A 72,089-nucleotide genomic window follows, 5' to 3' on the forward strand; every position below is an offset into this window, starting at 1 on the left:
GCATATTTGTCCAGGTCTTACGAAGTTTATGGCTTAAAGATGCATAGAAAACTCACAGCTTTCCATAAGCCTCAAGAAATAGATCAACACCAGCATTTTAAAAACTACATGCTCACTGATGCACTGTTACAGCATACTGTATCTCTACAGGACCCAAGGAAAACACACTGTGACCTGAATCTTTGGCTCTGTAATCTTCTCGGGTAGTCTTTGCAAATGAAAGGTTTAAATACTAACAGGGCTTTAGTGAAAATAAAGAGAAAAGCAGACCTCGAAACCACAAGTGGTTTAAAAATCACAAAAAGAACAGCCTGAAAAATGAATATGTTTGCAAGAACTATGTTATGTTCTTGGTGAAATTAAAAATAGTGACCCAAAAGTGATCAGAACTCTGTGGCAGTCAGCCAATGTGATACTTTCTATGTGACTTGGAGTGTGATTTTCCTTTGTAAGCAACTTTTTTTTGCGTTGATGTTCCCTTCATACTTGATGTGCGACTATTTTTTTTAATGAGTCAGTGTGGTAAAAAGATTTGATGAGCACCGTGCTCAAACCTCATCTCAGGAGATTCAGCCTGCAGGCAGAGGAAAAGATGCAAATTCCAGCAAAGCAGCCGTAACACAAACCCTTCTGAAATGAGGATGAAAAGAAAAGTTGAAAATGGAGAGTTGATTGGGATTATGAAGAATTTCTAAGTTTCTTGGCTGTTTCTGTTTTCCCCAATGACATCACATGAGTTGGGTATTAGGCAGTGGTCAGCAGTTGAAACGATTCACTGGTCCTTTGTGAAACGTGTGTTACAAAAACTGTTCAATCAAATACAACGATGTAAAAAAAGTCCTCATATACAAATGAAGACTGGCAGTAATCCTGTTGCACTAGAAAGATTCTGTAAATGAATACAATGCTGCAGGAAAATTAGCATTTATTTTCCACAAACAGCTGGAATAAATGTAAAGTAATTAATTAACTAAAACAAAAAACCATGGCTCTTCTTAATTGTTAGATTGACTCCGTGATTAACATAATACTTTGAAACAGAAAAGATGTTTTAAAACTGCCCTTAAATAGAAAGTGCTAATGTGAACCATCAGCTTTACACCTTTATTGAGAATAGAATCAGTGCTTAATGCCCATGCACAAAAAAAACATTAATGCAGATCAGTTGCATTATAAAACCTAATTCTGAAAATAAGTTCTCAAATAGATCAGCAACTCTGTAGCACACTATGACTAATTTCCATCTCGGAAAAGGTAAAATCCTGATCTACTAATCAATACATTTCAATTTAAGGGCAGTTTTAAAGCCACCCTTTATATATATATTTATAAGTGACCACTTGAACACTTGATTCAGATGGTCCCTGAGTTTATCAGTGTACAAACACGGATAACACCCATGTGTGTCTAGACCTTATCAACATGAACACTTGCTTTTCTGCACATGAAATCTGCTGCTTAGAATTCTTTTTAAACACCGCCAGTTTTCTTATTCTGAATACCAAATTCTTGTCCTAACAAACTACACCTGTTTCTGCATGAGACCAGTGCCTTCAGATAATCTGGGACTAGGCCTGTAAAAATCAGCATCACCTGAGAGACCACAAAAGATGATTTGCCACATAACATGGAGGACATTTCACAACTGCATGACTGAAGACAGACAGAGCATAAAAAGGACAGATTGAGACAGAAGATGTTTTTTTCTCCATCATAAACAAGCCCTTTAAGAGAAGTTAGAGAGATACAGCGACAGCTTGAACAGGTGAAGGCTGTGAAATGAATGAGCCTAGAGCCAGATGTAATGCCCAGAGAACCCCTGCTGGCAAACCTGTGTGTCTGTTCAGATACCTCAGGCAGACAAACATCAGCACTAATTGCAATAACTACTGCAGCACAGAAGCTAATTAAAACAATAGCTGTTACCATGCTCTATAGCATGGTAGTGCACCAGAAAGCCCTGACAGCACATGCTGACACTCCGTAACGAAGACATCATTTTGACAAAAGAAAAGTTAAATATTTCCGCACTGTTAAGTAAGTGGTCCAGATTATACAAGTCCCTAACATATGGCATCAAAGCAATTACAGAAGGCTCTACTAAAATTTTTATTTCCCCCTGTTATGGAAATATAAAGGAAAAGACCAGTGGATTATCACATGTGGAATTGTTGAATAAAAAATATATTTCACCAGTTGCACTTTTTGTAGTATGTTTAAACATTATATGTTAAGCATTCAACAATTTCTAGTAGGTTTAATCTCTATAATTATAAACTGATTTACATACATGCTTGTGAAGCATGTGTCATTTTCCCTCCTAGTGCAAAACCTTTCAAGGTCAGTTTGCAGCTTTGATTTCTATATCATATTTCTTGAAGCATAACTCCAAATCTTGCCTACGGATTACAAGCCTCACCCTCATCATTTTGTCATCCTCATGTGCATCGACAATAAGGAGAGAAACCCAAACTGACACCCTACTGACCTCTACTATGATGTTTTGCATATTTATTACCACAGGTTTGGCTGTTCTTGTATTCAGATGTTTTCTTAATATATAATTGAATGCTAATAATGTATTTGTTATGCAATTATGATATGCAACCACTCTCAACTCTCTTTTCTATAACAGAAGTCATTATTAAATGACTTGGAATTGCAGGTCAGAACAGGGGGGTTTGATGTGAGAATGCCCTTACATTGAGAGGGCAAACGTATTTTACAAGCAGAACCCTTTGGACGTTCTTTTTGAAAGGGTTCGGAAAAGATTTAACTCACACATCGGGGGATGATCACTGAGAGAAAAAAAGGAGTACTGGATATCACAGAGAGGTCCAATAAAGCCGAGATGGATGTTTAGAATGAAAAGAACAGCATACAGTACTTCAGTGAGTGGATTTACAGCCTATAAAATAAAATATAAAATCTTAGAAGTCCGTCATCTCCATAAGGAAGAATTCATCTTGCTGTAAAGAGAATGAAGAAGGGGCAAGCCAAATGGAAACTCATACTTTACTCAAAACAACAGGCTCCTCAATTCTCAATCCAGCACACATGCCTGTTCATTTTCCTGCTCTGTTTTTTTTATCCTTCCCTTTTGCAGCCTTTAAACCTGTTACCTTCTTCCCTCAAGATAAATACACTATCTACAGAGAGACGTGCAACTGCTAGAGCAATAAACTCTGCCGCAAGTTTTAATCAGAACATTCAAAGAGCGCTGGAAAAGTAAGGAAGGCTTTTTTTTTTTAATGTGTCTGTTTCTTTTATCTTTTGGAGTATCAATTTTTAAGCCATTTAATCAGAGCTCTTCGGAATGGCACCTATAATAGGCAAGGCGCACAATTATTTTCTCTGACACCCCGGCCTTTATGAACAGGGGGGTGCTCATTCATCACTGTCTCCTGGGACAATGGGAACCTGTGGAGCACACTAAGTACCGGGTGGCTCAAAAATGGCTTTCAGAATATATTATAATACACAGACGGGGATAATTAGGAATAGATTTCACCCCCACCCACCCCACCCCCTTTAAATCACATTGTCCATAAATGGAGGAAATCATATAATATAAGGTATACGTACATGTTGCTTATTGTAACACGTTTGAAGTTTTATTTATTATTTTCCACTCTGGCCTCTTTTCCATCCTTTCTTGTCCCCTTTCAACTCCCTACCCAACACCCCCCAAAAAATAACCCTACATATGGACTCTTCCTCTGACAACAGAACACAAAAGGCAGTGGAGTCTGTGATTTCTGATATCAGCTTTGTCCCAGGCAGCTATTCCAGAGTCTATTTACTCCTCATAACAAAGCTTTTTAGGGGGCTACTAATCAGGCTTAGCTGGGAGCAGAGGCCTTATCTAGGAGTCACAGGCCTCAGGGGCTGCCAGCTTGTTTAGGACTGATAGGGACCTCAGCAACTAAATTAAATCTAGATTCCAAACAAAATGTTCCCCTTATGGTGAGAATAATTGCCCCCCTGTTAAGACTTGGAAATAAAAGATCCAAACTAGAGACACATTATCAAGGCCAAACTCGACCTGACGAAAGGCTCATTAAAACGCATCTCGTGTCAAACGCAGGTTTTATTTATGTCTGCCTTTGAATAAAAAAAATGAAAGAAACAAGGAGAAAAAGAGGACGAGAGACTCATTTTTTAAGGCGATAAACTGCCTGTTTGTTGATATAAGGCTATCCCCCTCACCCACACTTTAAAATTAAGACTGCTTCATTGTACTTTTACATGTGCAGGGTCTGCCTTTGTGAAGGTATGGTAGACACCCATTGAGACAGTGAATGAGTGCTTCAGCGCAATTTAAGATGAGAGCACTTGAGCACAAGTAGTAGTGGAACTCCAGGATAAAGAAGAGAACGCAGTGCACGGGGAATGAATAGAAGGATAAATAAGCAGGAAATGATTAAAGAACATTTACATGCAACAGTCAGATGTGATTTTTGTTTTTAGCTGTTGCTCTTCTCACCCGCTTGAAAATCAGAAAGCCACACATCCAGATTTCAACCCATTAGTCACCTAGCAATTGAAAAACATATTTTTTTTTTTGTGTGGGGTTCTGAAATTGGAAACAACATACAGTATACTGTATGGTCACACAGTCTGCAGAAAATCTTGGTCTGAATTTGCAGTGCTTTAGATACAGGACAAAGACCCAACTAACTTTCTCTTTTTGAATGCCATATGTTTGTACTGTACATGGCAAAACATAGAACAGTATGGTAAAACATGACACCATAGCAAAGGGTAGATACACGATAAGCCCGTGAAAATAATACAAAACACTACTGTATGTTCTGTATCCCCACAAAACTAATCACTATTGAACTGAAATGACCTGCAATGTATTTTCTACACAGTTGAATATACAGATACAAGTTTTCTTTCTTTTAACCTAATTTTAAACAAACAGGAAGCTTGATCACACCTAACTGTATAGCTCTGTCAAGTACAGTGTGTGTTGTGAACTGGCTCCTTTTCCCAGATGGACAGAAGTTGTAGAATAACAATGGAAGACTGTTTTAAGTCATGTATCAGGAAATAAGCCTCTCTTTATTTTATTGCAGCTTTACCTTTGAACATCTGTAATCCACTCTGAGGCTTTGTGCGGCTGTGTCATGTCACACTGTTACTCAAGGTCACAGGTTTGATCCAGTTACTATAGAAACTCTGCACAAATTGCAGCAGAGAAAGAGTATAAAAAGACATGGTCTAAGCTCAAAAAAACATGCTAACATTGCACAGGTCGAGATAAGCTGAGTTGGCTGAGTTCTACTCCAAAAACACAGAGTGTTCTGTCTTCCCATCCCTGTTTTACCAAACGTACAGATGGCTGGAGGGCAGAAGATCTTTTCTTTTCAGGTGTGGTGGTAAGGAATACAGCATGGCCATGTTAAACAGGAGAAGTACCCACTAAAGAGGAGGAGACAGGAGAAGGAAAATCAACAGGATTTCATAGGGTCTGGCATTTAAATCAAGGCAGAATGAAGTAGGAATAAAAAGAAAGGAGTGTTCCTTAGCTTCCCAATGTATGTAAAAATGTGATTTGATCTGAAATTAGCATGGCGGAACTCTAATTCAAAAGAAGGGAACAGAAGACGAATCAAATTATGCATCCTATACTCAAAGCCAGGATGTGATTTACAATGGGTGATCTAATCTATACATTGAATCCCACCTGCCTTTTATCTGTGCCTAACTGATCCTCCCCTACCTGTTCTCAGCATTGACAATAGTGTTGTCTGCCTCAGTGGACTGATCACAGACCGACATTTGTCAGTCTCCTGCTAGAACACAAGATCATTGGACCCACAGCAGCACGCAGCAGCATGTTATGGTTATATGGCAGTCAGAGCTGATGCCTCATAGTTCCATAGATCTGGGTTCAAGTCTGGCCTCGGTAACCTCTCTCCACCCTCTACCTGTTTCCACTGTGAGCTGAGTTATTCTAAATTACCCTTTTTTTCTGTGACTCAGTCATGCCTTGGAATATGGGAGAGCGCACTTTTGTGTTCTCAATACCCCCTTGCGTTCAAAACTTCATATATACTGCAGGTGCCAGCTTGCTACTGACCTGACCAGGATACATTGCTTCTAATAATGGATAGTTGGACATTGAGTCAAAACAGAAGGAATCTTACTTAACACCTGACAAAGAGCCACTTTCATATACAGAGTAAAATTAGAAATGCAATACTGTAAGATTTACAAAAGGAGATTTCCATCAAAAACTGTTGACTACGAGTATGATACACTTCATGGTGTCAGTATGTTGATGGCAATATTACTACATGACAGGCAAGCTACATGCCTTCTGATGTGCCACAGGTCTAGAAAACAAGTCCATGCATCCATTTTGTAACCACTTTATCCAACAGAGGGTTGTGGAGTGTCATGACTGTAGTCCATCCCCCTTAAGGGCGCTCCGGTTCTTTCACTTCTGAGTTGATTTTGTGCACCTGCCCCCTGTTCCAGCCTCCAATTTAGCCCACCTTAAAAGCCAGACGCTCACTCTGTTCCGGGCTCTGCACTGGTTCCTGTACCAGGCGAGTCTGGGACATGTAGCGCCTGGTCCCGTTTTCCCCCCAACCCTCCACCGGCTCCCACTCTGGTTTTTAATCTCGTTTGTCTTCGTCTTGGATGGACCGCCTGGCTCTGGACATTTGCCTCGTCTTGGATCTCCCTTTGGACTCCCTTTTGGAATGTTTGCCTGGGATTCACCCCCCAGAACACCTGCGTACCATGGACACACCCCCTGTTTTCATTCCCCACTCCTGCATGCTTTTTTCCCCCGTGTTTTCTTCACTCTTCCCCAGATTGTGTCGTCTGCATAGGGTCCTGAAAGAACACTTCCATTACATTGAGGAGCCATAGCCTATCCTGGTAACAAACAGGCACAAGGCAGGATACACCCTTGGTGGGACACCAGTCCCTCAGAGGGTGAACACATAAACATAAATATGCATGCAATAACACCAGGGCCAATTTCACTGAAGTCATCTACCACTATGTCTATAGACTGTAGGGCTCAAATGGAGAACTTGAGGAAACCCACATGTCTGAAGGAAACTCCTGGCCCCCAGCCTTGAGAGACAGCAATTCTAACCACTCAGTCATCATGTTATCCTGCATACAATTTCATGACTCCTAAAACACGTTCTCCAAACTGGTAGCTTTAATGAGGCCCTACTATGTTCCTAGAAACCTCTAAACATTAAATTCTTCATACATGTATACAGAAAAATTCTGTTGGACTATCTTAAGAGATAGTAAGAGTGTATGTAATATACATAAGAACATCAAAATTAGATAACTAACAATGCAAGATAGCATAATATTTGAGATTTATTGGAAATGGAAAAACATTTTACATTGACCATATTCACTTGGTCATTGCTGTTTGTTTATGTCTGGACAGCTGTTTAAAAAATATGCTAGATGAAAAAAAATTAACAGAGACTGAACAACACAAAATGCTATAAAACTTTTAAAGAGACTTCGAAATTCTTTGGAAATACACTTTTCTTTCATAAAGTACTTCTACAGCACATGGAAGACTGATATCAAATTGTGAGGCAATCTTAGAATCCACTAAAGCTTGAACCCACAGTTTTATTATATCACAGGAGTGCTTCACCATGAAGACACAGAGTTTGAAGAACAGAAAAGGATAACTCTGGCTTTGTCCTTTGCTTTAGAGTTGTTGAGGCTTCTAAGATATTGGCCAAACTTCTGTACAAACTTTCTCTTTTTGCTATTTTCCATTTTGCCAGTTCCACTTCAACTTGAGAAATTGTAAGATAACCCAGTAATGGCTTAAAGTAAAGTAAGAATGAATGATTTTCAGCATCATACAGCATATTCTGTGGAAGAGTTCTAATCAGAAAGAAACCTGGTCTAGTGTGGAAGAAAACAACAGAAGCTGAGTTCAATTACCTGGATTATAAAGAGCCTCACTTGGGTACAGTGAGCGAATCGACCCTGTGCTGCAGATAACATTTCCAAGAGATACCTGCAGACATCAACTATAAGACAACCCCTGAAAGCGATGCTAAAACCATTCTATAGCCATTGTGTTTACTTTTCAGATTCGTATATTTAAAGTCAAGTGTTTCCCACCTTGTGCCCTTTCTTTGCTGGGATCTGCTCCAGCTCCCCTGTGACTCTGTCTTGGATAAAGCAGTTAGAAAATGGATGGATATCTAAGGTATGAGACACTTTAAAAAACACTGAGGCAAAATCTTAAAAGATGTAATAAGTGTAAAAATGTCACCATTTTTGGCTGGCTTTGCTTCTAACAGGATATGTCTTCACTTGCGGTGTTACCTCTGAAAGCCACAGGCTGTTTCTTTAAAGAAGCAGGAAAAGCCTAGAACACTTTTTTCCCATTATCTGGTATTAAGGAATAAATGGAGTGTGGGGTGTGTTTCCAAACTAAAAATAATAATGGTGACCATATCATTGAGGCAATTAAAAAGAAAATCTTTCATGAACACATCACAGAGGATAAGGCGAAGCAGATACACCAAGGCAATTGTATGTGGTTAAACAAACTGGCTGATTGGAGCATTTTTGTTTTAACTAAACAGGCCTTGCGTCTTCTTAAAAAGAGAAACTACTTTGTCTTTTGCTGTCAGCCTGGCACCTTGAACTACCAGCAGATTCATCAGCACTTTAAAGCTGCTGTAGGGCACTGAGAGATTTAAAAAAGACAATACAGTATCATCAGCACAAAAAAGATAAATAAATGAAGAATCAACGCAATTTTGCAATTCACCGCAGAGCAAAAAGCTATCATAAACCATTCAAAGTTCAATAAGCTCTGAAGTATTGCTTCAGCACAAAGTAGAAAGCATCAAAAATACACTCACAGATTCCCAGAGGTCTTTTTACTCAGTATGCATGGTGGTCAGTGCTCATTATTATGTTAGCTCTAGGCACGTACAGAGAACTACTGGAGTTGTCAGCAACTGTACAGTAAACGTCTCTTTTGACCACTTATGTTAAAATGGGCTTGGGTTGTATCAAGACATGCAGACATGAATTGACTTGGATATCAATTAATTAATTAAAGATCTGACTATGCAGTGCCTATAGAAAGTTTCTACCCCCTTTCCAGAGTATAACATTTTGTAGCCTCAAGACACATTTTTACCTCAAATTTATTTTACCTCAAACATTGCTCAAACATTGCTCTGAAAAGTAATTACAAATGAAATACATCCATTGATATTTCATTTCCTGGTGAGGGTCTTACTTTTCTTGTACAATAGTGTGGCAAAGGAATTTCAACAGAAATATTTTGTTGTGAAATAATTTTCTGTAATTACCAAATAAACACAATCCAGTAAAAAGTAAGCAGAAACAAGTGAAGAAACAAATCATACCAGTAGTACCTGATTATAAGGTACTAATCACTCAGAATAGGATGCACTTCCTTACTGAACTACCCAAATCTTTTTGAAAACTTTTGTTGCCTCTTGCTTACATTTCGCATCAAGAGAGTGAGCAGATTATGCTAACTTTGTCAGCACTATAAAACAGAAAGCCAAGCAAGTACCCTCAATACTCTGTTTTTTACAACCCCTTCCATCAATCCACTTTCTAATCGCTTTATCCAATACTGTGAGGAAGACAGAGCCTATCCCAGCAAGCAACAGGTGCAAGGCAGGATACACCTGGACAGGGCACCAGTCCACCACAGGGCACACACAGGTACCTCTTTACCCAGAGGGACAGAGGAGTTTGGGGGGTTTGTGAATGAGGTTGAGTGCCGAAGCTCAGTCTGCATCGTCCTAAAACATACTGGTAGATTAATTGGCTTCTGTTAAAACTGGCCCTAGGTATGGGTGTGTGTTTGCAGTGGACTGGCATCCTGTCCAGGGTGTATCCTGCCTTGTGCCTGTTACTTGCTGGGATAGTCTCTGGCTCCTCTCTGACCTTGAATTGGAAGAAGTGGTAAGAAAATGGATGGATGGATAAATACTCTATTACTTGTAGAAGAAGCCCAAGGTTCAGGATTTCAGCATTACAAGGAATTGAACTTTTTGCTTGCATGAGAACACAAATAAAGTTACATGTTAAAGATCGGAAGCCATTTGGCCCCTATAACCAATAGGCAACATGGGTTGAAGAGCATCCTCTCATTTGTAAGCTTTTAATGCTGAACATTCCCAGATTCAGTATTCTGTAAGTGTAAAAACTATATACAAGTATCTATACACATATATTTATACTGTACCTACATTTATACATATTTTTCACACATATTTCAATGGCAGATGTATTTAAGGCAATGGCAAAGTACTGTATTTGTAACTGAGAAGTAGAAGACCTACATAGCTTCTCTGCAGTCATGGCAATCATAGTGATCATGTGTGTAGTGCTGTGCTCTCAAACAGAATAGTAATGACATATCAAAGAAACTTGAATACATGAAACAAGTGAAATCCTTACTACAAGTGTGTACAAGGTGACCTAGTGTTCAGTGGGTGTTCGAATCCTTTACTGTATTTGTACTGCTCTCTTTCTGATAGTAATATTGGTGTGAACTGAAGTCTTTATCAGAGCTTTATTTTGGGGTAGGACTGAGATTCCTGTAGTTAATGTTTAAGGAGCTGTTACTGCAAGCCTGCTTTAATGGATGATATATTAAGTATCATAGCATTCAGGATGAATTGGTTCTAGAAACTTAAGTGAAAGTATGTGTACAGTTTTTATGATACCAATGTAATTTGAGTTTTTTTTTCCTAACTAACTTACTGTATACATGAACATTTAATGTGGAACATTTTTCTCAATATCATATTTCCAAGTAATATAAATATACAACTCGAAATGCTGTATTTGAAGGTGACGTTTGCACAAAATGTAGTGACATTTTTTTTAATCAGCAAACTATCTCCCTGTGAGGATTCTACTCATTTTTGAGAAAGCAATGAAACGTACTGAAAAGCAACAGCTACAACAAATTCTATATCGCTCTGATTCTCCTGAAAAAAAAAAGAAAAAACAGACCCGTAATTGTGCGCTGTGCAAAGAGAAAAATTGCCCGAAATGAAATTCTCTCTTGAGAAGCTGCATTAAGAACAAAACAGGCTGTGGCTAAATCAAGGCAAAATAAACACGAACCTCTTGCAGTCCACCCGCCTCTAATATTTTAATGAGACCAGCAGTCCCAGTTCCCTGGAAAAAAAAAACCCAAAAAACAAGCTCAATAAACCATGCAACAGTCACATTTCTAAAATACAGCAAAAAAAAAGAATCACGAAAAAATGAAATTGAGGGGAAATGAAATAGAGAAAAGGGAGCAGTGAAAAGCCACAAGAGAGCCAATTGAGGCTCAGAGCAGGTGGATATTCCTTTCATACAGAACTGGCAAAAAGAACACGTTTCCTCTTACAAGAGGATCACTTATCTCAAATCAGCTGCCTATTGAAAAGGATTTCTTTTCCTTTTTTGGCCTCCCCACCCCCCTTGCCTTGCCTCCCTATACTCCTCCTATTCCACCAGCACCTGGCTCCGCACAGCGGGTAATGAACTCAATAACAGCAGAATGAGGCAGTTAAGCATCATTATATCTGTGTTCTGCGGGGCTGTTACAGGCCACTCACAAGTTGTGTCATTATATGCCCAGACTTTGCCTGTGCACTTGTGAGGAGGAAAGATTACGTGCAAGCGTCAAATCTGTGGACATTCATAGGTGTTTGAAGCAACAAAAGGGCGCTTTGTTATTTTTCTTAGCATGGAATTTCCTGTTGCTCCTAAAATTGGCCCCCCTGTTCGATTCTTTCCCCTATGTTATATAAAAAAAAGATCTCTCGTTTGTTTTCAGTTTACATACTGTATAACAAAATACGCAAGTCCGTTACTGTTGATCTGTTTTGTTAAGGATATATCTCCGTTGACCTGCGCATGTACTGTAGGTGTTCTCCAATAATGCTTTAAAACTGTTGAGCTTTATCAAAGTTATTGCACTGACCTGAATGCTCCATTGTTTCCAATTTGAAAATGTTTAGTTTCACTCCAGAAGCACAACAGATACAGCTTCTCTCTCTGAGCTATGAAAAATAAGCACACATTGAATCATATTACTTAGCCCGTGCTTCCAACATCTCAATGGAAATAGCTGCTGGCCCGTGGATTATTATAGCACAGTTGTGTGAGTCTTACAATAAAGTAGAAGAAAAGTGTGCATTACGGTTTAGGTCAGAAAGCTATGGAACCCTTTTCTGAAAACTGCAACAGCTTTAGTAGAAAAACTATTACTAAGTTCAGTAGTTCGGATCCTAATGACTGTCATAGAGGAACGAAATGTGTTGAGGGTATTTGGAGTGACTCACCTAGGTGAGGGAATGGCAGCCTAGCTATGAGGATGGGGCTGCCTGAACCCCCCACCTCTAACTATTGAGAGGAATGAGCTACGGAGGTGCTACAAGGGTGTAGAGGGGGAGGCAGGAGTGGAGGGGAATGCGAGAGAGATATGCGAAGGGAAGTCTTAGGTGCGAGACATATACACAGGTGAGTGGAATTGCACAACATTAGCATCTAATTCTCCTCCTGTAGTTCTGTTATAAACTCCATTTATCTCGCTGCTGCTTTTATCGAAGGCACCACACATTTACACTGACGTTTACACAGGTGGGAATTGTACTGCAGCAGTCTGAATAAAGTACTTCACTCAAGTGTACAATGTAGTGTTACACTTGGGATTCTACCCTACAGTACAACATTGCAGAGCTCTAATCTTCTACTCTCACTGCGGTTTTATCAGCACAGGACTTCAGCAAAGAATGGGGGAGAAAAGATTCCTGTGAGCCAGATGAGTCAAGGGAAATTGATGATGTAGGAAAAATGGAAAAACTTTACCTACATGTTGGTTTAGTCATACATGTTTTCTTTGTTTTCCAGTAAGTGGGTGAATTACATTGGCAAAGTGAAAACATGCATCTTCCTTCTGTGGACTGTTTAGTGTGGTTTTGTTGCAGTTTCAGTATTTCCCCCATCCCTCTCATCACTGGCCCTTCTACTGACAGCTCCTGGTAACTTTAGAGTGACCAAAAGTCACCACAGCATGCATAATGATCTACTTTTTGTTACACATAAGGCCAGATTATCTATGATACTTTGCTCAAATAGAGCGTGTATTTCTTTCCGAATAAAATGGCAGATATTTAATATTCAAAACAAGATACAGTACTACTCCAACAGTATATGGAGCAAATGTTAACATGAGCAAGCAGTTTCTAAAGGCAATGGAAGTTTTGTGAAGAATGTGATTTTACACTAACAAAAGAACCCTCTAAACATCTGTCAAGGAAAGATGTCAAACGTGTAATTTTAAGAGATGATCTCTAGATCTTTAAGAACAGTGACTTCAGTCGAAGAGCTGAAAATAAAAAAAAAATGCATTATGAATTAACTAAAGAGGCAGATCTGATGCAGCTGTGGGCTTCTATTCATCCTACTGCATATCAAGGAGATTTTTAAAGCATGACACTTTCCAAATTATAAATGAGCCCTGTAATGAAAGAGTGAAGTGTATGTTACAAGCATTTTGACTGGCTTTGTCAAGATGTCTGTTTTTGAGATCATGGGGGGATTCCCCAGCAGACAGCCAGTGGCACATATGTTAATCAATACTTTTAATGTAGCAATGAATTAGGAGTTTAGATGTCACAGGAGGGTTAACACAGCTGATCTGAAGCAGAAGTGCACCGACTCAGCCTTGGGTCCTAGGATTAGTGGGGCTGTTCCATTCGGGGGCTAATTAAAGAAAATTGGAAAAGGGGGGTACATGCATGTGGGACCCTTGCTCACCGCTGTCAAGGTCTGATGGTGTCCGTGCGTGCATATATGCACATCTGCTCCACGCCGCCCCACGCGAAACATGATAGATCGCAGGGGCCATTTCTCAATTATGTGTCTCACCCAGTTGATCAGCAGGGACCTCAGGCTGTGTGACGATGGATCATCTGCAGAAAATTGTCTCCCTTCTCCTCCAGCACCTGTGTTGAAGCGCTGGGGGACTAGGCAAGGGGAGTGGGCTAGCCTATGGGGATCATTTGTGGCAAAGAAGAATTTCCCCAACATTGACTGGACCAATGTAAAATTAACAAGGGAATGAGCTATATAAAACACCACAGCAGTCTGCCACATGTGTCTCCTCTGTTTATTATTCTGTAATTAGCCCTTTGGCAGCCTTTTGGAAGATGGAGTATCCCTTTGCTGGGTGTCTCTGTTGATACTCCCACACAGACATAGAAAACAAACAACCAAGCCTTTGTGCTGTGGAAGGGTTATAGACATGAGATCTTTAGCTTGGGTTTATAAATACAAGCATACATCCCTCAGACTGATTTCTTCTCTGGCGTGAGTTGCCATCAAGCACGATGCCTGAACGCTCTGTCACAGACACAGCTTTTGTGAAAAAAAAAAATGGACCAAGACTGAACCAAGCAACACATTTCCAGCTGATGACCATCTGCCGTTGGGCGGCTAAAAGATTTTAATTTGGAACTCCGGCCAAAGCTAAAAAGTCTGTCTTCTACTTCCTAAAAAATACAGACATATTTACTAACCTGAACCCCCTTGCCTTCTATTTCTCCCGCAGATCCATTAACTGAATTCATAAATGAGAAAGAAATGTTCAGGTTGTTATCTGCTTTGACTGAGAATTCAAGCTTGCAACACTTCACTATGGCAGTGATACATTAATAACATATCTCTGCAACATTAGTAGACTTGGGCACCTCATTACCACTGTAGATTCACAATAGGAATGTATACATTATTATGGCAAACTATGCCAAGTCTCCAGCTATTATGGCAGCCAGTAAAAATGAGACAAACTCGCCTATATAATTCTAAAACATGTCTGATTGCCTCTAGCATGTGGGAAGTAACAGCCCCTTGCATTGCATCGCAGTATATCCATCCATCCATTTTCTCACCACTTCATCCTGGGGAGCCTGTCCTGGAGAGCAATGCGCACAAAGAGGGATACACCCTGGACAGGATGTCAGTCTATCACAGGGCACAGAGGGCACAATTTCCCAGAAACCAATTATCCCTCCCAGCATGACTGTGGGGGGGAAACTGGAGCACCCAGGAGAAACCCATGCGAACACGGGGAGAACATACAAACTCCACACAGACAGCAGCCCAGGTCTGGAACTGAACCCAGGGCCCCACTGCTGCAATGCTAGCCACTGCCCCTCTGTGCCACGCCTGCTTCAAAGACCATTATCACATAATGCCCGATACAAGAGCAGCACAAAGCAAATGGTCTACAACGTGCAATGGTTACAGAGAGACTCTCTTTTCACACATGTAAATGTAACTTGTTCTACATTGAGGTTCATATCCAATAACCTTAAAGTTAATGTTATCAGATATTTATTCGCAAAGCCCTTTGTTTTTACCACTATATTTTGGATTACAGTTACCATTACAGTTAGATTAACAGCAATTTTAAATGGTAAGCTACCGTATGTACATGGAATTGCCGAAATATCAACAGAATTTCATGGCAAGTTCATGGACTGGTGACACACTGAATGTAGAGCTCATCATCCCGACTCACTGTGGTCATTAAAAATCCCAGGGCGTTTCTTGAAAAGAGTAGGGGTGTAACCCCGGCGTCCTGGCCAAATTTCCCATTGGCCTTTACCAATCATGGCCTCCTAATAATCCCCCTCTATGAATTGGCTTCATTACTCTGCTCTCTTCCCCACTGATAGCTGATATAGTGGTGAGCGTTCTGGCGCACTATGGCGGTGGACGCTGCACATTGGTGGTGGTGGAGGGGAGACTCCATTACCTGTAAAGCGCTTTGAGTGGAGTGTCCAGAAAAGCGCTATATAAGTGTAAGCGATTATTATTATTATCATGCTCTGCCTGTCTGACTCTCTGCATTGTGCAGGCCGGGGCAAAGGATTTCCTGTGACTGTCAGAGCAAACTTCCCTGGTTAAGCCCTCAGCTCCCCTCTTAGCAGAATTCAACCACTGAGCCGGAAAAGCCAGGTGAGTGGTGACAAAGTTACAGCAGACGCTTTCAGGAAATGCTCCACAACTTCATGCAGCTCAATGCGGGCACTCAACTGGAAAGCTGGCAATTCATCTGAGAAAATAGAGTAAACCTGCTCCTGACACGGCTCTAGAAACACAGTCCACACTGGATGAAGTAGAAGGAGTGGGCTCTGGTCAGAAATATTGATTGGAATTCCAAGCAATACAGTTTGTTGTGTGCTATATGGAAAAGCGTTTCCCTCATATCCCCACCCTTAGATTCACGATTTACTATATTTCTAGATCCTTTCATGTTGTTGTGGAAGGTGCTCTGAACTAAATTCTATTAAATTGTATGTAACACAACGTGGGTATCAACTTTATACTGTCACTTAGTTTATAATTCATGAAAAAAAAAATCAGTCTTTTCAGCTTGTTGGTTTGATCACAATGTGACTGACAACCGACTTCAAATATTTTAAATGCTGACCAAACATGTGAAAGTTACATACGCTGTATAAAGCACACCATAACGGAACATGCATACAAAGGCATGTCATAAAATAAGTAGTGGCGAGAATACAAAGACTCAGCAATGACTGATAATTTAACTGATAATTTTAGTTTTTTAACATTATAGTCAGAGTCAAGTCTATACACCTGATAGTTGTAGATAATGTTGATTTCCAAACAGCATGGTCCTAGTATCCACACGTAACAATAAAGACAACAGCAACAACAACTAGATTTTTTTTTCTGTAACATTAATGCTCATAAACAATATGAGGAAGTTCCATTAACAAGCATTGAGAATCAGAGAAGCTGATGCAGCACCAGAGAGCAAGAGCAAGGTGTACCTTTCATTTTTTCTGACAGCAGAAGCAGTCAAAACACAAGCAAACATGTCAACTAATCTACAGCAGAAAAGAGCTTTGGAGCGGGGGGTGAGATGTAAGCTCTGTTCCATTTTTAAACAAGTGAGAACCGTTTCTTTAGATAAAGTGGCTCAACTAAAAGCAAAATTATTCCAGGGCACATATTTAACAATGTAGAGACAGCACTTTTACAAGATCACAAACTTCAAATGGTTTAAATAGGTCCCTGATCTCAGTGTTTTTCTGTCTGCTTTGAATTGCCTCTGAACTGAGACACAGGACAAAACAAGGAACAGCAAAGAGGTGACAAGATTTATTTGGGCACTTGTCATATATTCACCAAATGAAAAAAAAAATCCGGTAGTTTTTCTTCATCTAATAGAAGAAAATATCCAAAGATGCCAGGCTATACGAAAATAAATGACAAATTATACAAATTAGAAACACCTAAAATTGATTGAATAAAATTGTAGTTTCATGTTTTTGAGTTCTGCTACATCAGGGATTTGTTCCCTGTTTTAAATTAAACGCTAATGCTACCATAAGGAAAATGGTTTTGTACATTTCCCATGATTCTCTGTGATTCGAACACAAATCCACCAGCCAGCCAACTAATATTATTAAATTCAATCAAAGCAGTATGAAAGTAAAATAAATTGGGTTGGTTGGGGAGTAGAAGGAAGCAGGAGATATCTTAAAGGGTAGGTGTATTTAATAACCACAAAGTAAATTGAGACATAGTCTATGCATCTCAGTCGTGGGTAATTAATCAAATGCTGTCATATCACTGTAGATATTTACATTTTCATACATATGTCTGTAACACTGCGTGTTTCTGGTTTCACACTCAGAACTGAGAAGACAGACTGAATCACCTGCACCATCTGGAGAAGGGAGAGAGGAGACAACTGAAGTGTGTGAGAGTCATTTAAAATCAAAATCTCCGAAGCCACACCTTGGATGAGACACCTAGTTGCACTGTAAATTTCCTACATGAGTACAGAAACCTTAAATACCCTGTACAAATATATCTTCATGGGGCATTCATAAATGGATAACATTAGTTGCCCTAAAAGATCCTATTTAAAACTTTTCAAATACTACGGTATGTGTTATGTAAGAACACATGTACTTAAGCATCTGCTCCACTAAATAGCCCTGGACTCACACACCCAGCAAGACTGGACTCTAAATCCAAACCACAGATAATTATGTAGGCTCTGACTCTAAGGCATAGCAGCAGAAAACAATACAATGCCAATACATTTGCAATAAACTGCATGGGAATACAATGCAATTCAGTCTCGTACAATTCAAGCTGGGTTTCTATAGTGTCTTACCATGCCAAGACATCCCCCGCGCTCCTCATAAAAAAAGAAGAGGTAGCCAGCCTGGGGAATAAAAATCTAAACTAAATGATAAAGTCTTAAGCTCTGTATTCAATTAGTGTAAATTGTCAGTGCAATAAAATAAGTTGCTAAATGAGCTCATTTTGTGCAAACAGGGAGGATATCTACTCTGTAACTGCAAACATCCTTGGAAAATGAATTGCCTAGGAGATCTGCTCTTTTCAGCAAATACATAAACAGAAGTAAAGACTGGGAACAATGCCTTTTAACCATGTCATATGTTTGTCTTATGACCCATAATGTGTTCATCTCATTACCCATAACACACTGACATACCCTCATAAGAAAAAACATTGCAGGGCAGGCTGTACTGATAAGCAATCAACCTTTCTCTCTACCAGTCTTTCACAGGGGTTATCTTCATAACGGACCACAAACACCTCATTCTTCTGTATCTGATGTCTAGGTCTTGACACTGATAGACTCTGTATCTCCCATTTATAGGATAATGAGATTGTGTTCCCACACAGTCTCTCCACACTCTCTCAAGAGAGAGAGAGAGAGACAGACACAGAGAAAAAGCGAGAAAGAGAAGGAGGGAATACAGACTCTTTAACTTACTAATTCCAAGCCTGGGCTTCATTGTGCTGAACTAAACAGCAGCCCATCAAAATGATTTGCCCGGAAAGAATTTTAAAATTAAAAAAGTGGGTGAAGGCAACGTGGGCGAGAAGAGAATATCTGATGTAGGGAAATATCTGCTGTAATAGAATTCCACATACTGTCTTCCTCAGGTGGTAAAAGATGCAAAAAGGCTGCAGGAAATAGCTGACTAATTGAAAAAAGCCCAGCAGAGCAGTAACTGATATGGCTGTTCTCCTATTTCACCATAGCCAATGGGCGATTTATACATTGCCAAAGTCATAAGTAGGTCTCCAAGTAACAAAGAACACGATTCATACAAGAACAACAAAGGTCATTGTCATCTTCACCTGTCTCAGGCCGCAATAAGTTAATCGTGTGTGTTATTGTCTTGCTTGTGTTTATTTCTTATTTTGTCTTTAATTGAGACCTTAATGAAGGTGATAAAGAGACAACATTTTTATGGAAGCAGCTCCTCTTACTTTGGCAATCCTCCGGTTAGGCTGCCCTAATCCCACCCTCACTAATGCGAGGACTGAGCTAGAGGGAGCAGCTGTGAGGGTGTAGAGGGAGGTAAAAGGATGTTAAAGAGATATGAGCAAGGAAGTCCTGGGTGTGAGACTAACATACATACAGCACAATCGGGAAACCTTTCTCCCAAAGTTGTGTTATAAACGCCATTAATTCATGATTCATATACTACACTGTATGTATTTTGACACACTGGCGTGTATCTGGCACCTCCTGAAGGGGCCCAGAGCCTTGTGTACAATGCAGGTGACTGTGAGCCAGAACAGCACTCCCTCCCCCCCCCCATAAACAGCTCTGTTAACAGCGGAGAACAGGTGATGTGATTGTGGGGCCTGGACAGTGCTCAGTCTGCTGGAACAGCCTGGGATCCTGGAGCTCCACTTTGCAATAAAAATGCTAATCTGCCAAATTCCCTAGGCAGCCTGGGCTATGTAAAACAGGTTAGAGTTCCCTGCTCCACATGTGTACTCTCAATTTACCAGCAGCCTTTTTTTATTTTAATCTCTTTATGTATTCTTCATTACACATCCCACCCTAGATGGTTTTACACCTCTTTCCGCTAATGACAATGGCTTTTCTTCCGTCTTTCTTTTGCTCTTGTGTTCAAGAGAGGATTGTTGCGTTATTATAATTAAAGGTCAGAAGATTTCAAAGATTAAAAGCTTCCTCCTTAATAGGGAGCTCCTGCCTCTCATAACCACTTTACTGACTTTTGTTTCTGTACCATCCTGCATGTAGTTTCATAATTCATATATCAGCATTAATACACAGGACAGCCCTGGCAACTATTAAATGTTTAGCGGGTTTCTATTCTCAAATGCACTACAATGAAACCCATTCATTATAGAAGTTAGCCTGATGAAACAGAGAGATGAAATAATTTATAAGCCAGATAGCAATCTATCTGGTCGCCACATGAAAAACCCGCTGCATTTGAAAAATTCGGCATTAAAAAATCAAATCAAGTCATACAGTATGTTAAACATTTATAATTAACAGTATGTAAAATGTTTTGTCTAATAAAACAGTTCAAACATTTTAAAAGTAGGGTAAATAGTTTTTATTCTTTGTTGTTGTTTTCCTGACTCTGGTTGTTATTACATGTTAGCATTTCACTGCAATAACTAGAATTTTACACAGAATTTTACAATCTGAAAAGCATTTTTTATCTCTACAAATAATGTTATGATACTTCATTATGTCTTTATTATATAAGCATGTCTTTGATGTATAATTTATCATGCAAGAAAGCTTTGCAGTTGATCCAATAGTTACGATTTTTCATAAATTCTCTCTGTAAATTATGGATTGTGTATAATATACTGATCGAAATGTCTAACCTGTGGCTAGTCTACCTTTGACTTCACTGAGATTGGAATGGTTGGGCCTGCTTTTTCTCTCGAAGGAAAAGAAGCAACAACACCAAAAAAGAAATACTCAATTATAAAAGGATTTTACATAAAGTGTCCAATTATCCCAATTGCAGCAGCTGATTCATCACAAAATGTGTGTAGGGGGGCCCGCTCACGGCTTTTCCTCTGAGTTTTTTTTTAAGACCAGTGTAGAATGAAAAGAAAAAAAGAGAATGGACAAAAATCAAACAGAATTTGCATAATGTCGCTTTTGTCCCCATTTCAGCCTCTTTAACTTTCACATCTAATTAGGTTCACAGACTGCAGGGATGAGATAAAGGGGTTCAGTAAATCCTCCGATTGAGGGCCAGGGCTGGCCAAGCCTCCCTTGGGGACAGTTATGACAAATAAGATTAATGTAGTCGCAGTCCCCAGACTCTCACAGATCAGACTGATAGGTGATTTTCACAAGAGAAACCTAGAAGCCTAGGGAGCGCACACACATGCTGGAAGACACATGGGTTTCTCTTGTCCTCTTGTGTCAGAGAGCTAAGAACCACTCAGCCATTTAAGGCCAATAGGCCAAGTGTTACTGTGCAGCAGTAGGAGGTTCCACAAACTGTGTGTCTCAAGCAGGCCGAGTCTCAGGGGCGACTGTGAGGACCCACATGAAGAAAGATCAGTCTTGCCACATCAAAGGTTAAAAATAAATGTCCCTAACGTTCTGTCTCTATTTCTCTATTCTTCCTTACCAAGAAAGACATTTGTCCAAAAAGTTGGCATTGTAAATACGATCCAATGAACTCAAATTCATAAGACGCAAGGGAAGACAATGCAGTGTATTTACACATCTTGTCTAATAGCCACATCGACTGCCCAAACAATCAGAAGTGTGTATTTGTTCTTTCATTGACTCGGCACAGCTAACAAACTGTCTGTGCCGCCTAATACATTTTTACCTAGTGCTACTGACATAGACAGAAAACCATTCTCTCGACAGCCATAAGTTTTATTAACTGAGCCACATTATACAAATGTAATGCTCATGTGGTTTTTAAAATGTGTCTGATTTTTGTTCGGCACTCTCAATAGAAATGGACACGTAAATGGTTTGGTCCCAAGTGAACCGAGTGATTACGAAGCGAGTAACATTTAAAGGATATCAAAATTAAAGAAATCCTTATAAAATGACGATCAAATATAACAGTATTCAGCGGTGGGAGAGAGCATCTGTCTGACGAGGCTTTAGAGAGAAACCGCCTCCTAGCCTAATGTTGTCAAATCACAGAAGACGTAAACAACTAATACCAGAAATGGGGCTGGGAGACCTTGAAGGACCAGCTGTAAGTTGTGCTGGTGGTCCAGTTGGAATTTCTCCCCGTGGTCCCTAATTTGTCAGTGCTATGTTGTAATACAGTACGTGCCATTTTGGAATTCTTGCTCATTAAAGATCCCGGTAAAGAACTTAATCACTAAAGATCTTACTGCTGAGTAGATGGGCTTCATGCTAAATTCCATTCTGACTTTTCACACTCTGGCTGACCCATAAATCCCTCTCATTTTGATTGGTGAAACGATGTCTTCTTTCTCTAACTATTCTGTAGTAGTAGTAATAGTAGTATTAATAATAATAATACCAGCTGGACCGAGTTCTATAAAAAAAACTCCTTGTTTTAAAGTTGCAATGAACATTTGCTATGTTATACAAATGAGGATGCCTATAAAAATCAACCATGATATACACTTTTAATGAGGAGTACTTCTATAGTTCTTTCCCATTATGTCCTATTATGTCAAGTTTTCATAAATATCTCCCTTACATGAACAAATCTAGGACACTGAAATCCTTAACAAGTTTTACAATCTTAAGGCTCTCCATAAAGGAACTCCTTGTTTATCAAGAGGTTCCTAAATCTTCTTTTAATAATGTAATAACCAAACCAATAGACACAGACATTGTTTCAAGCGCCTGGAATTTCTGAGAACTGCAGAATCTGCACTCAGACTTCAGAATCATCTGGTGCCTTTTGGGAACAGATATTGGCCTACCACTGTGATGTTCCAGCACATTACATTATCTTTCAACTTCTGGAGTCTCACCACAATTTCTTACTGAATAGAGCTTTCTTATGACAGACTTAAAGATTGATGCAAGTGCATTAAAGTCTTTAAGTCTTTACATCACAAACTATGGCAGGAGACATAAGTGCCAGTCATTTCAGGAGTGGTTACTAACAAAAGAATGCAGGAAGGAATGTAACTTAAGACTAAATACTGTTAAATCTAAAGAAAAAAAAGGCAGCAACACAGAACATATAGATAAAGGTATAACATTAAAATCAATACAGGAATGATTACAGGAAACAATGCTGAGGTAAAAAAGGGTAGTAGTCATAGAATAAGTACAATAAAGAGTAACTCAAAGAATTAGGTCTTAAAGGAATACCATATGTAGATAGGATGACCTCCTGTGGCACCCGTTATAAAAACAAATATGTCTTATGTAAAAAAGTGAACACGATAGAAATGTATGTTGCTTTGTACAGTGTTCGGCTACAAACCTGAAGCTCTTCTCTGACAAAATTTGTCAAGCACACATACTAAATCTAGTTAGTGAGCCTATATACAGTAGTTGTCCTACTTATTTTATTTACAGATTTGATACTTAATATGTAATATCTTGAATTACTGTAAGAGGATGGTTGGGATTTTTTATAATAGATAATAGATTTATACACTACTTGAAATCCCCAACCCCTGCGTAAGTTTGTGAATTGACTGTATGTGGACATTATCAATAGTATATCAAGCAAATAACAACAGTGCTTTCCTTCCAAATGGCACTGATTTTTATTGTTAAAACTTTCAGGGCCTGTTTCATGTGGACAACTCACTGTATATTAAGTAATAAATCCAGAAAGAAATACTGGTCTCTTTAGACAGTTGAAACTACATTAGCAAAACCTAACAAACAAATCGTATAGCTACTGTACTACTGGAAGCAACAGTAAATGGAACTGATTCTCGGAAACCATTTTTCAGAGATATGAGGTGACATGCCACAGACAACACAGGAATTGACACCTTTCGGTTTCAAGGTAGACGGTGTCAAAGGGACGACAGCACCCAGGTGAAAGGACTCATGGCCTGCTGTTTCCTCACACTTGGTCCCCAGAGTCCTCCTTTCTCTCACAAAACCAGACGCTCCCACATAAACGCTTTGTTGAGCAGTAAAATCGCCAGCCAATTTAAAACCGATTACAACTCTGAGCGGGGAGTTTAGTAGTATGCCCACTGCAATAATGTAACAAAGAGATTCTTGCCAGCGGCTCGTGTGAAGAAAAGGAGTGGGCTGGACTGTAATGGACAGTGGCCAGGTTCACAGTTTCCTGGAAGCCTGCCAAAGTCAGCCCATGCAATTTGGCTTCCTGAAGTACTGAAATCTAGCATTGCCTCGGTACTGTTAAATTGTTCTTTTAGTGATTAAAATAGGGATGCTGACGGCTTATCTTTGATAACCACTACAGTTAGAAGAACAATATGGATGATACGGGATCACTGAGCAACTCAGTATTGCTCGTTCTGCATTCTCTATAGAAAGTATTTTCCATAGGACAAAAAACTGAAGAATGATCTCACTCATCTCATAACATGGAGTATACACGTTATCTGGGCTCTGAACAACGGGCAGGAAGACAACAAAAATCTGACATTAAACAAATACATTTATACTGTTAGTATCTCCTCTGTTCCCTTGCATGCTCTGTTTAAAAAACACCAACTGCTGCCCTCTAACAGACGTGCTAGAGTCTCTCAATGCAGACATAACAAAAGGAGGAATTCCCTTATCCCGCACTCAATCAAACCGTTCAATCAATAAATTAGTTCACAATAAATGAGCATTGGCTTATACAGCAGACAAGTGCAACCAGTGAAGTGCAAAAGTGAAAGGTTAAAGTGCAGTTATAGGGGCTTAAGGTGACTGGGGAAGGAGTGAACAAAACAGATTCAGTGGCTGTATGGATTCATATAGGAGTGATGCATAATAAAATGTCTGGGTTGATGTCTTTTACATGATGTTTTATTTAGTTTTAATGTAATGTTTTTTGTACTGTTTGTGCTGCATGGTCTTTTTTTTCCTAAAGTTTCTGGGTGTGTGTAAAACCATGGATGCAAAGCAAATTTCTGAGAGATAAGACAATAAAAGTGCTATTTTATCCTATCATATTAACCAAAATTCTATTAAATAACAGAACATCTATTATTACATGTTTAACCTTTTCTTTTCCAAATTAATGACCTTACATATAAGGAGAAACTAATATTCTTGTAATAGTCAGACCTTTGCCACAGGGAGATAATGTAGGAGCATGTTAGATACTGTGTTTCCAGAAAGAAAATAGACAACTACAGTATACTTTTTTTTACAGGTTTGTAAGACACATTATGAGGGGCAATACTCCTGCAAATATACAGTGATTTGGCTATACATGTTATTGTTTTTCATCTTTATTTTTCAATTTAATGTTTTGGAACTTTATAATTTGATGTAATTGGTTCTAAATTATTAATCTGGTGATTATTTATTGTTGATGTCATTAAATCTACAAAGAAATGTTTAGAGAAGGTATGCAAACTGTCTGCTTAAATAGCAGAAAAACTAGCATGTTTTCTTAATATAGAAAATTAAGGAGCTACTGTATATATAGTGAGAGGCATTAAAGTGCACCAAATGAATAATGGAACCGAAAGCAATAAGTAAGATTTTCTGATTAGTTGTTCTTCCTACTGTAGGTTTACAGGAACATAAGTGCTCTGAAATAAACAAGTTCTGTTAAAACTGCTCATGTGAGTTAAAGTTTTTGCCAGTAGAGCTGGCCCAATATAAACACACAGAGATTTGATACAAAACCCCCATAAACTGTGTGGGATCTTAATAGATTTGATGACAACTGAGAGAAACAGATGGTCCCAGACTACATTTTAAAGAAACCTCAAGGCAAGATCTGCACAGACTCTATTGACACAGCGTGCTACTCTTTCTAAATCTTCTGTAGTTATTACACTGGGGTTTGCTAAGTCATTATACTGTATGAGAGCTTTGGTTCATCTCCAGTCAATTAAAGCATAGTTGCATGCATAGGAGGTAAATGTCATGTGCAGCAATATTCAAACATCAAGAATGATAATGTCCTGGTTTTGAGCCTTCTACTCCTGCCTGAATGCCCTTGAGTTTGGAATCTCTAGGCAGTTAAATCATAAGGTTTACTAATGTGGTCTGATTTATATTTCAGTTGTAGTCAACAGAAAAACATGGGTTCATGGATTACTACTGCAGCATATCTGTCTGTTTGTATGTTCAAAGATGCTTGATATAAAAAAAAAGACTCAGCAACATTTCTGTTGTTGCAACAGCAGTTTTAGGAATAATATCCAAGCCCTACACTCACCATTCATCTGCCCAACATTGCTCCACATTAACACCCTGTGAAGTTTTACAGTGTTAGTATATTAAAAGGAAGCAGAAGGTAGAACAGATATGGAAGAATCAGAGTCTAATGCATGGCAACAGTTAAAAGATATTTTGCTTGAAGCACAGAACAGATTCTTCCCAGGAGTAAGTAAATCGAAGCCTAGGAAACAGCGGCCCAAATGGTTTAATAAATCAAATAAGAACAAAACAAGGAGAAAAAAGCACTTCATAAAATGATTAAAAAAAACAGCATCCAGTCAAAAAAAAAGAAGTATTTATGCAATGAATTGAAAGCCCTGGTTTCTAAGACATTAGACATAAGACATTAGAAAGGCAAAGAGAAAGAGAGAAAAGAACATTGCAATGGAGAAAAAAAAAACTAAAAGGTTTATTCAGTATCACAAACAAAAGAAGACATTTAAGGATGAAGCAAAGTGCCAGGCTTCATAATGGCAAAACCTTTAGGGGAAGAAATGAAAATAGTGGATGCATTAAGAGATTTTTCTCACAGGTGTTTGGAAGGAAGAAATCAACAGCATGTCACAGTTCTATTTTAGATAGTATCAGCACAAATCAGACAAAGGTGTTGTATCTAGACAGAAGGACTTATGATAAATGAGTCTGCAGGGCTGAAGGGTCTCAACCAATTGCAAACAAGAGATGTTGCTGTATACTGTACATACATGGACCATTAAAAAGATCCATTCAACAGTAGCTCAAGCCAAGAGAGATACAAATTGCTAAATGTATCACACATTTAACTGCTGTAATTACTTCTATATTATGCAAGCTTGTGCAAATGACAAATAATGCTAAACTAAAGGGGCATCTGAGTGGATTCTAGGGGAATTTCAACAAGTAGGTCTCTTACTTTACTACACAACTTTCTGTGGTTAGAGGTTTTTGAACAACTGTCAGCAGTAATGAACACAGACATTACAAACTCAAATATATGAGATTGTATATTGTATGTAGACTTGCAGAAGACTTTTAATAAAGCATCTTTTAAAATATTAATTCTGAAATTGCCAAACATAAAGTGCAGATAAGAAGTGAATGCTCCGATTTGGAAGAGGCTAGCAGAGGAGTACAACAGAGATCTTTATTAGGATCATAGCTATTCCTAAATTCTATCAATGATCTGAATTCTACTATAGTTAACAATTAACACCAAAATTGGTACTGTAGGTTAGAAATCAGTGTAGAGGATGCACAAGAAAATTCAAAAAGATTTGGACAAAATCAAAGATTGGATAGAAAGGTCACAATTAATGTTTACAAGTGCACTTGAGGATTTACAAGTGTTTATCTTGACTTATGATGTACAGTACATCTCTTTAGACCAGGCAGGGTAGTAATAAAAAGGCAAAAACAACCTTATTATATTTAACTTAAAATGTAAATCAGGGGAAGGTAATGTTAAATTTGGGTAATAGACTAGTAAGAACTCATTTAAGAATACAATGTACAGTTTCAGCCACCATAGTAGAAAAAGAAATTTTGCTGCCCTGGAATCAGACCAGAAAAGAGGAGCCAGGTACTGTATGTTATTAGGTTTAAAGGAGTGTCATACTCTGACCGGCTAAAATAAATTAATCTTTTTGACCTTGAACATAAAAGAGCAAGAGGGGATCTCGTTCAAGAATTCTCTAAGACATCAACAAACTCAACCCGATGGACATTTCCTGACAATCCAACAATTCTTCCTACTGTACATTAAAAGCATGAACCAGAGAACACAGGCAGGAACTAAAGGAACACAAGAACTGTGGTGAACATTTGTCTCAAATCCTTGCAGAATAAATGTTTACATCATATTTCAGGATATGCCCAAATCAGGTTGATGTTACCCACATGGCCTTGTCCCATTTGCTATCTTTATGGTCTTAAGTTTTTAGGTCTGCTGATGAAGTACATGTATCTTTCCTTATAATAAATATTTCCTGTACAGTCATTTTACCTGTGCCAGCCATTTGTGACATTAAGTTTTAAATAATATCAAATGGTTTAAGAGAAACGAATCACTTTGTTGATCTTTGTGCAGAAAGACCTTTCTGGTTTGTTGAGAACTCTGATGATCCTATTTTGTCAAAGCACTCTTTGCATTCGTCCGGCATCATGTTATGGGTTTCCAGAACAATCCCAGATCATTACAAAACGAAAGCCAATTAAAAACAAATTCGGGTTACATTCTGATGTCATAGTGAACCAACAGATTTTTACTCGGTTTGCAACTGGTACCATGTCAAATGTATGGGTGAGAAAGCTGGACCCTGAAAAAAGCTGACCAAAAGAGGATGGATGCTTTCGAGCTATGGTGCTGGAGAAGACTGTTACGGATACCATGGACAGCAAGGGTCACCAATAAAGAGGTTCTGGAGCGCATCAAGCCAGAAATTTCGCTCGAGGGAAAAATCACCAGACTCTGGCTCACTTATTTTGGTCACGTGATGCGATCAGATTCATTGGAGAAAGCAATGATGCTTGGAATGGTCAGTGGAACAAGAAGACGAGGCCGCCAAAGAACGCGGTGGCTCGACGCCCTCAAAACGGACACTGGCTTAGGCATAGAACAGCTGAAAGAGAAAGTCCAAGACCGGAAAGCGTGGCGAGAGATGGCCTATAGAATCACCGAGAGTCGGATCCGACTGACCGGATAACATCATCATCACCATTTCAAAAATGGAGTTATACTGTAAATGAAAGTTCAGAAGGAGGCTAACTCCTAACCTCCCCTACTTCTCCTCACCTAAATCTAAGAATCAGGATTATAGTTTGGCTGTCTGTGGTGGAGCACTATCACTTCAAAAACCTCCCTCCAACCCATCATCCCACTTGGCTGCAGCTCTCTGAGTCATCCCATATGAAAAATAATGAGGATCTCATAGTGTCACCCCTACACTGTGCTAGTCGCTCCCTCAGCCAGGGTTAAGACAATACATCGGTGTAATTATTCTGTCTTAAGCTGGAGTTGTCCAAACTCTTGAACCAATAATCAGTTGTTCTCTCAGATAGCATACTAGAAATAGCGGAACTTTTAAGCTTCTTCCAACACCATGCACTCTTGTTATAAATATCAGCCTTCTGTATGACCATCTTCACCAGTAAGCACCTATGACCAGCTAGCATGCAGTTCTCTGTTCCTGCCTACTCTGTTTTGTGCTCAGGGTTTTTTCTCATGAATGTTCCTTCTTTCTCATGAAAGAATGGTGGTATGGTAGGGTCCTGTTAAAGGGTCCTTCAACATCACAGTGACAAGTTAGCACCTTCTTAACATAAGTCCTGTTCTACTTCTACAAGATGTGCTGAGATCTACTGTATGTTGACTCATGTTTATATTTTGACAGAAAGTGAGTGTACAAATTGTGCACACCTTGCCAGCACTATAGAACGAAAAACCTAGGCTTTGTAGCCCAGAAAACTCCCTGTCTGGGTTGTTTTTTGTAACACCTTTCAATCTAAAATCTGCTTCAAATCAAATTCAGTAAACATCCACTGTATATCCAGACCACTCAAACAGCTATCTTAAACAGCTCTGATTTCTATTCTAAATGTTTATGTACATTTCAAGCCTAAAAAAAGCAAAAGACATATCTTTACCCTAAGCATTGTGGGAGTATAAAACAAACTACCCAAACATGTTATTGTTGGCCGCTTTCAAGAAACAGCTGGGTAAGATCCAACAAAACCTGTAAAGTACATTTAAAGGGGATAATATATCAAACAACGTCTCCTCTATCTTTTAAAGAACGTTTTTATTGAATCAAAGCATGGTTTATTTGTTTGAACTCAACAGGAATGGTACAGACAGGTTAAATGTGAAACACAAGTAACGTCAAGAAAGCTTAAACTCATTATTCTTATTTTTTTGGAAATGCTATAAGTAAACAGTTTGTGGAGTAGATATACAGTGTTAAAGCTTTTATCTGTTTTTAAATGCACAGTAAAGCAATAGGTTGTAATTACATGTTTTCAAGGTCCTTGATTGCGATAAGCACATTTTCTGCAAGTAGGTGTTTAAGTACTTTATCTACTTTAGTTGGTCAGTATACCGATAAGAGGATTAGCTCCTTTTTAATCTAGGTGAGTACTGTATAAGGCCAATTATATGTAATTGATCCACATAATGGATTTTTAAAGTTTCTTTGTCTATATCATTAAATGTATTTCTAATTAGAAACTTTAATAAGAAAATTAGCATGGCAGTAATCACAGAGCTCTCTATACAGTATATCTCTCCTACTTTAAAAATTGATGATCTTTTCCATAGGAGACAGTATATCAATAGTACAGTTAATGCAAGACAATGTGTTCTTCCCATGTGATAGCATAAACTTACTAAACAATGGCTAGATCAACTTAAACAGCAATTTTATTAATTGCATTGGCATATTTTTTCATCTTTTTTTTAGTTCAGCAACATGTCATAGACAGAGAAATCAACAGCACATACATAAAAGTTTGACTTCTTTTGGAAACGAAAAAAATAATTAAGGTTAGAAATGCATTTTATCACAGCAATCAATAAAGCAAACGGCAATGATAAATTTAAGGAGAACTGAAAAACAATTAGGCATTATATTATAATCCTAACAATACAGAATGATGATCAAGATATTCTTTCAAGCAAATTAGAGGTAGACCTCATCTAGAAACAATAGGAGGACCTAATAAAATTGGCTGTATTTAGAGCAGAACATTAATTGACATTCCTGGTAACTCCTTGCAGAACCTAGAGTATACGATGGCTTTTCAATAGCAATTATTCCTGGTGGCTAGTTTTTAGAAGTACTGTTTATTTCATTTTTATAAAATGGCACACCTCCTGAAAAAGTTGATTTTTTTTATTTCCAGCATATACAATATATTGGAAAATGTTTTGCCTTTTTTTTTCTACTGGTAAGACATGATTTTGAATGTTACTAAACCAACTGTGAGAATTAAATGTTAAATGAATCCTTTTGATTTCGAAACTGACAAGATGGTTCAGTATTGCTGCATATCTCAGACTATTGTTATGCAAATGAAGTCAGCTTCTATTTTTTCCCTTTTTCAGCTGAACTCAGCAGTTCTGGGGGAACATTTCGCACTCGATGAATGAGCTGTTCCTGTCTTTTTAATAAACACATCAGGTCACCTCAGTTAGAGATGGAGGGCACAACTGAGTTTTGTTAACTGCACAAAGGCGCAGTGTTTCTATTGATTAAAAGATTTGATTGAAAGCTTATAGGAAATTGTTTTAGGTTTGCTATTTTACCTAGAAATACCTACCTACAGGTCTTTCAAAAAATATGCTCTTTCATTTAACGTCATCATGGATAAATATATTCCATTACACTTTACCAAGACAAAACTGTTTTTTCTGTAACTTTAAAACGTATAATCACAATTCCACGGGGGCATAGACCAAGAATAATACCACTAATATATATGCAAAATTAAGTTTGTTATGAAGTTAAGATAGATCTTTGATTAATACATTATAAACTGAATATTTCACTTGAACAGCAAAAAAAAAAAAAAAGATTGTTCAAACTGAAAGGCTAACTTTTGAAAAGAACTTTTCCAACAGAGTCTGGATACTGTACCTTTAAATTTAGCTCATCCACTTAAGACGAACCACAAAAAAACTGTCAAAAATCCATTGCATCAAATGCTGAAAAAGCCCCTAGAAGTGAGAGAAAATTAATGTCGACGGGCTAACTATAGCAAACGAACTCTAAAACATTTGGTTTTAAACAACTGTAGGGGTTCATTAATAAGACTGAAATATGACACTGCGTGCCGTCCTGTCAAGATCAACACAAACCTGCTGAGACGTGCGTTGCAGAAACGAACAAAAATACATGACTTTAAACAACAGAAAAGACTATTGCTCCTAGATCTCTGTTAATTACGGACATATGGCTCCTAAAGGAATCATTGAGGAAAAAGACCTTCTGGTACCTAGCTCCGCTCATTTGCATAACTTGAACACCATTGGTTTACAGGGTGTGATGTAGATGGGTGACCTGCAAACTTTAGGCCACATCCAATCCTTGGTTTAGTGGTTGGTGGTATTTTTCTGCATTGAAACAATGGAGAGGGAGGGATAGTTATATAAAAGTTGAATACAGCCGCATCTCTTTTTTATAATAAAAGCTCTGCTTCTCTTTGGTTTCCTTTAGGCAAATGTCAATAGCACGGTTTTCAAAACAAATTTTCTGGGGTTGGACGCAGATAGATTGCTGATAAAAATATATTTACAAATATCCATAAGAGGCTTCATTTACAATTACAGGTGTGGGATTACCGAGATCAGCTCGTTTTTATTAAAAAAAATGTTAACCGGTACATTACCGATTCTCTGATCGAATAGGAACCTTTGGTTGTTTCAGATTTAATCATCAGGAGTTATGAGCCTACATGTACATGAAACTAAAGAAAAAATAACTTCGCAACCAGTGTCATGCACAATGTTTGAGTTAAAACTCACTGTTATTAAAGCTTCTTTTCTCTCTTTCAGAAATGTCCATTGTTATTATAATTTTTATTATTATGATATTTTAAATTATTTTAGTAGAAGATGGCGGTTTATTTAGCAAAATAAGAGAAAGGGGAGATGAGGAACAGCATCAATAAATCATTCTAGCCCCATGTTGTTCCCGGGAGATTTTTTGATGGATTAAATTAAGCACTACCATTTCCATCTACCACCTGATCGCGGCCCTATAAATCCCAACAGCTGATCAACAGACTTCAGAAATTCAAGACCTTGAAACAGAGAGGTTGCAAGAGAGACTGGGAGCTGTCTAGCTATTACGTTCTAGGGAGATTTTTTTTTATATTATTTTTTTGTTCTGTTTGTTTCTCGCAATCAAGGGAACAGCGATCTTCCGCAGTACAACACATTGAAGGTGAAACGTGCCAAAAAAACAAAAACTGGAAGGTTTCCAGTTTCAACGCGAAATAAAAAAAATCTATATATTTTTAGATGTACAGTAGTATCGCAGAGGCAGCACGAAACAGCAACAAGGGGATCTGTAATGCGGGAAGCTATCCGGTGCTGAATTACACGCGCGTGTCACAAAAGGGAGCTATCCAGTGCTGAAGTTGCATTCTTCACAGCGAGAAGAGGTATTGCAGAACATAGGCTTGTAGCGAGGACTGCGTTTCCCCTTGTGCTGGTATTTGAATTTCTGCACAGCCAGGCCAAACCGCTGTGAACTAGTCTGCATTCACCGTTGCTAAAAGAGAGACATTCGGTACAGAACGAGTATTTTTTTTTTGTGCAGTATTTAAAACCATGCCAAGGTCCTTCCTGGTTAAAAAGGTCAAGCTCGACGATTTTTCATCTTCTGATCTCGAAAGCTCTTATGGCACATCCAGGACAGATCTTAGCGTGCGGCTTCACGAAAAAGGTAAATCGACCGAGTGCATTGTTCCAGTACTACTTATTTTGTGCAACAGCCGCATTTTTTAACCTTTGTTCTTCACAGCATGCAAAAGTTGCACGTGTGCGTTCTGCATGTTTCGCACGTCTTTGTTTATGTTGATCTTTTTAAGGTTTTTCTAAAATGAGAAGTATTGTCAGCATCAAGCTTCAGCGACCCACGGTCTTGTTGTGTTCAATCGAGCCACATATCTGTTGACTCTGCAAATTTCTTGTGGCAGCTTTCTGTATATTCGACCCATTTGAAATACAAAAATACGTGAAAAACAAAGAAAAACAGTGTTGTGTCACTGTCTTGACAAAATCGAAATTTCTTTGTAGCCTATAACTGCATCGTTTAACAGTGTACTTTTTGCTTTGACAATATGACCTGTCCTTTGTTTTTACATTATTTGTCCGAGAATGCCGAAGCTTAAACAGCAAAATAAAACAATTACAGTACTGTGTTAAACAGTTTGTTCACATTTCCAATTATTACTTGCCTTCCTCATAATAAAGACTCGGCATACAATTACTACAATTGCATAACTAAGTTTGTTGGTACTGTACCTTCGTAGAATCTTTAATTCGTTACCATTTGCTACCATGACTTCTGGCAAAAAAAAACATTTGAACAGGATTTGTGACTTGAATACTTTGTGGCTCCACTGTTGGCAATCTCATTTATCATGTATTTTGTGTTGAAAATGGGTTACCATGCTTATTAAAATTGAGTGATATTGATTAATGAGATCAATGCAGAAAAGAGAAGCTTCACAGGTAGTCAGGTACATTCATTTTCTTAGACTGTACTGTAAATAGCTGAGATACTGAGAGGCTCTGAAGTACTGTAGCTGCGAAATTAAGTGGAAAAGTGCCAGAAATAGCTTGTTGCATCTATTAACCTGAGAGTTCTCACCCTAATCCCTATGTGCATATAAATAATTGAATAAAGATCTTGTTCTTTTCAACGTTAGGCTACATTAGCGACTACATCACCCCATCTGTGTATGATGGCGAAAGCGACAGTACCATTAAAGTACCCTCTCCTGATCCCATCTATGATGGTATACACGGTGATTACGGCGCGCCAGATTCAGACCAGCCAGACAGCCCCCAGTCGGAGATCACATCTGGTTACATCAACGGAGACAATGCTGTGAGTGAAGGTTACACTGTCGATGCCTTCTTCATCACGGACGGCAGGTCGAGACGGAAAGTCATAAGCAGTCCCAGGACCATACAGCGCCACACTTGCAACGAGTGTGGGAAAACCTACGCCACGTCTTCCAACCTGAGCAGGCACAAGCAAACCCACCGGAGCCTGGATAGCAAGATGGCCAAGAAATGCCCAACCTGCGGGAAGGTCTATGTATCCATGCCAGCTATGGCAATGCATTTGCTGACCCATGACCTCAAGCACAAATGTGACATCTGTGGCAAAGCCTTCAGCAGACCTTGGCTTCTGCAGGGACACATGAGGTCGCACACTGGCGAGAAGCCCTTCGGTTGTGCCCACTGCGGAAAGGCCTTTGCGGATCGTTCCAATCTCCGCGCCCATATGCAGACTCACTCCGCTTTCAAGCACTTCAAATGCAAAAGATGCAACAAGACCTTTGCCCTGAAGTCCTACCTGAATAAGCACTACGAGTCCGCGTGTTTTAAAGGCGCGTTCTCGCCTTTGAGTCCGCTTGAAGCATGACTTCCGTATCGAGAGAACACGCCAGAAACTCAAAACCAGTTCCTTTTGTTTTGTTTTTTTTTCCCCGTTCGTTCTCCATTTCCTTCTTGGAACTTGACAATAGCACACTTTTCTCAGTGTTCTTCAGTGATGGAATGAAGAGAAAAAAAATGGATTTTTCGCATGTGCTTTAGAAAGACTATCGTTTTCCTCCTTCATTTTAAAGAAAAAAAAAACAGAACGATAAAGCCCAATCTATGGTTTGCTGGAACTCCGAAGACATTAAAAATGTCGATAGCTGTCAAAAAGGTCAAACCTGCTTGTGATTGGATAAAAATTTACTGCTGCCAGTGACCACAAAAGTGATCACCTCTGAGGTAAACTATTTATTTATTTAATTAATTATTATTTTTTATTTATTTTGTGTTTGTAATGGTTCTTTTTAACCTTCTAAAGTCTTAATTTGCACTTTATAATTTATTATTTTGCCAGCCCCTGTTCTTTAATATGCCAAAGCATTTGCCACTTTCTGAATAATATTTTTTTAATCTTTATGTTGCTATCTTTTTGAAGTAATTGCATGCAAAAAAAAAAAGATTAAATCTATGCCAATTTACGAAGCTTTTGATTTTGCCAAAACCTAGATAGTATCCGAGGGCAATATTACTTGGGAGACTCATCATGAACTATAGAGCAATAATGACGTAATGCATGGTATTTTTAAAAATAAAGAAACAGTATAACAGTTTTTTTTAAAAAATCAGGTATGGTTTAATCCAGTATTCTTATTAGTCATACCGAAAACCAATATCAGGGAAAATGCCAATGTAGTGTTAGAGGATAAAAGGTTAACTGAAAAATAAAAAAATAAATAAAATAAATCTTCCTTTCGTATATGGTTATGCACTGCCTGCCTCTAATTTAACGTAGTATTAGGACATAGGCTTGAGGTGCTGAAAGATCAGCTCCAAGCAGTTCAGAACATTTCTCCAAATCTGCGGAACGCCCACTGAGGCAAAAATACTGGCACCCCATTGTCATTTCACTTAGTGGGGACAAGCAGTGGTGAAAGGCCATGTCCTTACAAGCCTGACTTAAGACTATTTGCACTGTATTCTGACTTAACTTGTTGGAGAGTAAAAGATGCCTTGTTTTTAGCCACGTGGAAGTCCCTCAGATTTGTCCTTAAAGCACTTCATTTTAGACATTTCCGACTTAAAAACGATAAGTAGCACAAACAACTTATAGATTCAGGTAGAAGGAACTTGTATTAGCTAGACCTCTTTTTTTGTACTATGAAAAAGGAATAAACTGTTTATTGCAAGCCTTGTAAATACTCCTTTGGAACTTAAGATTTTTACAACTGTAAAGAATCGAATTATGTTATTTCTGGATATTTTTTTCCCTGGGAATTTTTGAGCCAGTATTTGAATGATGTAAGCACAATGACACCAGGCATTTTGTCGCACTTCATAATAAAGAATAAACAAAACAAAAAAAAAGCAACTTGTGTTTTATTTCCCTTCCCTGCTCGCGGTTGTGAATGCGTTGAAGTTAGCTGATGTAGTCAGAGCACACGCGAGTGCTGACGGATGAGAAGCACATAACAAACTCTTTTTAAACAGAAAAAAACGAAAATCTGAATCCCGATTGAAACCACTTCAAGCTGCTTCCATGGTTTTCCTGGTGGCATTTTGTTTTGTCGCTGATCACGTTAGGTGCGTGGAGTCGTGTGTGAATGTTATATCATTCTTGCACTTCAAGAAATAGTCAATGCTACACAAGGCCGAGTTGATGAAGCAGCACATTTCAGGTGTCGACTTCTGGATTGTTTAGGAGCTGCTCAGCAGATATGTTTTCTGATCACGTAGAGTGGAGAGTGATCTTGGTGTTTGCACCATGTCACCTTTTTCACGCATTCTGATCCTACAATTGTCCTTGTGACCCATTCACCACTGATTAAATTTACATATAGAACAAAGAGAACTCCTCTGAATTAAATCAGAACCTATAGAGACGATGAACATTAGTACCGTATCAAGAAATAAGAAGGCCAAATAAGCATGTTGCCTCTTCTTCTTATTTTTTTACCAATAAATGTCATGAAGTGCACAGACATTAGTTTAAGATAGACTTAAATGTTATAAATAGATTAAGCCTCTTCCTAATGTTTTGAAGCAAGGCATAATTGATTTTTAGAAAAGCATGTTCTATTGATGTCTGTATGTGAACTCCACTTTCCATATCAATTAGCTATAATATAATGTCCTTGTGCAGGAAACTTGCTCTTTTACACATTTAATGAGTTTACACATTTTGTTTATTGTTACATTTAGGGGGGTTAATTCACACCCTCCAGAGCCACAGTCCAGCAGATTTTATAGGTCACCCTTGACTCATCAGTTTCGTAACACTGAGAACATTTTCATTTTGAACACTTAAGCAGGTGATGTGTTCAATTATGAAGCTGAGAAAACAACTGAAGTGAAAAATGCCCTGTAGCTCCCAAGAACCACAATCAGCTATTCCTGACTTTACTAAATTGATCCAAACTCACGTATTCCCACTCCTTACAAATTAATGATTCAAGGGTGACCTACAGTATTAAGGCCACTGGATTGTAACTCTCCAGGATAAGGTGTGATTTAGTATCTTATGAAGTTCCCACTGAAGAGCAATTTATGTAAAAACTGGGTTTTCAGATTCATACTCGGGGCTAGTATAACTGCATTGCACACTGACAGCAATATCCAGATGCAGTTTATTGTTGAAGCAAAGTTAACTGTTTTTTATAGGGAAGAGGCTACAAGTGCAATTGTATGTGCAGTTTAGCACACAGACGTAGTTTTACAGAAGCTCATCGATTAGACATAGTAAGCATTGTGCGTTGTGCATTTTCATACGTTGAATACAATGAAATTACATTATGCATACTCACATTTAAAAAATAAACTGTATTTCTGGAGGCTAATCATCAATTACAATAGACTCCTCCCATTTGTTAACATTCTAGTGTTATTATGTTCTGAAGTAAAGTCTGAGACAAGCAATACTATCAACCTTTCCTGAACTTTTCACTTTTGAATGGTGAATTCAATCGCATATTGCACATACACTAGACAGTATAATTCTAGTGGTACTACATACACTCCTGTACATTTTAATAATTAATATTCAGAATTCTCTATATCTAAAAATGCAGCTTGAAATCAGGTGCTCCTCACCTGCACTGTATGATGAGTACTGTAAGTTCTACAGTAAATGCTAAACCAATCCAGGTGACAGGGTCAAATGATTTCTCAGACATTGTGAGAAAAGATGCTTTACTCAGCATACTTGCAACATAACGGACATGTTGAATACAGCTCTTGAGACACTATACATTCTTATCTCATGGTCCATATTTCATTTATAGCAAAACCATTTGATTATTCCCCCAAACAGAAGCAACCATTTAAAAAAATAATCCCAAAATGAATAAAATTTGTCAGTGTCTAAATTAATGAGGCATGAAAAATAAGCAGGTTTCTGTTGTTAGTTCATTAATTCACTAATCAAACAGATTTTGTTTCTTCTTTTTTCCTAACCTACATTTCAGTGTATATATTCCTCTGCAGAAAATGTCCTGGTGCAGAGCACAAAGCATCTGGTACAAGAGACACTGTAGTTCACTGTGGAGGCATTGAACGGCTGAAGAGCTCTTTATTACTTAATGGAATACCCTTAAATTTTAATTGGCAGCTTCAGAGGCTGTAGAGGTTTAGTGGTTTCTGGTCTATGACTTTAACCTTGAGAGACCATATTCCCAAACTGGATTGTGTCTCCAGCAAGATGTGCCTGGCGATTTTAAATAAATCCCCAGTGAACTGTATCAAATATAGGGCTATACAGTACCACTGCAGAGTGTCCCCTGGCTAATAGATTCAATACAACAGGTACTTTGCAAGATACTAGGGCATGTTCAGAATGTTAAAATGTTCTTTCTGTCTGTAAATATTATTTAACAGGTATTTGCTTTTAACAGAGCATAGTTGAATTATGAGAACTAATTAAATGTTTCAGTATATTTTACGCCGAGATTAAATAATTTATTTTTTCCTCCATTGTACTACCTCATACTATATTGGTTTAGAAACATAGGCTTTCAAACTGAATGAGCAAGTTAGTTTGGAATGCCTCTGGGCCAGAATGATTTTTATGGATTCTTTATAAATAGCATCATAACACTCCCACAACAAAAAAATGATCTTTCATATTTTTTGTTGGTCTGAAGTGAACAGTGTACAGGATTAAATCCGAAAGCTGTATTTCCTTTCTGGATCTTGTCAAGGTCAGATCGTGGGTGCAACAATATGGGAATGCATTCCCAGAGTTCATACATTTGGACACTGAAGAGCACTGCTTAATTCGCGTACACTAAAACTTTGAAGAGCTTTGAAAGTCTCACTGAAAGACTCTGAATGCAAGCTTCACAGGCAAACTGAAACATCCGACAGCTCTGTAAATTGGTATTCAAAGCATAAAATCAGACCAGCCATGTAACTTGCCATACAAAAAGTGTCACCCCCTGCTGGTAATATTTATGAACTTGTGGAATGTATTCACTTCACTTCAGAGTGCTCATTTACTGTAGATCTGCTAATATAGATGTTACACCTCAGAAGTTAAAAGCATTATAGATGAAGATTATAATTTACTTTTACCCCATATTTCAGCATTAATATTGGCAGTATTGACAAGCAGTGTCTTTTAAAGTGAGTCAGGAACTACATTAAAATGGATTTCTATATATTTCCCTTTTCCAAAATTATTACAAGTGTTATCTATAGATAGGAGAGGAAAGTGTTTAGATCTCTATGAAACAGAAAATAATATTGCACACCTTTTCTTAATCGGTACCAGACATTGATAATAGGAATAACAGTTTCTTGCTAGCAGAAGCATTTTTATCACAAGAAAAAAAAAGTTATTATTTAGTTCTGGTAAATGAAGGTAACTGTAGGTAATAGGTAACTGTACTTTGCAATCTACTACTGTACAGTATATCATTTGATTCTTCTTATCCATGCTATAAACAAATGCCATCACATACTGTAATAGACTGCATATTGTATACTGTATAACATTCAGTTACCATGTGTAAACTGTTGGTAAATAAATTTGTACATAAAAGTCTGCAGTTCAGGTTCTACAATTAATGTTTGTCAGACAACACATACAGGCATTCCTTGCCAATGATGGATACTGAAAGAGCACATAGCAGGAAACTGAACCAGAAGGCATTGTGTCTTGGAAGTATTTAAGAGATTCCAGTTTGCTTTAACTGCTGTCTGGCATTTAGACCTATTAAGAATTATAACAATCAGAATCTGGTAATACTTCATTTCAGGGAATGCAAGTCACACTTTATAAAAACATAGAAAACCTAGTTAATAACTGTATTAGTTACGTAGCCATTAATGAAGACATAAATCCTAAATTATTCAGCAATTAATCATCAGTAAGGGTTACATAGTGTTATGGTATTGACACTGCACTGATGCTATCTCCAAGTATTGTGGGTTTTGAGGTATTAATACTTTTGCACCCTTTATACTAAACTTTTACTGGAAATCCCTTTAAAATAGCATGTTGCTCACCGTATTAACAAGAATTGTGCTCCACAAAGAGGATTTTACTAAATCATACTTGATTGGAGCCGCAGTGCTCGATTATGTTAATGTGTACTTTCATCTAGATGGCCGAGCCCTTTATCTTCCTATTCAGCGAAACAGAGCTACAGTACGTCTCTCTCCTCTTCCTTCTCTCTAATGTCTATGCTTTCTCTGTCTTTCATTCTTCGTTACATGTTGATAGCTCAAATTATGATGCATTTTTTTCTGGGTCCATTGATGTCACTTGCATATTTAGAAACTAAATAAAAATAATACTTGGAAGAATGCTGTTTTAACCTGTTGAAAATGAAGCATCACTACAGAGTTGTTTCTGAAGACAAAGATTCTTCACAACAGAATGAGTTGCACTCCCCACCCTAAACTACAGTATTTTGCAGAACAAACCCCACAAAACAATGAGTATTTTCTAAAGTTACTTTGCTGTGCATTTAATTTGGGTCACATCCATGTGTGTTGTCAATGAAGCACTAAGAATTTTGAACATGGCATTAATGTGATGTCATGCACGTTGTCTCGGAGTTCCTGCAGAAGTCAGCATTGCACTGAACAAGCACCTGTAGGGCTCTATGGTACGTCCAGGTTTAGGCAACCAAACTTCTAAGGGAAGTAATATTTTTGCCACTTTTTGTTCAAATAAAGACACAAATGAGGATGATCTCCATTCTCAAAATGAATTTTGGTTGACAAAATCAGCACATGTTGCATTGTTGCATTGTTAAGCGCCTTGGGACCACCTTGCTGTGAAAGGCGCTGTATAAAAATAAATTGAATTGAATTGTCAATACCCGATGGAGGACCTTACGATGGTAACTAATGGCTGTCGCTGGACACAAGATGACTTCTATCACTTTACTTTTCTTTGTGCCAATTCCTTTCTGTTAATTCAAGTCCATACCATGCCCTGGATGAATGGCATTGTAAAAAACAAAAAGGTTAAAAGGAACATTTACTATCCTGTCATGAAATTCTGGCTCAGGTGTCACTATCGACAAGGCAGAAACAGGATTGTTATTCCTCCTGAAGCAATTCCTAGCCCGCTTCAGATATTTACAGATGTGCCAGGCTTTCGGTGGGAGAGCAATAAAATCTCTTCTGTGTGCCTTACCAGCGTCACAAAACTGCTTGTGATTAGATATTTCTGACCCCATTTGTGACTTAAAATGAACATAGTGGTCCTCCCAACAGGAGATTCATATTCAGACATGATACGGATGGTGATTACAGACTGTCCATCGTAGTCTACAAAGCTCCACGGTGTCCTCAATGAAAGATGGAATGACTTCCTGCCACAACATGTACAGTACTGTACATTAACATCGTGTTAATGCGGTGTACCAGTTTTGAGAAAGAGACGTTGTATTCTGAGCAAGCATGACAACGTCATGCACTAACACTTTTTGAATTTTGGGATTTCTTGTGGTGTGGTATGTCCTGTTGTTATTGACCTTACAGTATGTAGATTTTTTTTAAACCCAGCCTGAAAATCATTGCGCAAATTTTGTGTGTATGAAAACACTCCATCCTACAATTCATCCCACGCATTGAAAACAAGATGGCTTCTCTTCCAAACAAATTCCAATAAACGTTTCAACGAATAAAAGATTGGGGGCAAACATGACTGTCGTGATTAAAAAGGTTAAACAACTCCTTAATCCATCTTCATCCATCCATCCATCCATTTTCTGACCTCTTTATCCTTTGTAAAGGAGAAGGAGCCAATCCTGGCAAGCAACAGGTGTAAGGCAGGACACGCCCTGGTCAGGACACTAGTCCATCTCAGGGCACACACGGACACGCAAACACTCACATCAGGGCCTATATTCTCAGAAATCAAATATGTCTTTTGGCTGTGGAAAGAAACCAGAGCACCCAGTGGTAACTGCTGCAAACACAGGGGAAACATTCAAATGGCACTCCATGACAGTGAAATTGAACCCAGGGCCTTACACCACTGTGCCACAATGTGTCACTTCATATAAAACTTAAATTTAAATTTATACCTTTACACTTGCTTTTCTACATTTGTATAAATGATATATATATATAAATGACACATTTATACATTTGATTTTCTCATACAAATGGTACGAAAGAAAACTTGCTAAATTCAGATATATTGATACTGAATTTTTTTTTACTTTAAGCAGATAACGGAAATAAAGATCATACAGTATGCACCTGTTGCATTGGAAAATAACAGCTATGGCTAATGGCATTTTTTAACACATTTTGAAAGGCTAAGAAGAATCTGAGATACTACTGAGATATGCTACTTCTTAAAGAAATCCATAAAAACATATTTTAAATGTGTCAGAACAGATGTAGATGTGTCAGTACAGATTCTTGAGCAGAAGCTTTAAAACTAAGCTTTTTCTGGATGATTTCCCCAAGTCAATAAAAATGATGGACATTGTGATTTCATCTTTGCTCTTTATGTACAGTCATCACCTCTTTCTGCTCTTCTTTAAGAAGTCTGAGGCCCCAGTTTCACAAGCCTTGAAACCACACTTGGGAAAGTCTTGCTCTCTTCACACATTTGTAATAAAGACTTGATCCCACAGTCATCAATTTGCTGAAAATCGTTATCTATTATATAAAAAAAGGCTGCTGGTTTGGTCTCTTGAGCTCAAGATAATTGCCTGGCTGTAACAGCAGAATCCATTACTTAGAAGGTAGCAGATATAAGCAGACTTCCAGTCCTTGACATGTTTGCTTACAGTCTAGTCATAGAAGTTCAGGGCTGTGTTGTCTTAAACATTGTTTAGCACCTGGACACAGTTTTCGATAAAGGCCCAGTTTTCTATAAACCCTGGGTAAAACCTTTTGCCATGACAAAAAAAATCAAAGTATAACAAATCCAAATGGGAAGAAGAGTCAGAAATTACTTCTCCTTTTCAATGAAGTTGCCTTTCAGCTTGCCGTTTTTTGCATACAGGCCAGTTTAATAAAGTTTTTTCATCAATTAGAAGAAGTGATGCCAACTGTGGTATCACAGCAAAGACAACAAAATAAAAAATGCATCAGCCTCTGAGACATTCTTTTTCTTTACTCTTCAGTAATTTTTGGAGGGAGCAGCAAGTATCCTCCAGCAAGTGCTGTAGCTAGGCAAATATTTTCAAACGAATGAAAAATGTTTCAGGGGTGGAGAAAAGGAGGGGGTGCTGACCCAGTTTGGATGACATGTAGCTGAAGCAGCTTGTGAAACAGCACAGCGAGTGCATTTTTAATAGCTGCCTCTTCCATGTCTCTTCATACAAGGAAGTGGAAATCCTTTAGCTGTGTTAAACCTTTGTTGTTTAATTACAAGATAAACTTAATCACTAAATGCCCCTGTGTGTATTTTATTATTCGGTTGTGGTTCCTACTCAGGGCTAAAGTGAGCAAATCAAATTGAATCAACGTGTTTCACTTGCTAAGTCTGCTCACAAGCTTGTTGCTGTACATGTTTGATTAGGTTTAACATTTTTGAAAAATAATACAGGCCAAAAGGACTGACACCGGTCAAGCTTGAGGATTTTAACCATTAACCAGCAGTGTGTTTCGTGCACGGACATGATAGGCCCAAGGTTTGACAGTTCTTGAGGTTTAGAGCAGAACTGGTGCTTTTGTTTCATGGCCTCTCATTTCCATGTGCTGGGAATGAAAACATCATGCATATTCAATGAGAATAAAAATCAGAAAGCTGGTACAATGGGCTTTGATCTAAATGAATCAGTGCAAACCAGTTTTTGAACCAAAGCTGACTGGAGTGACTACAGAAAAGATGTTCTAATGACTCTTTATAAAGCATTATTTAGTCTTGTGTGCACAAGCATGAAGAGACAGGAATTTAAGGATATAAGAATAGAACCGATTATTAATTAGTATTTCAAAACCTTGGTCTAAAATCACCAACAGAACTGTAGCACAAATGCCAGGGGAATTCCTCAATATATTCTAATGGATATTTTAGTAGACTGAGAAATAGCACAGAGTAAGAAAACTTTTGCACAAAGCACAAAAAATCTTTGTTGTTATGGTCAGGTTTTTAAAAGAAGATTTTATATGCTACATACAGTACATAAAACACACCAGGCCTGCCATCTGTTGCAATGTACATTGTCATTACAGAGATTTAAATGCATGTAGAATATTGGCAATACTTAAATTACTATGATTTCTGATTTACCATTACAAGAATAAGACAGAAATATCTCAGGCACTTCCTTTGACCTTTTTCAATGTATGATGTTGGGATAATGATCACTCATAGGCCCAAATTTATAAAATTCATATAAACAGCCATTGATTGAGCATTATTTTTAAGTGTGACCAGATATATTACTAATCATTGATTCTCCATTTGCAAAAAAAAGCAGCAGTTTTATAGTAAGCAATTTAAAGCAGCAACAGGGATTTAGTAAAAAAAAACTGCAAACAAATATATTGTACACATCAGACTTTGTCAAATACTCTAATTAGTGAAGACCTAAAAGGCAGTCCAACCTATATATACTGCTATTTAGTGTTATTGTAGCACACGGGGAAAAAGAGGATGGTGAATTTCACATGGCTCCTCGATCATTTCTGTATGCTTAATCTGTCTTTGTTTTTAAAAGAGCATGTATGTCTTCATGTTTCTCTGAGCTGAGGTTTCTAAAAGGTGTTTAAAATTGGATTTCAATTGTTCTTCCTCTATGCCATTTGATATTGTGTGGCACAGCACCATTTTTCTTGCTTTGTCTCAGTGGGTTTATGCTTGCCTGTCTCCTTTGTAGCTGGGGATTTAGGGCTGAGAGTCCAATTCCCGTCCCCTTGACAATGGTTATATAACAAACTAGGATAATTTACCTTCCCTGCAGATAGGAGGCTAGCTTTCTCCAGTTTTCCTGTTCCAGATGTACATCAATGCCCTCTAGTGCCATGGGTAGTTCAAGCCTGGGAAGTATGATAAGCATAAACACAGTGAATTGATGGGTCATGCATGCTCAAATAGTTTGCAGGGCACGCTTCCAGTAAAGGCTATACAGTAGGTTGCTCTTTGGATCTCTTTGCATGACGTCTGCTGTTAAAACCACTTTGAAAAAAGACAGTGGCATACACAAATGCATGAACTGCATACAACTTTGGTGATGAAGGCAACAATGCTGGGAAGCATGATGCAAATACGTTTCGTATTGTAACATTTTAAAACACAGCCATGTTCCAGAAGGAAAGAAAAACATGGAGGAGCACGGTCACCAATGTCTTTACCTTCCCAGCAGCGTTGGATATTCGACTGACATGTCGAAAGAAGAGACTGGCAACATCTTTTTCTTAATTGCTGATGACAAAGTAGGAGCAATTAATGCAGCAGGTGCAGATGCAGGCATTTGATGTGATGAAGCTACCCATAAACTGGTAGTGCTACTGTACATTGCAGTGCGTCTGAATATTTTCATAGGACAGCCTTGTCTATCCTTGACACGTACTCTGTGTGGAATACCTGCTATGTTTTTAATTAAGCCTTTATGTTATGCAATCAATGTTATTCAAAAGGGGCTAAAAAAAAAAAGCTGAGCTCCATCTAGCTAACTCTGCACTTTCCATTGCATATTCCTCCTGAAGGCGAAGATTTCCTCTGGAGTGATAACTCTGCTGTGTTAACTTCTCGGTTTCTCTGTGCAGAGTCTGCACTGATACAGCATCCTCCCTGCCCTGCTATAACTGTGTTAGATCTCTGCTCAGCACCAAACAGGAACGAGCAATAATTACTTCCTCCGGATATTTGTCGATTTGTTTACAAAATGTTTCTGCAGAAACCCTCCGAGATTGGCCTCTGAGACGTTCAGGTTATAACATTATTATTTTGGAGTTTTATTTATCTCGATGCCGGAAAAAGAAGTCACCTTGTTATTTGTTTTGTTATTGGAAGAGCTCATGTTTAGGTCCTAAAGGGCAACAAAACAAAATGTGACATACAAAACCAAACAAGTACTGTATATCTACACCCAACATATTAAATAGCAAAGGTTTCCAAAAACCTAATTACATGGCTGAACCCATTTGCAGTTTTTTTAATACATCCCAATTGTCACAGGAATAATTTAAGTAAAGTCTAAAGAGATATACTAAAGTATACCCTTTCCAGTGGGTTTTTGGTTCCACCTGAGGCACAAATAAACTGTGTTTCTTGCCCAAGGTCATGAACACAGCCAATGACTGAAAAATACATGAAATGTATTAATCTCTACAAGCAGAAAAACCCAGTCTTGTGTTCAAGTAAAAGGGAATGTTTTTACTTATTTTAAGGGCAAATATTCAATTCGTTATGAATAATATGCCAACAAAATATATCCTGCTTTCATCAAGGACAGTGTTAAATGTGATATATGTGCATGCAAACCTCTAAAAGCTGTTTGTTTTTACAGCAGTGTGCTAAGCAGGCACAGCCCTGAACTGACTAAAGGGGATGTTGCTGTTCTTTGTGGTGCAGTAGGAATACGGCAAGGGGAAAAGTCTAGAATGGGTCTGATCTCACAATTGGCGTTCTCAAGTAACGCTCTAAGTGTTTGCCTTGTTTCAGAAGTCAGCACTCTTGTTCATGTTTTCAGCTCCAGTGACTCACAGGCCTGCGTCGGAGATCCTGTGATGCTATTTCAGCACTTTCTACTCCAATCGATTCAACAATCCCTGAAGGGGAAATCAGGCACATCATGTACTTTACAGAGATACACACACACACACGGAAACAAGCACACACATACACACGCAGGCTGCATCAAATATCGCTGCTGAAAACTACATTTCTGATTTAAAGGGTATCCTTAAGAAAACATAAAGGTAAATCAGAGAACACGTATTTAAACGTGGGTGGATTTTTATTTTTTCCTTATTTGAATAAGTTGATTTAAAAATAATTTTGTCTTGGGACTAGACTTGGAAGAAGCAGCTTGCGAGATGCTGACCTTTTGATGGAAAAACATGTAGGGATTATCCAGAAGTTACAAAAGCCGAGCTGTGATGACTCAACAGCTTTTGTCAAAGGCTTCACATCCACAGAAGTATCCACTGTTGTGGAAAGACTGCATCATGGAGTAGTGGAACTTGGCAAAGAAGAAGCTCCAAACAGCAACCAGATGCCGCAGGGTATAATCACTCTGCAGGTGACATCCAGGTCACAATTTAATCACACACCTTGAGACCAAGTGCAATTTGTGCGGCGTTACATGAAAAGAAAATCGAGAAAGGAAATTACATCAAATGTGTTTTTAAGGTCTCAGAAGGGTGCCGCACAGGATGGTTAACAGCTTCTAAAATTAACAGCCTATATTTATCCTTCCACAGTAAAGAAACAAAGAACTATGGAAGAACTGCATAGTTAAGATAACTTAACGTCATCTGTGCATTCTCAATTTGTGCTGCAGTGAAAATATGACGAGATATCGTGGCCACACACATACAGTAAAAACTGTATACATGGCTTTGAACTGAGAAGCATGCAGGGCTAGACTATGAGGCCATGACCAGTGTTTCAATGGAGAAACATTGTCACATCAGTGTTGAAATGCATACATGTTCCTTGCGACACATAAGTGCAATTAAGATCAGCCGAAACTCTCATAGGTTCTGATGCTGTATTTGATTTTATATAATCAGGTAACTTATGCACTTATGGCCTTCCTTTCTTATCAGCTTGAAGCTTTTTGTCCCACACTAAAAACATATCCAGATCTGCTGAATTGAATAACATTATTTTCAATTAAACATTTCCAATCTGTACAAAAGACAAAGAGAGAAAGTTTGACTTGCATTTACTTGGAATTAAAAAAAGTGCAGCAGATTTTACAATGGAGCACCAGGCTCTTACTTTTTATAAAACGCTTTTGTTGAAAGCTACTTTTGAAATAAAATAATAAGCAGAATTGCTACTCATTAAAAGTTAAACCGAAAACCAAAGGTTTTATTCTTTGGAACCCAATGCTAATGAATATACCATTTTTACTAAATTGCAAAGATGTACAGGTGATAGGGATATCTGCACTGGTCTCAGTGGAAGTGTTTTCTTAACTCTTGTCACAACCGTTAGCTGTATTATAATCTGCAACTGCCTTCATTATACATATAGAAGTTCTGTTTCAATACCTCATTAGTATTCTTTAAAGAATATCTACTGTCACACCAGAATAACACAGGTAGGAAAACCTCACTTTGTGCCTTCTCATACAGTGCGAATGAAGACCTTCTTATGAACCTAGCCCTGTTGTGCATTCCCTGGGCTGTTAGAAAAACCTTTGCCACTTAAAGTCATTTCTCAAACTTTTAAATACTATACATGTACTATAGCCTGAATATCAATAACTGAAATGTAACAATATTTTTCAGTAGTCTAAAACCTGTTTTGTTAATTGTGTATAGATTCAATAAAAATGACCCCCACTGGCCTAAACATTCGAAACTCTCACCATGCTGTGCTCATTATTTCATGGAAGCTGGTTTGTTGTGTTGCAAGAACCACTTGAATGTGATGGGACGCATATTTCATGAGGTTCTTCAAATACCTTCCACCCAATTCAGGCTGGTACTTCTAGCGGGATCACTTTCAGTCAGGGCTGTGATGACAGTAATGGGACTGACGTGCATATTATATCAGTTTCATCTGTTTTCAATAGTATTGATGTTTTGGGAATGTTCTGGCCAGAGAAGGTGATGGATGTCTGTCACAATTTCTTCAGGCCGAAGCGTACTGTATATCTGCAGTTTTCCTAAAAAAAGTCAATGTGTTTTCAATTGCCTTCACCTCGTTGTAAAAGTATTAAGAATAAAATGGAAAATACAACTAGAAACTGGCAAGCATTCAGTGCTATGAATAAACAGATTACAACAAGATTTCATGCTATCATGTTCACAGCATGGAGAAGATCCCTTGAACAACTGTTGCAAGATTTTGATCTCATACAATGTTTTGATCCATCAGACTTTATTGCGAAATGCGTTTATCCCATCATTTTCCTAGAACATGTCCAGACAAATTCAACAGTGTCAAATAATTACAGTACAACTGGCATTTTGTGCAACATTTCCATCACAGTTTTGTTGCCACTAGTGAAAAACGTTTTGTTTTGTTTAGTTTATAACTGAGGCAGCTTGAGAAACTGTATGGTTTGAGTTACCTTCTGTTATCAAGTAAGGTGCTGTTTTGCACTGTCGTACTGCATGTGAGCTCTCTATTTTTATGTGGAGTGTTCCAGGGATTTTCTTTTTTTAACGCTTTGGTTTTGGCTAATCAAAATAGGTGATCTTTCAATGTGCTTATCATGTAGAATATACTCTATGTACTGTATAGCCTCTTTAAAAGCACATTACATAGAAAGTGAAGGGTTAAGAAATGAAATTTAATTGGTTACATACAGGTTACTAACAAACAAGATTCATATCCAGAAAGTAAAAAAATAAACATTAAATTCAGCACATACTGTATAGTAATTAAATGTAATACAGTACATTATAGCAGTATCAATAAAGTAAATTGTAATTTACCCTGGTGCAGCCCAGATAATAGCAACAGAGCACATAATACACTTACACATAAACAGTACATGCTACATTATTCAGTAAATCAAAGGCCAATTTAACTTGTGTTTGTGTATTATTTGATGTAATAGGACAAACTTTATGTTTTTGAGTGAGCCAAAAAATGTGCCACATTTTGTCAGCCCAATACAAGTTTTTGGAAACCCCCTGGGACACCTGAAACACAAAGTCTATTGTTACGTCTTCATTAATAATTAAAGATTATGAAATGTACACAACCAGCGACAGAAATCTGGAAAACATTTTTCTGTTAACAAAATGTTCCTGTTTTTGAAAACTGAATACTTGCTTGCTGCTCTCACAAACTTTACAGGGCTCTCGCAATTCAGAGTAATGTGACTAAATTGCTGATGAGGGCATAGTCATTTCATTAAAACTCTCTCTAATTGTTTTAGCTTTTTAGCATAGGATGATTATACAGCGGTGTCACAGAGAGAGATGCTAAGAGGGATGAAATCATGAGACAACTTGAAGATTAACACAAAGTAGGATAAAAAACGTATCAAAACAGCTGCTTTGTGTCTGTCTGTTTGTATAATTACAGTTGTTTTACTTAACTAAGGTGTCTTTTTGTGTGTTAGAAAATTGCCTGAGTGCCTTAAATTGTTTCTATTGAGTCTTATCTTTATGCTGATGTGTTTGAAATGGTTCTTTTCTTGTTTTTGCTTTTGGTTTCTGTGACTCCCTAATTGAATTAGCTATTTAAACAATGCACGGAATGCACAATTTAACAGAATAATAAACAGCCACTTTAATTATAGTACATGATTTGCCTTGCTGTGATTACCTTGATCTTTCTATTTTAAATTCTCATCAGCAATTTTCTTTTGCTTGGGATATTATATCAATACAAGCTTCTCTCTGCTCAGTGGATGTTATTAACTATCTGTCAATCGTTGATATGTCAACAGGAAAGATTAGCAGGCAAGTCAAGGACATTGCTTTTTCACAAAATAATTTAGCAAACTAGGACAAAATTATTTCAGTTCTTTGATTATTTTTAAATATGTGCACAGGTATGCCTATAATTAATCAATCAATCTGTCTGTACTGTTTTGCAAATATTATGAATTTGAAATAACTCACCATAACCTTATATGACCCTGCTTCTATTCTCAAGTTTTTCACAGGAATACAGTAACTGATTGCTTGAAAGACAGTGATAACATCAATATTTGTTCAGATCGATAAATCTGCTGCCATCCCCACCGTGCATGACTGTAGAGATGATCTTAACTGGGAGATGTGTGGTGTGCAGGGTCTTCACCAAACGTAATGCTTCAGCCCAAAAGGGATTCCGACTAAAAGTTCTAATTTGGTCTCATCAGACCACGACGTCTTTTGCCACATTTTTGCAGGATTACTCAGGTGCTATGATACAAACACCACATGTTCTCAGCTGGCCATATAGGACAGTCTTGTGGAGTGACTAAGATATTGTTGAATGATGTACAATACATTTTCTGAGCCATTGAACCCCGTAACACTTTTATTGTGTCAATGACCTCACCAAGGCATCGTTCACCAGTTTCGTCCTTGTCTTCTGCCCAGTGTTGGTCTGGGTAGTATCTGGAACGTACAACGAACCTTTCCATTTCTCCAATTATTGAGTAGACTGTGCTCACAGGGATATTTAGAGACAGGTTTTTTTTAACTTTTCATACCATTCTCTTGATCTGTGATTTCAATGTACTTATCCCTGACTTGCTTTGAAAGCTCCTTAGTCTCTGTAGTTGAACCTTTGCCCGAAATTTCAGGAATATGTCTCCAAGGAGCCTCACAGAGACACGTTTTTATTCTAAAATCATGAGGAATAGCATTATCTCACAAAAGCAAGGGTCACACAACTAACTGTAGCTTGATAATTTTGTGCACCCAAGTAAATTTAGGGTTGCCACAGCAAAGGCTTTGAATACTTAGGAAATCATGACTTTTCATTTTATTGTGAAACTCAGATCACTGCGAATTGGAAAGGAGATTAGACATTTAGCTCTGTGACAGTCTAGTATCCCATCCAGGGTACATTCTGCCTTGCATCCACTGCTTGTTGGGACAGAATCCTACTCCCCTGCAACTCTGAACTGGATGAAGTGGTTAGAAAATGGATGGAAAGACATTAAATTTCCATGGAAGAGTGCAAGAAAATTACATAAAAATATATGTTTTTTTTTCCCAAATGAACAGACACTGCCATAAAAATGCAACGCATCTTGTGACTTACAAGAAATATTTCAGGAAATTGATGCCACATACACATGACAAATGTTACAAACATGCAGAAAGAAACCGGAACCCCGGAAGCTCAATTTGAAACACGGCTGTGTTGAAACTTACAGCACCAAGAAATTGCACTGCTGTGACAGGCTAACAAAAGGGGGATCAAAAAAATCTAAACTTAATCCTTAATCCGTGCTTTCACAGAGGTGCATTATCAGATTACTGAAAACAGGATGATCATGTAGTCCAAAGCATGATATTGCATATCATTCACCAAAAAATCCAGATGCAACCACAGTGACTTTGGTAATTTCATTAACATAAATTTGTTTGGGTTTTTTTTGCATTGGTTTTCTGGGTTTTGAACGTTAAAATAGTGTTTACCCTTTTCACGTTGTGAAATGTGCACAAGGTCTCGCTAAGCCTCATTTTGTTATAAAAGAGAACAAATTATTTCAGATGATGTCTGGAAGAACACGTTTTTTTTTTCCCCACTCATTTTCATATACTTGCAATAATTATCCATACCTGTAGGAGGTCGCTATTCATTACCATCTATTTGTCGGCTAATCATTGCAACCAGAAAATAGCTGATAATCTATGCTAACGTTTTGTGGGCCCGACATTACTGCCTTATTATTCCTGTAATGTGGGGTTTTTTTTAATGAAACAAATCTGCAAGGAAATTAGTCTATGGCTATATTTTGCATTTCTATTGAAATTATTATCATCAAGGAACACCTTTACAGCATAGCAATATTCTTCTAATTCAATGAAAATAACCTATAAGAATGTAAGAGAGGAGAAGGCATTAGGTGTCGTCTTACTTGTGCAGGAACTAGGGAACATAGCTTCAATATTCAAAAGGAACAAAGATATTTCTTCTTTTTTTTTTGCAAAGCAGTCCAGTCAAAACATCACGCTTTCATTTTCACGTCAGCAAACAGGCTGGCAGGTTCTGTCTGCTGCCCAGTGTAGACAGTGGTAAGAACCGAGGGTTGATTTGTTGGTTGTGAGGATCCCCCATTATGTGGCGTAACTTGGGGGCATTAAAACCCATAAATTGGGCGGAGAAGGGAAGGCGCATGGCTGACGCTTGCAGAAGAAAGGCTGTCAAGGTCGTATGAGCCGCGGAGAAACCTATCAGCCATGGGAGGGAACATAAAAGAGTCCGTTTGTCAGATTTACAGTACAAAAAGTAAGGAGTCAGAAGAGGCCTTTGTGAAAAGGTCCGGGGCTCCCTCATCATCTGGCTCAAAGCGGCAGATGGATTTGTTAATAAAATCAGCAGAGGCAGAGTGTGAAGGCACATACATGATCACAGGCATGGTTTTTTTTTGTGATACCCTTGGGGGCTCTCATTAAGAGGGCTTTCAGACTCCTGCTCAATGCACCATTGCCTCAGAAACACAGTGGCAGGAAGGCTGGGATGAGTCATTCGTTCTGCAGTATGGGGCAAGCCTTTAGTAAATTGTAAACGCGTGGACTCAAAACGTATTGTTCAGCTTAACTGACGTTAGTTTATTACAGAGGTGAATTGCATAAAGGTGTGTTAAGCATGTAACGGGCGGCTTTGAGCAAATATTTCAGTTCTCTGAAGTACTGATATACAGGTATGTGCCTAGAAGACAAGGTAGCCAAGTGCAGATTACATGTGCTTGAGGCCAAGCGGAGAAGAAAAAACAAAAGATTCGGCTTTCTTGCAACTTACCGTATCTTAATAAAATCTTCTTTTGAGATGTTTGTTGATGCTATTATACTAGAAGTATTTCTGGAGAAGAAAGAAGTAAATTATGAAGACAGCCTGTTGTTTGGGAGGTTGTCTGCTGTGATAAAAAAGACAGTGGGAGAGATCTAATTTTTTACTGATTCAGCCATCTTCTAGCTAAGCAGATTTGTTCAGTGGCCTGTGTGCTGTGTAGTGTTAAGGGCTGAGAGCTGCCTGTGAGCATGTGGCTCAAACACCAATTCAAGACAGACCACAAACCCAACACTTCCAGTCTATTGCTCTTCAACAGTGAAACACAAACTGAGGGACACAAGTGGAAATTAAGTGCATTTCAGATTGAGAACAAGAGACACATCTTTACAAAGTGGGTTTTAGTTGTCTGGAACACTCTAGATAGACATGTAATTAAAGCAGATACCCTGGCTTACTTAAAAAAAAAGCTGGGCTGCATCCCTGAGTCAATAACCTTCTAGCAACAAATTATTTAAAGTGCTAATTGTATTCCTTTTCTTTTTAAGTTTTATTATGATCTTACATTCTACCTTTTCTTTATGTCAGCTTCTCAGCTCTTTATTACAAATTCTAATTGTACAAATATTAATTACTAATAGCTAAACTAATTATAATTACAGGTACTGCTCTGCTTCTTGAACAACTGTGCCTTGTATAATACTTTGAATCACCAACCTAACCTTAGTTATAGTACACGACCATAAGTAATACCAAACATGTACACCCTCCTGTACAGTGTGGTATTGTCTGTATTGTCAGTATGGTCTTGTCAAAAAAGGTTAAAAGCAAATATGTTATATATGATTTCATTTTGTTCATTTGTATATTACTACAGTTTTAAATTTTAATACAGGCAATATGTGTGAATATTATAAAGAATATTATCTTGACATTTATTAAGCGCCCTATTAATCAGCCTAGTTTATGTACAGTAGGAGGGCAATTACTTTTGCCTTTGACTGGATTGAAACAGCAAGCAATTGAGATGGAGAAATGGCATATTTCTCCATACAGTGCCTTGCAAATGTATTCAGACCCTTGCACATTTTCACATTTCGTAGCTTTAAGGTTTACAGCTACAGTATCTCACTTGGAAGTACCAATTACTCTTTCTTATATACATAACCTACTCCACTCATCCAAAGCATAAAACAAAAAAAATATATATAATTAATATGAAAAAATGGAGACAAGTGATTTCAAACTTTTTGCAGGGGCAAATAGAAAAAAGTTACCTTTCCAAGATACAGAATTAGTTGAGTGGGTTTTATCAGAATAAATACATCTTTCTCTATAAGACCTTTCAGTCTGGCTGGTTCAACCATGAAGATAAAGGAACTGTCAAAACAGTAAGTATTAGAAATGCACAGACAAGGGGATGCAAGATAAGGGGATATAGAATCAGATATATGTCATATCCCTTTGAACACAGAAAAGTCAACAATTTAAAAGCGGGAGGTGTATTATACTACTCAGATATTGCCCATATCATGTCCAGAAAGCAACAAGTTAGAGATGCCTCTGTGATGACAACTGCAACTTTTAAAAATCTGCAGAATTCAAAAGCTGACAACAAAACTGTCAAAGATGGAAGAAAGAAATGATTACTGATAAATAATACATCCCAAATCCTACATGGAGTTTGCAACAAAGTATTTACGTGACCCTGCAAACTTCCATTTATCCATTTTTGAACCATTTCTTCCAATTTGGATTTCTGGGAGTTGGACCCAGCAAGCAACAGGCACAAGGCAGGATAAACCTTAATGGGATGCCAGTCCATCACAAGTCACACACAGACAAAAAATCATGCTGGGGACAATTTTCACAGAAGCCAATTAACTTGTCAGCATTTCTTTAGACAGGGGGAGGAAACCAGAGCACCTGGAGTAAAACCACAAGAACAGGGGGAGAAGATACAAACTCCAAGAAGATAACACTTCAGGAATTGAACCTAGGGCCATACTGTGAGATAGCAATGCTAACCACTGCACTACCATCTGCAAAGATGTCACATAATGGTCAGACAAAATCGTAAATATTTGGTCCAAAAGAAAAATGTTATGTGTTTGCTAGTTGAAAACAGTATAGCGCATTGCCTACTGTCATGGATGGTGGTGGAGGTTGTCATTGTGCTGCTTCTCCTCAGCAGGCAATAATAAGATTGTTAAGACCGAGGAGAAAGTATAGTAGATGGAACAAAGAACAGGCAAATCTTAGAGGAAAAGCATGTCTCAATCTGTGAAAAACCTAATGTGGGAATGTAAATTCAGCTTTCAACAGGGTAATGATCCAAACTACAAAGTCAAAGCCACACTGGACTGGCTTAAGAAAAGGATAGTGAGTTTTCTTGAGTGGCCTTGTCATTGTCCTGACTAGAATCCTGTTTAGAATCAATAGAAGGCCTGAAAAACTCCACATGTGATCCCCACGAAACATGAGAGACCTTATACTAATGTAACAAAAAGAAATGGGCAACAATTCTACCAAGTTGGTGTGCAAAGCTGGTACCCCAAAAGACCAAGTATTGAGTTCAACTGCTTAATTGAGTCCTAATAATGACAAAACAAGCCCACAAATATAAGCAATAGTGCACTTAATACATTGGTGTTTCCTGGCTGAGGAAATGACAGGGCGGGCTAAAGGTCTACAGTGTTGCAACCCCCATTACTTCTGAGGAATGAACCAGGGAGCAGCTTCAAGGGTGCAGTTGCGATGGAGGAAGGGATACAAGAAAAGACATGCTTACAGTTGTGGGCAGCTAGAGAGTATCTATGCATAGGAGAGAGGTAGTGACAGATTACTTTGACCTGACCTTTAAAGAACCTTTAAAGAACCATTTCATGGATCTGAATATTTTTTGCAATCAGCATATTTCATTTTTTTCTCCTTGTTTTTTTGCTAAAAATCTTAAGTCTAAGTGTTCAGATTTTGAATAAAACAAAAATGTCCATAATCAAGGATCTAAATACTTTTGCAGAACACTGTGTATTCCATTGTAGGGTGAGGTATTAGTAACTAATTGCAAATTTCTTGCAATCAAAAGTTTTGCATACCTGTCCAAATGTATGTTCGTTTTCCTGTATTTTGTCATGAATTCAGATTCACAGAATACAAGTAATTTCCTTTGAGGTGCTTTCATAGTATTAGTCGGTGAAATAAAGTTCACACAATGTCAAACTAGCGCCCTGTGAATGCTGATATCTTTTCAACTTGTAGCAAGCCCTGTAGTGTCTGATGTCGATAAGAAAAAACTTTATAAATGTGATTCTCAAAAAGTTCAGAGTACAAAAATAGTGCATCCCCTGGAGTCAATTCTCAGACCTAAAAAATGCACTTTGCAGTTTTTTTTTTGTTTCCCTATCACTTACATGTACTGTACAGTAACAGAAGTAAGCATTATAGGTCTATGATCTCACCTCAGTTTCTCACTGCTTACACCTGGTGAGGGTCACAGTGGTTTTAGGCCAAACAGGGCAGACCAGACTTTTCTTTCCCCAGCAGCTGTTTCCAGCTTCTCCTCGGGATTCCCAAGTGCTTCCAGGCCAGAGGAGAAATATAATGTAAGGAATACACCCCTGCGCATAACAGGGATGCTGGTCGCCCCCTGTTTTGACTGTTATTATTTAAGCCTGGAGCTCCCGCTATTCCTCGTTCAGCATTGGATGGACGCCCGGAAGCCCGCCTGCTAGCGGGTCCAGGAGAGACCCAACGGCATAGGCTTCATCACGGCGTCTTGACCATTTGAGTCCAGAGCTCAGTGCGCCTGGCCTCTTTACAGTGGTTTTTATTCCCTGTTTCTGTTCAGGGATCCCGTTCCGGTTTTTAACCTTGTTTGTCTCGGATGGATACCCCGGTTCCCGGACTCTGGACTGTACCCCGGATTCCCCCTTATGACTGTCTGAATTTGTTTGCCTTCGCCACGCCCCCCTGTCTGTTAACCCATCCTGATCCTCTACGTCTTTTCCTTGTTGTCCTTCTCCACTTACTTCCAGATTATACCGTCTGCATGAGGTCCTGAACTACGCTTCATGGCTCCCATTACAACTATGAACCATTATAAATAATTGCATGCCTGTAATGTTATTTGCACAAATGGTCGCAAACAATTATGTATTTTGTTATATTGCATTGTGTAGGGTTTATGAAGGAGTTACTGTATGACTACATTTTTTATTGAGTATTAATACCTTTATTTGTTTCGTTTAGTACACTTCATAGAATACCATTTGGCCCTAGAGATTTGTTATTCTTAAGTGATTCCAGTCTGTGTGACACTTCTGCCTTTTCTATGCTAATGCTGTTTAATATAGAACTGTGTCATGCCTCAGCCTAAGGCATGTGGTCTGTTTCTTCTTTGGTGAAAACCAAAAAGTGCGTAAAAGAGTGAAATATTGACTCAATACAGTAGCCATTAATCTACATGAACCACTATGTCTTCAGACTATGGGAGAAAACCAGAGCACACAGAGGAAACCCATGTGGGCAGAGCCGGGGCAGAGCGGTGGCTCTGTGGCTAAGGATCTGCACCTGTGGCTGGAAGGTTGCCAGTTCAAATCCTGTGGCTGGCAGAGGAATTCTACTTTGTTGGGCCCCTGAGCAAGGCCCTTAACAACAACTGCTCTAGGGGTGCTGTACAATGGCTGACCCTGTGCTCTGACCCCAAGCTTCTCTCCCTGTCTGTGTGCCTGTGTCTCACAGAGAGCAAGCTGGAGTTTGTGAAAAGATGAATTCCTAATGCAAGAAATTGTATAGGGTTAATAAAAGTGATGTGATGTTATGTGAACATGGAAAACATACAATCTACAGAGATACCACCCCAGGAATTGGGCCCAGGAATCCAATTCCTGTGCTGCAAGACTGCAATTCTAACAATTGTGCCAGTGTTCTGCCCTGTTATTATTGTTGTTCTGTACTGAATCTTTTAAAACCAGTTATTTCAGAAATTAATAAATGTGCAGTATCTTACTAAATTAATAAAGAGGTTGTAACAGGGTGCTAAATACAGTAGGTATACCGTATAGATAATACATTTAAAATCTTATCAATGAAGCAATGAACGCACAAATAATAATAATACATTATTATTATAATAAATATAATAATAAATTAATAAATAAAAGAACAAGAGTTAAGAAAATTTGAACTGCTAAAAATCTGCTGTGTGTTATACTTTCACAGTAAAAGACCTGTTGTGGAGTCGAATATACAGTACAGTAACAGCAGGGCCAATTTTAAAAGAGAAACACATGCTTCCCTTCCAGCCTGTGGAAAACTTGGAGCTGCTGTCGCCTGTGTTAATTCCACCCCTACGCTCAACTTCAGAATGTGAAGCGTTCCGTTGTCTTTTTTTTTTCTCACGTGCTATTTCGGGCCTCTACGTGCATTCTTTTAAGAATGTAGGGAGTTTTGTCATGTTTACTGAAATATTGTGTGATTTCGAACTGAGATGAAAGAGTAATAAAATCTGTCTTCAAGTATTCAGGCATTATCAGGTCAGGTGGCAGTCCTAGCATTGCTACAGCTGCTTCCATTCTAGGTGCTATCTAGGAGGTGATTATTATAGCATTGTCTGGAAACCTGTTATGCCCCCCCGATCAGGAGCTAATTAATGAAAGAAAAAAAAAAGAAAGTGACAAGATGCCTGAATGCTTTGAGTCAAGTTGAAAGAGAAGAAGAGGAAAATAGCTTTCTATATTTATATGAATCTTCACAGTCAAGCATGTCTCCCATGAAAGAGGAGCACTGTGTCACACCTACTGTAAGCATACTGTAGATTTCCATACATTATTCTGTGCTTGGGTGCTTTGGAGAGGTTTATAAAAATAAGTTAATTTAATCTATTTTTTTTTCTAATTAACAGTTTGAATTCTGGTGAGCCTCTGAAGCTCTAACAAATGATCCCCACAAGTATCCTGAAATCACTTCGGTTATATGGAATACTAGAAAGGATTTATCGGTTACATTGGTATTCTGTGAGGCTACAATACAGGTGAATGTAAGATCCATTGCTGAGCTCTCAGATGATGTCTGATCTCTCAGATGATGAACTCAATACTGTTTTCCATGTGCCTTTAACTGACAGCGCAAGCAAGTCCTATGGCTTTATCATTAGAACATCTTAAGAATCCCCAATCACTTTGTCTGCTGGAGGTCCACTGATGCACAATGGCACATAAATGCTATCCACCCAGGGATTTGCAAGGCTGTGGGGAAAAACAAATTGTGGGAACATTGTTAACCCTATGAAAGCCATGTGCTTGATTTTAAAGAGCCTCAGCCTCCAGAGGAGTGAAAAAAGCAACTTGCCCCAGCTTTCACAAAACATTAGAGCTAGATTCATGTTATTGAGCACACTCGTTAGGATCTTGGCTATCTTTCAAAAAGTTTTTTTTTCCCCTCAAAACAGTCATGTGTAATATAATTTGTGAGATACGTTCAAAAACACATTATACTCTGGATCCTGTCCAGGTATCTGATAAATTCAAGACTTTATAAAGTAGTTCAAGATGTATAGGCTCTGGAGCAAGAGCAAAACAGATTCCTGAAATGTTTTAAAGCCCTTTTTGCCAGGAACAGACAGAGGTATCACTGCAGTCCAGCTTGAGCAATAAAATCAACTTCCCAAGGCCTTTGATAAAGGCACCTTGAGTGCATTCTTCATGCATTTTTTTCTCTGACCAACTCCTGCTGCACTGTTGCAGGTGAGTATTGTTACTATGGTTTCGTCACCATAACTGAGTTTTTCAGAATGAATGCCAGTTAAACCTGTGTCCTTGTTGTTGAATAGCTTTTACTTCTTCACTTTTTATTTTGTATGCTTCTGCATATATTCAGATGTGGTATGTAAGTACTGCTATTGGGTCTGGTTAGTGAAAGGGGAACTGTAATGCTATTTTTTATATTATATTGAGAAAGAATCAGCATCGATGAGTGCATTTCAAACCACTATAAAAGTAAAATGTACATAGTAACATATAAATCATGCAATTAACGTCACAAAATTGACCAAATTTACAGGTATGTGCAGAGCCATATTCTGCGATTTAGAATTGGGCAGCAAAACTTCCAATGGCATGAAGCAGCCTTATTATGTTGTAAAGAAGCAGGCTTGTGAATACATCTTTTTTAATCCAATAGAAATATTGCTCTTGATTTGTTTTGCCGACAAATACCATTAATTGTTAAATACCATTAACTCGACGTGCAGATCACTTTAGAACATTTCTGTAGTGAAATGTCTGCCTCACTACCTGTACTTATTTGCTCGTATATCGCATTAAATTCGTCATTACAGTGACTAGTGAGCATGAAGGGCCACTTCACGGCAAACATGGCAGCTTACAGTAATTTCACAAAGCTCACAATTTTAAGTTTAATTTGAAATTTGCAAAAATTTCCTATACCATCAATGAATTTATTTTGTTACTGAGATTTAACAACTGGTCTGTGAAATTGGGACTGCTGTTCCCCTTTAAGTAGCTCTTTGAGGAGTTCTCTCCACCTGCTTGCATGTTCTTTCTGGATACTGATTTCCTCTCCTTTCCCTTTTCCTGGAAATTCAATTGTTTATTATTTCATTATTTTCTATTATCTGCTAAAGGTGGACCATAAGAGATAAGAGATCACTTTATTAGCCATATACAATTTCTTGCATTAGGAATTCATCTTTTCACATACCCCAGCTTGCTCTCCATGAGACAGACACGCAGACAGGTAGAGAAGCCTTGGGTCAGAGCACAGGTCAGCTATTGTACGGCACCCCTCGAGCAGGTGGGGTTAAGGGCCTTGCTCAGGGGCCCAACAGAGTAGGATTGGATTCCTCTGCTGGCCACGGGATTTTAACCAGCAACCTTCCAGCCACAGGTGCCACAGTGCCATCACTCTGACCCATAACCAGCTCACTGTTTCAGAGCAAAGTAGCCTGTTTCGTATTATTTCTCTCACTTGCCCTTTCAGCATCTTTGACTTTTTTGTTTATCCAAGATTTGCTTGTCTCTCTTGCATTCTCGTTTCTTCACTTCTTTTTCAAAGTGTCTGCAAGTTTGTCTGGATTCCTCACTTCCATTCTTCCATTCGTTTGTCGATAACCTCCCATGTTACTTCTGAGATCCATTGATCTTTCACACACCCTCTGTTTCTTCTTTTCTCAAAGCAGTTTTGAAGGGCTCACAGTAATATCCCTCTTAATTTTCTCCAAGATGTTTTAAAGCTGCAGATCTGTTCCTGTGTTGAGCCCTTCCTGAGCTTGCTCTCCACCACCTGTTGGTGAACAAAGAGAGGCTTTGAATTGCCCCCTCCTGTCCTGATTCGGCTGTTGACTCACCCGATGGGGAAGAAACTTAAAGAGGCAAAAGTGTCTTTAGGGATTAAACGTGGTAGCGTCAACTTTGCTAGGGTAGGGCAGGACCATCTCTCTCTGCAGCAAGTAGAAGGTGAGTACCGGAGTACCGGAGAGGCAACAATTCCAAGGTACTGACTGTCTTGGGTGGTTGTGCATGTACTGTAGCTGGGGAAATTATTCTGAATTGGATAGGGAGGGCTGGTGGTTTCCCAAATTCCCTCATCACTATTCCAATTATTTTTATTATTATTTACTACTGATGTCACCCCTTCTACTAATATACTGTACTTACACCTGCTCTATTTCTTATAATTACTGTATCTTCAGTAATTTCCCTGGTGGTCTAGTGTTTAGGGTCTGGCTCTCTAGCTGGCAGGAATTAATTGCAAACCAGAGCAAGGACACTGATACATACAGTAGTTTCATCACTCTCCCTGCCAGACTAACCCATCTTTGGCACTGGAATTATCCTGGTGGGGGGACCAACCAAATTAAAACACCAGCTCCCATGCCACTTAGCTTCTTGTCACCCGGAGGCACAATCAAAACAATCACAAATATTTGATACATTTAAAAAAAAATTACTTAATGGTTTCAAATTATAAATAGGAATTTTATTGTCCCAGCCCTTTTCTGTGTTGTGAATGGTTGACTTCTCTTATTTGTTCTCTAAACAATTATTTGCTCTTCATTGCATCGAGTATTTTTTTAAAACAAAATACTTTCGTTGAGCAAAGCAATAATGTAAATTGTAGATCATTCCACAGCGCTAATTAGATGGGTTTTGCATTTTTTGCAACCCGCACATTTCCAAATGAAATGTTTGGTGTGTTTTCACACATGCTCCCAGGATGTAGTTCACAATTATTCATTACTGTGGTAAATTTCTAGCATACATCTTCATTAAATGTAGTCAGTTATAAGTCAATTAACTGACTTTCATGATCTTCAGAAACATAAATCAAGAAATTCCTTGGTATTTCAGTTTAATTGTATGTTGATTGCTCCTCATATCAGGAGATCAATGTTGGAAATATAATCATTATTTAGCTTTATTTAATCAAAAAGGAATCCAACTGAGAAATATACATTTCTTTAACAGGCGAGAAATGGACTAAAACAGCAAGGTTTCATTGTATTGAATATCAGGAAAATAAATTCACTTCAAACATATTCAAATAAATACAGAATTACAATAAGCTGCAATTATTTAGGATGCTAATAAGATTCTATGTCATGAGAATGCCCTAGAAATCATATTCACTACAAAATAATTGCATGATACATTGCCTAACTAAGATATGCACTTTGATCCTACAACTATTTATCAAAAGTTTATTATAAAATGTATAAGTAAAGGTTCCATAACTTTTCATGTGGATTACATCTTTGAAAACCACTTGGCCTATTCTTACAAGTGGATACATTTGGCCATAAATATATTTCTGTGCATTGCAGTATATTAAAGATTCATAGGCCTTAAGAATATAATGCTTGCAGGCTGAATAATTGAAAAACCACAAGAGCAACCACATGCACCAACAAGTGCAGAAATACAGTATGTGAGTAGATGATCATCTAAAACCTTGCTCCGATCCCTTGTAAAAGTGGGTCAATCTTTCCTTCAATGTTCAAAAAAAGGCTGTTAAATACGTTTGAAACTGTACTTTGGTGCTTGTATTTTTCAACTGTAAAACAGAAGAGTTTTCAAGAAAAATTCATCTTTACATTAGTACCATTTCTTGCCAGTGATCATCAATCATATAAAGTATTTTAAGCTGATTTTAGAAAACAGCTTCAGTATTATCAGGCACTAACAACTACATACGATTTGATCAGTTAATTGACATATTCATGTTTCAGTACTAATACATAGTTTTTAAAATGAGTGAAGTCACACCTGAAGAAGGCTTCACAGTTGAAATGCTGTGTTTTCTCTCTTCTCTTTTCTGCTTGATATAAACCTATTACTTGTTCCTATTACTGTGCAAGTTACACAGCATGTCACATACAGTATGTTTTGCATATGAAAATAACTTAACAATGTCTGCCACCCTCATTAATTGACCCAGTGCAAATCACTTTTTTAAATGGTGCTGAAAAAGCAAATAAAAGACAAACTTCTGAAGCTTTTCCATTTCCTGGGTGTGCAGTAAATCCCACATCTGTAATCATTTCTGCAGTGACAGAGTGTCAGCTACGCTCCTGGTCATTATGATCAAAGAAAATGCCATAGCTTCAGAAATGAGGCTTTTAGGATTCTCTTTGGGAGGTGTGGGTTTGAACTTTCCTATGTAATTTGATTACATTTTCCAAGTACTATTTTATTGTCTTAGATTAATCAAAAAGACACGTGGCTATTATCTATAGCAAGCCAGATTCTCATTTAGAGATAAAATGCATTTCAAGATAACTTTGTTCATTTAATTAGGTCTTTCTCAATTTAAGAAATTAGAATTAATTCTGATATACTGTACCGTATATTTGAAATGATTTCCTGTTGCTTTATGACAGCACCAAATATACTCTGGGATGGGTTAAAATTAAGAAAAACATCAGAAAACAAGTAGCGGTAAAATATCTTAAAAAACATTGAATCACCTTCACATACAGTACATGGAAAAATATTTTTTTTCTCAAAATGATCTTTGAAACAGTAAATGAACAGGAAATTATTTTGTGAAATAGAATGTTAATCTGAGCTATATTAAAAAGTATTTGAGGTACCTAAAATGATGAAGTAGCTATTTTCTAGATCATTAATTATTGATTTCCCATAATTATCAGAAATTGACAGAATTCTAGCACTCTTGTTGGGATTAATATGCATATTGGAACAATTACAGGCCCCCTAACAGCAGGACATGCAGTTCTGTAGAGTTATGTATTACCATAGAGGCGTGTTGGAAGCCCAGGCTGCAAATAATCTCTACCATTCTTCCTTTGCTTGATTGTTATTCCTTCTCCATATCTATTAATGATTCCTTTGTTCCTTTCCTGCTTGTACATTATTTAAGACTGTGAAGTATGCATATCAGGGTTGTGCTCCACCTGTATCGGGTCAGAGTTCCAGGACAGATCATTATTGTTCCTCTGGATGCAACAGCTTCTAGGTAGAGCTATGAAATTTCAGTAAAAAAGTGACAGCTGGGCTGAAGTTCTTTTCTACTTGTACATCTGAAACTCTGCAAGCCCTTAGAAGGTGTAGTTTCAGTTGTGGAATAGATAGAGCCAGAATGCCTTGATGCTGAAAGGCACAGTCAAGGCCACAACTTCTTTGGGGCGTGGGACAACCTACTTACTTGAAAAGCATAGGAGTGTTAACCCTGGTGTCCTGCTCAAATTTCCACCTGGCCTTTACCAAACATGGCCTCCTAATAATCACCATCTTGAACTGACTTCATCACTCTAATCTCCTCCCCACTGAGAGCTGATGTGTGGTGAGCGTACTGGTGCGCTATGGCTGCCGCCATATCATCCAGGTGGGGACTACACACTGGAGGTGGTGGAGGAGAGTCCACATTACCTGTAAAGTGCTTTAAGTGGAGTGTCAGAAAAGCACTATATAAGCATAAGGATATTAGTTATTATTTATCACTGCAAACAGTGGGTAGCCATGACAAATCTGAGACCAGGGGTGAGCAGCATAGAATGAACCTGACAAGCCTATTAAGGCTCAGTGAAGTGTGTACTTCATAGTCATGTGTGTGTAGTCATAGGAGCATAAGAAACATTACAAACAGGAAGAGGTCAGCTTTTCCATCTAGCCAGACCTCTTGATTCCCTTGCTCTCTACAGTCCCAGCTGTTGTTGCCCTATTGTCCCCTTGCAAAGACTGAACTGTGCTCCTGTTGCAGCTGCTGGGGAGATGAGGGTGGAGAGGGACACAGGACCAAATATATTAATTAAGCTGAGGCACACATCAGGGTAGAATTTCAACCATAAGCAGGAGCAATTTAGATGACAAAGGTTCATCTGATACTCCATAAAACATGGGAAGAAAGTAAACTGAACACATGAACATTTTTATGAGACGGAAATGCCAGTCACTAAACATAAAACATAAGATCTGCTTTGTAAATATTATAATGGTTCTCCAATAATCTTCCATCAGAATGAAAAAAATAGAGTGGAATAGTTTGTCCTCTGTGACTTGTGACTTAAAACGCAAAACAAAAGTAAACAAAATTAGCCCAGAAGTAAGGTTTAAATTAAGATATTTTAACATTATATAGTATAAACGATACTGTATAGACAGGGATTTAATGGTATATTGCTGGATAGGACTTTGTTCTTGTTTTAAAACATTTAGTTCCAAGATAATGTTAAAAATTGCATACCCACTGTCACTTGCAGTCAAATGCATTCTAGTTTATAGATTCATAGCCTAGAATGCTGAAGTCAATGCCTTCAGCTGTAGCGAGCAAACAGTGATTTTAGGAGCTCCCTAAAAAGTAATTGAAAAAATTCATTAAATAAAATGTTATGTTTAGTGCTTTATATCCTACTTTAACTACAGTACTGTGAGATAAACCTTTCAAAAGTGGTCTGAAAAAACCTTGGCATTCTGTAATGTTGAATACAATCACCTAGAATACTGGATGCTCTGTATTCCTAATTTCTACATGCTGTTTCACTGCTGGGAAAATAAATGAACCAAATGGCATGTAAATGGTTTGAAATTCAAATAAATGTAAGGGCTTTAATTTAATGTGAAATGAATATACTGCAGGTGGCCCAGTGGTGCAGTGGTTAGCAGTGCTGCCTTGTTGCACTAGGGCCCTAGGTTCAGTTCTGGGGGTACGATCTCTGTTAAGTTTGTATGTTTTCCCTGTGGTTCAGTTTTCTCCTACAATCCAATGCCATACAGTACTTGTAGGTTTATTGGCTTCTGGAAAAGCTGGACCTGATGTGTGTGTGTTTGTGTCTATAGCATGATGGCCAATCCAGTGTCCAATCCCATCGCTCGCCAGTTTAGACTCTGGCTCCTCCCATACCGCTGTATTGGATAAAACAGTTACAAAATGGATGAATGTATTTAATATTATTGTTTAACGTACAGAATGCAACAGTATTTCCTTACAGTATGTTCTGAGTAATTTTATAGTGTAACTCATTGTGATATTCTAAAATATATCATAAAAGATTCAAGCAAGCATTGCTCAGCTACATCATTACTATTCATTACTATTTGCTTTGAATTTGTTAGTACGTTTGATATTGAAGTTTTTTTTCGTCATTTTAAAGAATTAAATAGTCAAATTAAAAATCAAAGTCTTGTGTGATCTGTTCCACCTCAGTAAGGTTGAGGATGAATGCCATGCCCCTTTCTGAGCTGAGTTAAGGAGCTGCAGTGTGATCATAGAGTAGCCATGAATTGGAAAAGAAGTGTGGAATACATTCTCCATAAATTATTCTCCTTCTGGATTCATTTCAGGTCTACTTTGTCCTCAACAAACAAATAAGAAAAATACTACAGCCACACATTTTGCACACTCTGTGAGGTGCCATCTCCTTTATCATCAGTAGCATGTACAGTACCTGTCATTGATATGTTCTTTTGAGGGCTATTTTGATTAAGCTAAGGTGTGAATGTAACATAAAGAACTCGGCCTTGTTCTTTCCCTGTTTCCCTTTAATAATGAACATGTGGTTGCACTTTGTTCTAATGAATAAAACGTTCAGAATCATGTTTGCATTTCTTGTCTTTTTTTGACATTAGACATTTTTGGGAATTTTGGAAAGGGCATTGTGATAAAATAGTACGTTGGCCATAACAAAAAAGAAAGATGCTAAGAAATGTTATTCTTGAGAAACGCCAAAATGTTGGCAGCTATTAATAGTGTCTTAATCCCTGTGCCATGTACAGTAGCAGACACCATACAGGAATAGAGTTGTATTGATTCTCTCCAGATTGAATGATGTTCAGAAGACAGGAGTGAAAGCATTTGACTTAATTAATACATATTCCAGGAATATTTTTATCTGTTATTCAGTCAACACCATACTTTAATTATTTCTTTTTAACAGGTTATATTTTAGGGTTTTTGACAGGAGGTGAAAAATGTGTACCTAGAGCACAACGAATTATTCTTAGATACTGAGGAAAACAGTATTATAAAAAGGTCTACAGCAGAACATATTGACAGGAGTTTAAAGTTTAACAGTGCACTGGGAAAAAAAACACCTCAGTGTTAAATGCCTTCTGTGCAGATGTTTACTGTTGATTCTAATTTGTCAGACAGGCTTCTCGAGTAAATTCAAAAGGTCAACATGCTGTGTTTATTTTCATTTAGCATTTCAATATCACTGGTAACAACAGTAATACTAGTGCCCAATAAATGAACATATCTTCATGTAGAGATGGAAAATATCCCAACATTCCCCTTCACAAATGTTTTTATTGGGTTTCACTGCAACTTTTTCTGTTGTAATAGATGTGAAGCTAACATTTCTGGTTTCATATTTCTTTCTTTCTGGATACAGTACAGGTATGTAACCTCCAAGACATTATCTACATAATAAAACCAAGTGGAAAATGTAAAAGTAAAGTTAATAGAGTTCAATGTTGAAGATTATGCTTTCTTAATATTTTCTTAATTGATTTATAATGACAATACGTGCAAGCTTTTTTTCCTGTGAACCCCTGTAATTTGCATTTAAATAATTCTCAAAACCATACGGTATATATACTGGTACTTCGAACCCAACAGCTCATCATTTTCTTGCAGTGCTGTAACATTTTACTATAAATTAAGTTTTTAACAAGTGTTTGAAAGCAGCCAAGGTCTCCTTCACTTCGGCTTCTCTAATTCAGAAGTCTCCTTGGCGGAAGAATTATAAATACCATAGTAAGCCTCTCTCGGCTTTCTGCATTCCTCCTTCACCCCATCAAATACCACCTGTACAAATACCTCTTGTTTAATCACATCAGTATGGGGTCCAACAGCCAGGTGGTTGGCCCTCAGCCAAGAGGGTTATATCAAAGCCTCTCATTCCTGACTCCTCAATGAACGTTCCCAAGTGCATTTTCTTATTGAATGATGTTATTCATTGTGAATAATCTCTTTGTATACAAGGGGCATCCAAGAATCACATGCTTTGTGAATGAGGAGACTTGAACCCCATTTAGACAGAGGTGTTATCCAAGGGGTAGCCGCAAGGTATAGAGGTGGGGTGGAAGAAGGATGCTTGAGACAAATTTGAAAGGTGGGATTTGTGTTAGATAATAAAATTTCAGTGATTAATTTAATTAGGAACAGCTGGGTGAGATTGACTTATTGTCTTTATCCCTCCCAAACTTAATTTTAATAACTTCACTTTAAATTGTTAATTTGACAGGGACAGGGGAAATCAGATTTATAGTCCATGAACATGGTATGACTTTATTCACAACTCATATTAACTCCATAGTAAATTTCATATTACCTCATACTGTATTCATTTTAAATTTCATATCATATTTATAACCTGACCTAGAGTTCATTCATGGAAATGTGTTGCAGGTGAAAACAGCACTTATAATAATTAATATAATTAATATTAATTATTGTGGAATCATATAATTAATGCCTGTGGAACCATGGAACAAAGCAGTGTAAAATGAAAGAAAAACTCTTTGTCTCTTCAAAATTGTAAACATCTCTAGAGAAGAGGTAGGGACCTGTGGTAGCATTCAAGCTGAAAAGAAGCAAATAAAGTTAATTCCAAGCTGAAGAGTTAAACACCCAAAGAAGACTCTATACGGGTAGCGAAGAATCATATTTTCCTAGTTTCAGTGTGAAATGAATCTCTGCTTGTTCAATTTCATCTCTGATAAGGGCACATTGTTTAAAACTAATTTGTGTGCTTGTAGAAACTGGTTTAATGGTAAAGCGCTAAACCTGCTAGCAATTAGGTTCATGAGAAGGTCTGATTGGACTCCTTTCATTGTAAATCGTGTTTTATTTCTATCAAGATCAATTGCTGCGTGTTGCTCTTTAGAGGTACAAAGGACACAAGCAGCAAAAGATGAAACTCATATATTATATTATATAATATTGGATTGTATTATATATAAAAAATGATGACAGTAAAAGCTGCATTTCTGAATGACTATTGCTACGTATTTTGAATCTTCAGAAATTAAACCAGAATCAGAAGAATATTCCTTGATCCATACAGTTATATCCACAGCCTTCTTTAATGACATTATTTGAAATCAGAGAATTTAAGATTATGGTGATGTTTTTGCAAATAGTACGAAAGACTGTCGGTTACTTTTAGAAGGCTGTTAACTAAGGACCTTTTTGGAAACCTTATGATAAATTCTACCTTTTTAATTTTCAAACCTTCTTATTTTCCTTATGCTGCTTTTCTTGTTCTGCTCTTATATCGCACTAATATTAAGATGAAATGTAATTTAATATCTGTAAATGTAGAGATCGACACTATGTGTAGAATCATGCTTTACAAAAATTAGAAGTGTAACACTTTGAGATTGAAAACATAAACTAAATCCAAAGACTTCAAAACACATGATATAGATATATTCTTGTTCATGTGAAACTGATGTTCCATGTTGCTTGTTATCTACTTTTACTGAACTAATTAATAACGACTGCAATGCAGAATGTCCTTCTAAAGTTTTAAAATATTTTCATGGCTTTATCTTCCAAATGTATTCATAATATTTATAGTGTATCTGAGCTTCTGTAGTTTTTCTTTTAGAGTGTAAGAAGAGTGATGATCTCAAGGGAATTTGTTTATATCTTTTCAGTTATTTTTATACAGGTACTGAGGCAAACATTACACATTACTTTACAGTAATGTAAAAGACACATTTTATTTCCACTAAATTATTGATACCATGTGATTCCTGTAATTGTTTAAATGCCTTCTCCTGTTCATGAATAGAAGTAGCAAATAATTCTGCTATGGGGTGGATTTAAATTTATTTTGGAGTTAAGTTTCTCTAGATATTTCCAGATTTTCTAAGAAACATAGTTCAAAACATTCTTAGAAGCTGACATGTTCATAGTATTTCTGAATAGTAATGAAAAGTATTTTTGTGTACTGTACATCAGTATTTCATTTTTATTTGGGGGAGGGGGATTAATTCTAAAGATTTAAAATGTATTAATATTTACAGCAAGTATTATTTTATAAACAAGCTTTATGTATGCCTTTCATGGTACATCAACTCAAGGCACTGTATGATAAAATAAACAAAAGAGACAGG

General features: G+C 37.9%; 1 protein-coding gene across 1 annotated transcript; it reads left to right on the forward strand.

The window, feature by feature from the left end:
- Positions 1-32,931: 32,931 nt before the first annotated feature.
- Positions 32,932-36,842, forward strand: LOC148651471 (transcriptional repressor scratch 1-like). The gene is made up of 2 exons (XM_088601781.1): positions 32,932-33,648; positions 34,637-36,842. The coding sequence occupies exons 1-2, from the start codon at positions 33,534-33,536 to the stop codon at positions 35,359-35,361; spliced, it is 840 nt and encodes a 279-aa protein (XP_088457907.1). The 5' UTR covers positions 32,932-33,533; the 3' UTR covers positions 35,362-36,842.
- The last annotated feature ends 35,247 nt before the right edge of the window (positions 36,843-72,089 follow it).

This window comes from Lepisosteus platostomus, chromosome 12 (assembly GCF_059453375.1).
Source record: "Lepisosteus platostomus isolate fLepPlt1 chromosome 12, fLepPlt1.hap1, whole genome shotgun sequence".
NCBI lineage: Eukaryota > Metazoa > Chordata > Actinopteri > Semionotiformes > Lepisosteidae > Lepisosteus > Lepisosteus platostomus.

Coding starts and splice junctions, on each gene's coding strand:
- LOC148651471 (XM_088601781.1), top strand. CDS start 33,534: ATGCCAAGGTCCTTCCTGGTTAAAAAGGTCAAGCTCGACGATTTTTCA. Junction 33,649..34,636: donor CGTGCGGCTTCACGAAAAAG/GTAAATCGACCG, acceptor TTTCAACGTTAG/GCTACATTAGCGACTACATC.